Genomic DNA, 72,089 nt, shown 5'->3' with positions numbered 1-72,089 from the left:
AAGCCTTTTTACATGCAAGTAGCACATAGAACAGGTGTACTATGGACAAACAGTCAGTCTTCACAGCTACCTGAAAAAGCACATGGGTTTAAATGCGTCCATGCTGTGTTCCACGCTGGGTGAAAATAGCTATACACAGTGATTTTTATTTGTTCGCCATCTGTTTGCAGTGCTTCTCCCACATTCTTTTGCCCTGCATTATAGCAGATGATATCTTTGTTCCACCTGTCACAGGTGGCACTTTTTATGGTTAATTACTTTGTACAAGTTACAATGGCAGACTTTTGAGTTTACTTGCTCCTTCCAGTACATTTACACATTGCCTTTCTGATTAAATATTTTCAGGAGAAGAGTTGGGAAATATACCGCTGGTGTAAACACACTGTAGTTGTTTTGGGCCACAGTCTTCCCCCGGCCACACAATTAAAAAATGAAAATAGGCAGGTGAAAATATTCTGAATTGTACATTGCAAAGGTCTTGCCAACACATTCTACAGAATTAAGCCAAGAAGATATTGACTCGATTGGTTCTGTGACACTTCCAATATTTGAGACTCACATTCTTTTCTTGTCATTGACCATATCATAATTTAACATTATGACAATTTAATATTATTGGACTTACTACCAGTTGGTATCCAGGGGTCCATCACAGCTACAGTCACGTGCGTGGTAATCTATAAGGTCCACAAATATATATATGGACATTTATTTCACCCTTAAATTTACCAGCTCAAGTTTGGAGCAACCGAGAAGCCATTTGCTGGAAATAAATGACAGAGTAACATACAGGTTGGCAAGCTTAATGTGTGAATGGGAATTCAGCTTGGTACACATTCAAAAGGAGAGAAGCAGGGAGTGGTAGATATGCATGGCGTAAACAGCATGCACATGTTGGCTTATTGATGAATGTTCTGACTGTGCCTGCTGGGAAGGACCAAAGGCTTCTGACAGGTGTTAATGTTGCCAGTCCTCCCAGTTCAAAGCACCTTGGCGAGACTCAGCCAGCCTCCAAAGGGACACTGCAGCACATCAAAGCAAATCGCAGATGTGCCTTGACAATTTTATTAATGCAACTGCGGGAAAATGCTTTTAATCTGATTATATCTTGCTCCCTGGGTTATAAACAACATTTTAGGAAACTCTGCTGCGGATTGCAGGTTATCGAATAATGTATGAGTTTAAATTTGTTTAAAGAAGCATTACTAATGCTATTTAACCCACAAGATACTGACACGCTGAATAAATCTCTTTATAGTATATGATGCTCTAATTGAATCTGCGTTTTTGGACATAATTATAAGAATTGTGGAAAACAAATGTGATGTTTACAGCTGGCCCTGCTTAACAGTTTTAAACAGTAATAAACAGTTACCTATACGTTTAATAACTACCAGCAGGTATAACTGACAGCAGCCAACCACTCTCTGCTTCTCCCTCATCCTTCCTGACAACACAACCTAATGGCCAAACCCAGTAGGATACAAACAGTTCAGTGGAATAAGAGTTAGCTTTCTTTGTTGAAAACATATTCATTGCTGAATGGCATCATTGAAGATTTAAAAGTAGACCAAATATACAAGAAGAAGAAAAAAAAACAGATTTGCAATCTGGCCGATCAATACATTTGAAAGATAATAATAAAATGGCAGTTGCTGATGGAATATCAGTATGACTGAATTGATAATAGTGGATGGAAAAGCTCTGAAATCAAATGAAGGCAGAAAAGCCTTGACAAAGCAATGAGTAATATCAAAACATGAATAAAGTTTATTGACAGAAAAAAAAAAACCCTTCAGGGCAAAGCACTTTCTGAAGGTGGCCCTGAGTAGGCAATATCAGTGCATGACAAATACATAAAAAATTCTTCAATTCAGTTTACTATCATTATGTGGATATTGATATTGGACAAAACACCAATATAGGTCTGACATACAGTGCCCTCCAAAAGTATTGGTCAATTCCTTTGTTTTTGCTATACAGTGAAGACAATTGTGTTTGAGGACAAAATATGTACATGAGATGACAGATCCGAATTTCAGCATTTATTTCCTGGTGTTTTTATGTAGATTTGTGAAACAACTTAAAGCATATCACATTTCAGAATTTTTAGGTGAGCAAAAATATTGGAACATGAGACTGACAGGTGTTTCTTGCTGCCCAGATGTGTCCTGTTGGATTGATTGGTTGAACAACAAATATTTCTGAATGTCTTGGTTTTAGCCTAGGGTTTAGCCTGTGAAGATTGCACTTGCGTTAGAAAAGATAAAGCAACAGGAAGACCAGCGAGCTGAAAGAGGCTTCAGTAAAAGCCTGGAAACAAAAGAGTGCAACAGTTTGGTGATGTCAATGGGTCGCAGGCTTGATGCAATTATTGCAAGCCAGGGATATGCTCTCAAGTATTAAGTGTTATTTAGTTTTAATTGCTTAAATACTCTCTGTTCCAATGTGTTTGCTTCCCTATAAATTGGGTGGTCTGATACCAAAGGTGCTATCTTCTAAGTAGTTTAACACATCTAGGTGTAAATACCAGGAGATAAAAGGTGAAATTCTGAACTTCTGAGGCCACCAGAAGCTTCTTCCTCTCAGTTAATTTGACTTCCTATTCATGGGTACCATGTGACGTCACTGTGTTTTACCGCCGCCATCTTTGTGTCCGGTCTCAGCTGCGCGCTACAACCAAAACGACCAGAGAAGACGAAGGAAGATCCACGATAAAGTTGATAAAATATGCCCGGGATATGTTGTGCTGTTGGCTGTGACAACAGTCGTCAGAGAAACCCCGGACTACAATTCTATCCGATCCCAAAGGAGTTAGATCAGCGAAATAAATGGTTGGCTTCAATCAAAAGGGACCACTGGCAGCCAACGTCTAACTCCAGATTGTGCAGTCAACACTTTGTCTCCGGTAAGTTTAGCTACGTTTGCCCTCAAAGCTAATTATTATTTTTATCTTTTAGCTCCCTTTGCCAGGAAAACGCTTACAAAAAATTTAAACATGGTTAAGTTGCCATAAGTTGCCATATAATTAACGTTTGCAATGTCATGTCAGTCTCACATTTACAACTAATCGGGACCTACATTATTTACACCGTACCCATGTTAGGGTCCTGTGGTTAATGAATCATCCTCACCAAAGTTGTAAAAATACAATTGAATGCTTGTACCTACCTGTCCACGGCCCTATGTGGAAAAAAGTAATGGTTAGATTTATTACACTAATATTTGTTAAAAACGAAACTGTTATTAAACCCAATAGTTGTAAACCTACCCTTACTTACCTCTGCACTTAATTAAATAGACTGTACTTACCTGCAGTATATATGTGAATATGAGAGAAAAAGATGAAAGGGAAATTACCTTGCTCAGGTTGGTCAATATCTTGATAGTATGCACACATTTAATATTCTACCATTTTTGCCAATCTGTCTGCTTAGGAAGAAAAAATGACAACCCCATGAGCCCTGATTATGTACCAAGCCTGTTTGCACACACATCAGCTGGACAGCGACAGAAAAACATCTATGCCAGCAGTAGGTTTGAGCATACCCAGCAGATGAAACGCAAAAGGACTGAGACTTTGGCCCCGAGCAGCGATGACACTGAGCATGAGTCTGTGGCCCCAACTAGCACCAGCGATGACTCCGAGCATGACAACACTATGGAAGTACGGGCAGAATGCATGAAGGATGAGCACAATTACTCCCAAGCCATTCATAGCCCAGGCATCCTGAGACCATGCTCGAATGCAGCCTGCCAAGCTACAGTTGTGGCATTGACAAATGAGTGTGCACGACTTAGAGCAGAGGTTCATCATCTCAAGGAAAAAGTTGATGAGCTGTCTTTGAATGAAGAGACCTTTAAAGGAAATGATGACATCGTACAGGAACTCACAGGCCTTCCAAGCTATGCTAAATTAATGGTTCTCTTTACTTTCCTGTCAGGATTTCTGAAAGCTAGTCCAAGACTGACACCCTTTCATAGCTTTGTGTTAACCCTGATGAGATTGAAGCTTAATTTACCTTAATTTTTTTTTGTATATTTTTTTCATATGTCTAAGACAAGTATTGTCAGAATATTTAATAATACATTAGATGTCATGTATGTTAGACTGTCATCACTTATATTTTGGCCATCAAAAGAACAAATTCAGATCAGTCTGCCCCTGTGTTTCAGGGATAACTTTAGCAACTGCACTTCTATCATTGACTGTTTTGAAATATTCATAGAGAAGCCAAAGAACTTGAGAGCTCGTGCACAGACATACTCTCAGTACAAGCATCACAACACTGTAAAATATTTGATTTCAATAACACCACAAGGTGTTATATCCTTTGTGTCAAACGGCTGGGGTGGACGAACAAGCGACAAGCACATCACAGAAAACTGTGGATATCTTGAGAAATTATCACCAGGAGATGTCATTCTTGCAGATAGAGGCTTCACTGTCAAAGATACGGTAGGCCTGTATTGTGCACAGTTGAAAATACCATCATTCACCAAAGGCAAGCAGCAACTGCATCCACTGGAACTAGAGGCAACAAGGGGACTTGCTGCCGTCAGGATCCATGTGGAAAGAGTCATCGGCCTGGTCAGGAACAAATACACCATCCTCCAGACAACTATCCCACTGTCTCTCTGCCAAGCAGCCGCTCAAGGACAACCGACCTCCCTTGACAAGATGGTAACAGTTTGCTGTGCTCTCTGTAATATTTGCCCATCTGTGGTCCCCACAGAATAGACACAGTAGTTGCTTAGGAACAGTTATGAAAATGACAAACAAAATGTGTTTTGGTTTTTAGTTTGTGTTTTATGAACAAGTGAACATCTAAATGTATCATATTAAGAAATGTACAATAATATTAAATACTGATTAATTGGAAAAAATTTTATTTCTTTAGTTTCTTTTTTCATGCTAGGCTTTGTCCATGCGCACGGCTTCTCGGTGCATGTCTGTCCTTCTCTCTTGTCAACAGCAGCCAAAACTGTGAACATCAGTGCCGCAGTATGGGAACACACCTCTCCCAACCCTGCCATACATGTGCAATGTGCCATCACCACTGTCCCGATCTCCTGCACCACTATCCATGGACATGTTGCTTTTGTGTTCAGAGCCTGGGAATGATTGACCTGTTAAGTGAAAAATGCAGCACTTTATTATAATTTAGGGATGTTAGTGGTCAGCCAGTTAGTCACAAGATAAAAAATATTGTTCCACATTTTGTTGACAATGTTACTTGGTTAAATAATGGGAGCGATGTCATTATTTTAAACAAACTCAAGGAGGCGCAATTACGTTGTAGACTAGGCTATGCCTAGTTTCAGACCCGCGGCTGGTTGTCCTGCATTTCTGATCAGAGCGACCGAGAACTGTGTAAAGTCTAACGTTAATAGCTACATGTAAATGAAACGCACAAAGCCGAAGCAATCACTATCACTCTAGACTTAACCACCACCAAAATAACACGGTTGATGATTGTTGTTGAATTACTTAGGTTAATTGGTGACTCTAAAATGACCATATGTGTGAATGTGTGTAACTGTGTGATCTCGTATCTCAATGGGACCTTTCTGGATGCCATATATTGGTGTCGTTGACCCATCCTGCAACTGAGTATTGATAGGCATCCGTACTCTTGAAAGCCTTAAGGCTTATGGGGATGGATTATGTATCAGATAAATGTAGATGTCGGGGAAAGTAAGTTGGGGCAGACGCTTCGCAGATTTTAAGGGACAAAATAAAGTTAAAGGTAATAAATAAGGATCACAACCAATAATCACCGTTTTTTCCAAATATCGCTTTCTTTCTGTCTCGCTTAGATGCGCTGTATTCGCTGCCATGACGGTCGAAAAGTGTCAGTTGGACACAAATATGGCGGCGGGCATTCCGGAAGTGACGTCTTTGGTACCCATGAATTGGCTTTGATAGTAGCCAGTGCTTGGAACCTGTCACTCTGTAATCTTACCATGGTTACTACTGGGACTATATAGTCAGTCTTCATAATTGTACAACAGGAAGTGTAACTGGGAATCTGTTTGAGCTGAATCAATCACAATAAACATGCAAAGAAATACAGATGAATTCAGTGGTGCACTTGAGAATGAAGAAATAAAAGTTTTTATAATTTTAAATTTCAAGTTATGCTGTACCCACCAAGCTGCAAGGAAAAACTAATTATAACAGGAATAACTTCTAACTTTGCTAATTCGATGTATACATTGTTTTTTGCAATTCCAACTCCTATAATGCCTTAAAATAAGTGGAAACCATTGTATTAATTAATATTCAATATGCAAATGTGTTAAAAGGAGTGAATTTAGAGGTTAAAGTGATGGAGCCACTGCAAAATGTATTTTTTGTTACATACCACAGATATTGTTTTGAATAATTGAATACCATCTAATTTATCCATTTGCATGTCAGTAGCTTCATTACGACAATGAAAAGTCTTTGCAAAAAACTAAGACAAAGAAACCAGACAAAGAGACAAAAAATGTACTAAATTCAAAGATTAAATTGCCTTCCTCAATCTTCAAGGGAAAAAAGGCAGAGAGGTTCAGAGGAAAGAGTTCCGATTCGAGAAAATCAAGTCAAGGTGAAGCTTTAGAAGAAGAGGCTCCGTACAGGGAATGCAGAACAGACAGGGAGAAACAGTCTAACAGTGGAAAACATCTCACAGTCTGTAACCTGCACCTACATTGTTAAAAATCTTAACCCATTCAATTTGGGATTTTATTACCTCTCATGCAGTTGTCAACTGTTAGCAAGTGTTGACACATAAGCAACTGTTAATGGTTCAACATTACATGAGTTATGTGGCCTTGCTGTGCCTCATAAGGAATTGCAGATGATGTACTTTTTGTTTCGTATTTCTGTCATGCTGAATGCAGTGGCGGCCACTCTTGGGGGTTCTAAGGGTGCCGCCCCCAATCCACTGGCGGGAAAACCCAATCTGTCGGTCCGCAAAAAATGTTTTTATAAAACATTGGCTTTTCTGTCCAGTAAATTGCGGATAAATACATGCACATAAATACATAATATTTAAAGTCATTTTCTTCCTTTTTCTCCGATTTCCATCAGTTTGCTGGGCACGGCTCTTGTTTCCAGCCAGATAGCACTCAGATAGATGTTCCATTGTAGGGGCGTTTCCTATTTCAGGTGACGTATTTGTTCCTTGTTGATTGGCCACTGCCCAAAACCTGTCTAAGTGCACCTTTGTGCTATTAAGATTGTTGAGTTTAGAAAGCAAGAATAAGGAAATGTATTCAGTATTTCTAAACTCAACAGTCTTATTGAACAAGGTAGACTTAACTTCTCTCATTCTTTGCGGGGCCACTGATGCCAGTTCTTTTAGAAAGTCATATTTTGGTGTACTCTAGAGGTGGCTAATACTGTTCATTCAACATGACAGAAATATGAAATAAAAAGGCAGACATCATCTGAATATGAGCAGCATTAATGTTTTACTTTATTCAGAAAAGGCCATATCTTATACTGGACTTGATATGAACCTTAAGATGACTGAATACAGCGAATACTGTGCGTTATGGCAGAGATGGGGGAACTTGAGTTTGCAATACTGAGACAGTGCAGTGTGTGTAGGTGTTGAATTTTATACCGTCTTAGAGACTGTATTATCACCAGTGTCAATGTGCAGTTCAAGAAGTTGTCCCCGTCCGTGGACAATTATCTTTAGTTCTCTTTATGCTTCAAGAATACCTATTATATCGACAGATAAAATGCTTGAAAACATGATGTAGAGACCTGCTGTTATGGCAGCCCACATACAGCGTGTGAAGCATCCCTCTTTAAAAATAGGCTGACAGGTTCTGAGTCACTTGATCCGATCGAGGGATTTTCTTAAGTCTATTAGGAAAGGCATGTCTGAGAATAATTTCATATTACAGAAATTGGGGAAATGTATATGGATCAACAGTGGGATAGCAAGGAGTTACAATAAGAACTAGAAGTAAGGTAAGATTTTCTGCTGTTATTTTCTGCTGCATTATACACATTAATGGCAACATCAACAGACTATAATAAAACTGTAATGTAATAATAAATAAAACAGATAAATATGCTTACAATTGGTTGTTTGAATTGGTGTGAATGTTTTGTAAGACATAACGGCACAGTTTGGAGAGAAACTAGGCAAAATGTTTTATAACTGAATTATTAAGAGTGAATGTAGGCAATAACCTTTCAGTTTCAACAGGCTTTGCGATTTTCAGCTGAAAACTTCACAATGAGTTTAGAGGGCCCTATGTTGCACTCAGGTTCAAATCATTTAAACTTTGACTTTGTTTGAAGCTGATCTTTCTGAGCATGTCCAATCACATTAGAGCTTTATATTATGCAGGAGGGCGGCACGGATGGTGCAGTGGGTAGCACTGCCGCCTCACAGCAAGGAGGTCCTGGGTTCGTATCCCTGTCGGCCGTGCAGAGTTTGCATGTTCTCCCCGTGTCTGCGTGGGTTTCCTCCGGGTACTCCGGTTTCCTCCCACAGTCCAAAGACATGCAGGTTAGGCTGATTGGAGAGTCTAAATTGCCCGTAGGTATGAGTGTGTGAGTGAATGGTGTGTGTGCCCTGCGATGGATTGGCGACCTGTCCAGGGTGTATTACTGCCTTTCTCCCAATGTATGCTGGGATAGGCTCCAGCCCCCTGCGACCCTGTTTAGGATAAGCAGGGTTAGGATAATGTGCGTATGAATGTATGTATATTAAGCAGGCAGATGTAGCCTACCTCTACCACAGAGCCCAGGTAGAGCAGTAGGCTATGTGACTAATTGAGTACCTACTGCTATTGCATATTGTTGCAGCTTGTTACAGTTTAACAAACCAACGGCTTCCAAGATGGATGCCGACAATTTTCAACAACTGCCGACGCTCGATTCCTCCCATGTGTAGTCACCGCCTTACTTAGCATTGAATGCAGCATTTGAATATTTTTTATGTGAACGCGGCTTTATTCACGTGTGCTCAGTTTTCCCAGCCTTCACTTCTTTTTCAAGCCTCTTTTCTGTGCCTCTCCCGATGGGTTGAAGCAGACAAAGGAACAAGAAAAAGAAAAAAGAGGAGAGAAAAAAGCGATTGGAATAGCCCACTGTTTGCGTAAGGACTGTCAGCTGGATGTAGGTGCCTACGATGACAGTGAATTACCGTGCTCCCTCTGGCTGTCCAATCACGCTGTGCAGCAAAGTATGATGTTGTCTTCGACATAACAAAATGCGAGAGGCACACAACATTGAGGAAAATAACTGAGCAACGCTCTCACTTGAAAATACAGAATTTTTGTCAAGTGACACTTGTCAAGTGTGGTGCAACAAAATATGAATTACCCTTAAGAGTCGGGTGAAAAACAGATACTGTGCTGTAATGATCAGTTTATCAGCCCTAGATTGCAGCACTGCAGTGGTGGTTGGATAGCCCTCCAACAGGGTGCTCAACAGGCTGAACTAGCAGTACCCACACTATCTAAGTGCTCACTGCCACAATCCTGCACACAGCCAGGTGCTCATCTCCATGCCAACAGTGCACGTGGTCCACAGAACCAGAAGAAACGTAAATCTGCAATATGCAGTGGTTACTCAAATGGCTGGGGGATTACTGGAATTGTATCAATGCCTTCGCAAGATTCATAATATAAATAATAGAACAGCAACCACCAGGCCCCCGACATTGACAGTATTTGTGGTTTGCAGTGCTGTTCACTGGGGAAATAAACACAACATTTAATGATTAAATAATACAAAACTATAACAAAACAGTTGAAGAACAATACTTTGCTATAGGGCAAATTAATTAGGTTGTCAAATATCATATCCACACAGTAAATACTTGGATGGAAATTCCTCATGACCTCTGGTTGCGGGTGTGTCTGTGAGAGGCAACAGTTTAAACAGTAAAATGCATGTTTATTAAACTGTTTCAGGCTCCATTCCTCTCCTGCAGGTGACAGAAGTTTGTGTGGTATTGTAATGATGTCCGAAGCACATCATTACAATGATGTGCGTTAGACCCTGCGTCTTGTAGAATTAATTTTGAGTCTTTCCAATAGGTTTCTGGCAGTCTAAAACAACACCAGAATGAATGTTTACTGTTGATCCTTTTGAATGGAAAACTTGCAATCGATATTTGCGAAAAGCTTTTCTCATCCTTTAATGGCTGGCTACATTTTTAGAGTGCTGAATGCTTTTCTACGTACTTGCAACCAGTAAATTGTAAATTAATTTAATGTTTGCTCCTCCTGTTTCTAATAAAATTCATATTATACAACTCCCTTATTCTCTTGATGCTTTCCAGGTATTGTACTCAGTGGTGCTATTTCTTCAGTTACTTCAGGGAAGAATTTAATTTTGAACTCAGAGAATTCACCTCACAATGTGAGTGGTGCAGTTCCCAACATAGATGTTTACTTCTGAATCTATGCCTTTCTGTAGTGGTAACAGATTTCAGGGAACATTTTCAGTGGATATTTATAACCCCGAATCCATGTAATAATGTAATGATGAGATTGGTGTGGCTATTCTGTGACTGTTATTGTATCTTCTCTCTTCCTGGGGAATACAGAAGTTCAAACATACAGAATGGAATTATGATATTGGACTGGGAGTAAGGGAATGCAACCTAAAAGCAATTTAGCATAGTAGCAGTGTAGAATACATCTTATAGAACAGAAGTATACATGTATAGTTTGGTCAGGAAAGCCAAACGACAGTGGAATACTTTGCTTTCAAACATCTCAGCCTCAGTTGTTTGCTTCATTAATTTCAGAGAAATGCCCCCAGAGATTGTCAAAGAATATATTTTACTGTCAGCCTGCAAGGTGTCTTAAAAAAAACAGAACTAAAAGACTGATAGCCTTTTGAGCTGCCTACACAGATACAAGCTAATGGTTTGAAAGATTATGCTGTTACGAAATGAATTCAGCATTCTGATTTCCATTCCACTGTGACCCAGTTGCAGTTTCTAAGTAAGGCACAAGTGTTGAATGATTGTGTAACTGATTATATATATGAACCCAGTGCACTGTTGGAAAGGAACCGCTACCTGAGGGAGGCAGAGGTGAAAGGAAATGTTATAATTGGTTAGGAAAAAAATAGGTGGTGTGTAAATTATAACAAGAGGCTACTTCAAATACTTTGTTTGCCACACCATTTTCCCCTCCCCAATGTATTGATTTGCCATATAATGCTTTAGAGGGGCTATTTTACTGAGGGAGTAATAAACAAAAATGCATTTAATCCAATGTGGGAAAGTCTCAAATTATTCCTTGACCCCTCAAATATTTGGCAGCCATTGCATCACCATTTGTCTACTGATGCTATGAGACAGTATCTGCATGTGGAATCAAATTCCCTGAGTGTAGGACCATCACACTCCTCCGAAACTCATGTTTTTCCAGTTGCAAATTTAGTTTTTTTACTGTCAGTTTCAAGATAAAGAGGTGCTGAAATCACGGGAGGGACATGGTGCTAATCTGACTGAAACGTTTAGAAGAAGCACATGTTCAGCAAAATCTGTGCAGCACAGCCTAAAACTAAGCCAACAGCTACACTCAACCTCCTAGGAGTTGATCCAGCAAAAGGCCAGCTGGTCCACAGCAGTACCATCTTCTGTGAACTGGCATTTTCTTTTCACAATGAAATAGATTTTCACCTAGCTGTGTGTCACAGGTGCCCCGTTGGTAGAGCTCCCCCAGTGTGATAACACAGCTGACAAATCCCTTCTAACATAATAAAAGCTTGTTTTACCCTTTCTACAAGATCTTTGAGACAGGAATTACCTGTCCTTGGGCAACCCTTGTTCTCTGTGTGTAGTGAAAGGATGGGACTAAGAGTTTTTGTGGACAAGCACAAGGTAAACAATATAATTCACCAAGACATCACAGAGGATGGAAGAACCTCATTTTCCAACATGAGACGATAAAATGTTTGAAGACAATAAAAGGTCATTCTGCCCATCAAGGTTAATCCTTTAGTCTACTGTTGAAAGAGAATATAGTCTGGATTCAGAAACCACTTCTCTTAAATGACTTGTTACAAGCATGCTGTTTACAAATCTGTAGATTTTCTTTTCTGTTCAGATGTGTATCTCAGGCAATTTCCATCTATGCCCCCTTGTACTGCTGACATAATTCAACATGAAATACAGTGTAGTCCACTTTGTTAATCCTTTTGAAAAATATAAAACCTCAAATTCCCTCTTAATCGCCTTTTGCGGAGCTTGAAGGAATTAAGCATTTAAAATATTTCCTTGTTGCTTTTAAATCTCATACATGAAACCAAAATTTTTTCAAGAGCTTCTATATCTCGGTGCTGATGATGTACAGCTCCAAATGTGGTCTGACACATGGAATTATAAAAGGATAATGTTAAAATTTAGTAATAAAGCAAATTTCCAATCTTTCATCGTCATGGGCATAAACCATAATGCAGTATGAATCCTATGGACTTATTGGACAGACAAGGTTCCACTCCTGCTGCTTTCAAGTAATACATTCAGTTTCTAGAACATTTTTTAACATCTATTGAATTTCCAAGCAATTCAACAAAAGAATGGCACATGAATGGCATCTCTTTCTGTCACTGTACTTAATGTGGACCACATAATATCCTAGGGGAGGTCTTATACTTCACACGTTCAAATAATTTCACAAAAGGATATAGCCATTGTGCAGCAAGTCCAGCCAAGAAACCCATATAGAGATTCTTTCAGATGGTTTATCATCTCATATTTTCACATATTTTCATTAGCTTGCGGTTTCAGGGTAAGAATTATCAGTGCATGACTTATGCCGGGATCAGCTAGTTACATTTATGTAATGTTGTAGACATGTTAACACATTTGTTAAAAATAAGTTCTCAAAGTTCTGTTTGACGGATAGACAGCCCATACTGTCCTCTTCATGACACCCAGGAACAGGTCCACAATTGTTCTTTCTTTCTTTTCTTTTTCTTTTCAGAACCCAAGACTGTCAGCATCACACATAATGCTTCTGTAGCCATGATTGACAATTTGTTGAAACTCCTCCACGACGACGTATGAACTCGCGCAAGGTCGTGATGACAGCCGATCACGTGACGACGGCAGCATGTGATGATTGGGGTCATACTTGTCGTGTTGCCAGTCTTCCGGCCGAGACGCGGCGAGAATCTGACAATGGTGACCATCGTGAAAGACAAAAATTGTTTCTACATTCTCAGAGACCTTTGTAACATTTCCATTACAAGATGTTATTTGTCCAGTTTTCAGTTGCAGAACTAGGCTCTAACTTTTGTGCACAAAGGAACTTTTGAAACAACCATAGCTTCAATATGTTTACTCAGAACACTGCTATTGTGTGCCTGCATAGTGTCCCTCTCAAAATATGTATTCTGACCCCTGGGAGCACAGTGTGCAATTTCTAATATTGTGTTTTTTTGTTGTTGTTTTTTTTTTGGGGGGGGGGGGGGGGGGGAGTCTATTTATTTGATGTCATTGTTGCTGCCTCTGAACTTTATTAAATCATATGTCATTGTGCTTTTTTATGTTAGTTCTACTTCAAACAATCTATTGTGTGTTATAAACTCTGTTGGAAAGGTAATAATCTTTACAGTTTCTCTACTGTTGGAATAGTGGTTTGGCATTTATGGAGTTCTCCTCTCACCCCTTCTCTCCAACCACAGACAGAGTAGGAGGCTGCAGAATTGTTAAGGCTTCATTCCTCAAAATATATTCAGAGTGGTAAAAGCCAGAGCAGAAACCTTTTGAAATATGACTGGAAAGAGTGTTCTAATGATCTGCTAAACCTGCTAAAACAATGATCTGCTAAAACTATACAGTTCTGATTCACAGAAACAGAAAGGTAGTTCATATTTACTGTCAAACACCATATACAAAGAAAGGTTTTTGAAAGAACTACTGATAGCTGTCCTCTCCTTGCAACTATCCATTAATTCTGCTGTTACCACTTTATTAGGTATTTATTAGACTTATTTATCTACTACTGCTTAGCCCATCCACTTCAAGGTTTGACGTGTTCTGTAAGATGCTCTTCTGCATGCCACTGTTATACTGTGAGGTTATTTCAGTTACTGTCACCTTCCTGTCAGCTTGAATGAGTCTGGCTATTCTCCCCAGACATCTCTCATTATTAAGACATTTTTGCCCACAGAATAGCCAATGATGTTTTTTTGCACCATTTTGTAATCTCTAGAGACTTTTGTGCATGAAAATCCCAGAAGATCAGCAGTTTTTGAGATCAAAGTCACTTAGATGACATTTCTTCCCTGTTCTGATGTTTGGTCTGAATAACAACTGAACCTCTTAACCATGCCTGCAAGCTTTTAGGCATTGAGATGCTGCCACATGAGCAGCTGATTAGATATTTGTATTAATGTGGTCAAATAATATAGTAGTGTATATAATATTAGTTATATATACATAATAATATTAGTTATACATTTTTAGTCATTTGGCTTATTGTCTTTTGTCCAAATGTATGTAGATGTCGATCTTATTGGCGTTTATGTAATCACTTTACATTCTACACTGTCGCCCAACTCTTTTCAGTGTAATGGATGCAATGGATTTTATGTACATGTATGTTTAAATTTGTTCAAAGGCTGTTAAATACGTATTCATTCCTGTGGCATAGTCAATGTCAGTGACTATTAATGGCATGGGTCAAAAATGTTTCACATCAAATATATTTTATCTCAATTGCTTTAACAGTTTTTTCACAATTCATTCACAACAATAGAGTGAAATTGTCTTTTAATCCTTCGTATACATAGTCATGAGCATAGGAAGATAGAGGAACGTTGTGCTGACATGTCGCTCGGCAGCATTAAACTGGAGAATTATTCTTATTTTTGTTCCTTTTTTCAAGAAAGTGCTGACTGTTGTAATTGAACTCTGGAGACCAGGTAAACACAGGAGACGGAGGCTAATAACATACAGCGCAGTCCACTTCAATATACTATACTATACGGTACTGTGAGGCAATTTTGACTGATTAGAAATCCTTGAATCTATTTGAAAATCAGGAAAAATATACATTTATTGATATATAAGCTTTATTATAAAGCACTTTGATTGCATTAGAAAAGATTTCTGTGGAAGGAGGAAAAGTGAACAGCTTAAAATATGACTGAAAACACAAAAAGAAATGAAATGGAAAAAGGCCTGGCGGTAATTGGCTAGGTATTGACTGGGAGGTGCTGTCCGCAGCGCCGCTTCATTTCTCGTCTCTTGGAGACAGCACACGGAGACCCGTGAAAAGCAGATGATGGAGAGAGGAGCCGTTTTCTCTTTGCCCTTTTTCGCGCAGCTGGAAATACTGCCGTATAATTCTGGAACCCAGCCAGGAGACCATTTGGACCCAGAGACCCCAAACCTTTTCATCCTCAGGCCCTCTGAAATGACCACCTTGGCTAAGAACCCCCACCTCAATAAAGTGGTTCACAATTGGCACATTTACCGAACACCCACTCCCGACTGCAGTACTGCCTGCCACTGATGTTGAAAAGCCTCAATTCAATGAGTCTTTGTCCTTCTAATAAAATATCATTATAATGAAATCTAGTAAATGGAAGCGCGTTGGAAAAAAAAGTGTTGTTTGAATTCTTGCTCATGTAAAAAATATAAACTCTGCAGGTCTCTCTGGATAAAGGTGTGTGCTTTGCAGCTAAATAATAAGACATGGAGAGAAACAGCCAGTAGAACACAGCCATTACAATAACACTAACAAATTGAGAACAGGGGACGCTTAAATCAAGTGCTTTAGAGTGGGATAAAAAGCATGCAAACAGACCCTTATTTTTATCTAATGTGATTCTCACTCATGCTACAAATATGCATATTACATCCATCTTTAGCTGTGTTGCCTTCCTTTCTTTTTTTTTCATACACAAACTTATATTTAATTCTTAAGTGACCTGCATGGTTAAATAAAAGGTGAAATAAATAAATAAAAACACGGGCTGAGTAGGAGGTGGAGATGACAATTGCTGGGCTGTAGACGGGGAGTTACAGCCTCTGTGAGCCTCTGTGAGCCTCTCCATTCACAGTGTTTGCTGGCAGAGTACTGCGGGGAATCTCCATAATCCACAGCACTGACCTTCAATCCTATGGCTCACGACCAGAAGACAAGTCTCAGAGGAAACTCACAAATAGGAGCTTTCATGTTGGAGACCGCAACCGATTTCCACACCGGGGTGGAACGCCCCACGAGCGATGCCGCCATTTCAAACGATTCCACCGGAAAATCTGTGGCATCGTTTGAAATATTTCTAAAGCAAAGTAAGAATAACTTTCGCCAATAGCTTACTTCATGGATATTCACAAAAGCAGATTGATCTCTAAATAAACCACAATTAAAATGGAGAATATAACACATAATGGCATTTGTTTCCTTTTGTCCTTCCTTGTCCATAGTCCATAGTGCACTATGAAGGAGGAACAGCATATGTAGTGTGTTTATACTGTACATACAGTGATTTGTGTTCTGTCTGTGTCACCTGTCCACTGTTATTGGGTCCAACTGTTCACTGGCAGTTATTAGGCAGTTACTGGTGGGTAGTTTCTCAGCACAATTTGTGTACTTTTGAAATATCCTAACTTTATTTATAATAATTGCTTGCATTGGCTTTTTATATTCAACATGTCTGGATTTTGCATTTGTATATTGTGTTCATTTTATATTTTACATTTCCATTTTCAAAATAAGCCTTTTCAGAGCACAATACTACATCAATATGCTGGAGCAAACAAATCAGTCCACACCTATCTCAGGAGGGATTCCTCAACTGCATTTTCAAAAAGGGAAAACTCCTTTTGTCTCAGGTTATTGTGAAATAGTCTGCAATCACTGTGCCCCTTGCTTTCATTCAGTTCACAAGATCTACTGACACTTTCTCAAAAGGCTAAGAGACAGTGAATAGACCATGGGGCTCTAGGGATTCTTCCAGCAATTGTACGTATGCTGTATAGCATGCTTGCAATTGAGATTGTTGTTTAATTTGCCATGAGAGCCATCGAGAGCCTCAAAGTGTGTGTGTCCCGCCCAAAACATGAGAGCTGGCAACCTTGCAGGGGTCCTTAGACTCCAGGGATCACAAGGAATCGTCAGCAAGCAGAAATAATATTTTCTCCTTTTTGTAATATTTTGCTAATGTTTCCACGTCATAAATATGGTATATGAATACAATACAATTTTATATGTATTTATATACCATAAATACATCAAAACAAACTGTCTGGGATGCAGGTCCTCAGCATTATTATGGTCTTTGAAATGTATTACATATTCATATTTTATTCATTAGATATGTGTCTCATACCTATCTATAATAAATGTCATTATGATTCTGGTGTATTAAATAGAAACTTCATTGCAGTGGGTGTGGAGTAAAGGTATTAAACATGAACTATTTTTGCAAGGTAACCACAGGGAGGAAAACATAGGGGATTTTGAGATGAAAAAGTTTGGGAACACCTGCCCTTGGAAATATGCACTTGTATTAAATGCTCAAACTATGTGGAATATTTCCCCCAGGTTTAATTAATGTTGTTTAGCCACCTAAGTGAGCCATGATCAATTCCAAAAAAATTCTAAACCAGTGAGTAATGTTCCATATAGGCAGTGAAAGGCATAATAGATCATGTTTTTTTTTAAGTTTTTTTTTTTAGTAATTTCATATGTTTGCTGCTGTTTGGTTTTGGCTCTTCTTGCAAGAATGATTACTCATTCTCTTTCATTGGTCACTTTTGCCAGAACCAGTGCCCAGGTCTCTTCTTCCAAGACCAAAATGGAAAGAGAACTAAGTATACCAGGCTTCACCTCAAATAATAATTTACCAGTCACAAACTAATCCATGGGTAGTCTAAAAAGATTGGGTGCCACGAAGATTGATACCTAAATCGGTTGCCATTAAGAAAGATCGAGCACCCAATTTTATGACAGCACCACAAGCCCTGCCACAAGCCCTTTAGCTTCACGTGAATTTTAAGGCCCTTTTCCCATGTATTCCCAAAGCACTCTCCAATGCAGTCTATTTATAAAAGGTGTTGTACACAGTAAACACATTGTCATAACGATGAGATGATAATTAGTATTAAAGTGAAATGAAAATGTGTTGTGTTTCATGACTTTTCATAATGTAATGATGCTTTTGTACTTCTGCATCATTAAAGATGATGTTAGGGATGGTATTCTTTTTATTATTTGTGATTGTGGGGAGGAGGCTTGCTTGTGTACGTTTTAATACAACACACAGTGTGTTAAATCTTTTTATTACAAATGTTGGTTCAAAAGCAGAATTGTTTCATGCTGAGCTTTAGTTTGCTTCTCCTTCTGATAACCTTAATGTTCCCCCTGGTTTCCACTTCTTGAAGAATCAATCCTCTTTATGATGGCACATGTTCTGTTACACAACTTGTCCTTTGCATTGCAAATCATCCTAAATTGTGTGACAAAGCTCTTGGCCGTCATGCCTGGGTGCTCAGGTGTCTGATCCAAAGGGTTTTTTTACAGCACTCTTGGCTTCCTTCATTTGCACAGCTGAATAGCTCTGGGGAATCCAGGTTATTCCAATGAAAACTGTAGCCAGTTGTGTCTCCTTAGTCACATAATGACAGTGCATATTTATGGAAGTCCACAGATTACATTACATTAATGGCATTTGGCAGACACTCTTATCCAGAGCAACGTACAGTTGATTAGACTAAGCAGGACACAATCCTCTCCTGGAGCAATGCAGGGTTAAGGGCGGATCTTATTGCGGCTACACCGGGGATCGAACCACCGACCTTGCAGGTCCCAGTCATGTACCTTAACCATTAGGTTACAGGCTGAGATCTTTTCTCAAGCTCACATAGTACACCGTGCTCCAGCCATCACCTTTCCTTGGCCTCATTATACATTTCCACCACTATTACCTGTATGGCCTTTCCAGTGGAAATGTTGTCGGCCAGGCTGAGCTCATTGACAAAGGCCTTGAGGCTTGATCTCAACCACAGAAAATGGCTGGGAGGCCAAAGCAATCAATTGTCCAATGCATCATCTATTTCCTCTTGCATGCCTGATAAAGGAGAGGACATTACAACTATACAACTCCAATGATTTGTAAAAAACGAATAATCACCATTTACTGGGCTATATTAAAATTCTACTTTCCACCCAGCTCATTGTATCATCGTGGAAAGGAATTATATATTCAATATCATACAGGTAGCCATATTTCTATTCAAGTTGTTATTGGATAGTCTTATAAGTAGTCATCATACTATACAGTCATTTTTTATGTTTTCAGGACTAACTTACATAAGACGTTTGCTACCTTAGTTTTAAACAATTGTTAAATACAATGTGCTTAACATGGGGTACTTCATCAATTTGTTTATCTTACATTTCTGACATTGAGATACATTTTGGTGCTCTATGATATTTTGCTTAGATAGTCTAGCTTGAGTTACAGCAGGATTGAATGATGTTGCAGTAATATCGGGATGTGTTCACTGTTATTGGTTGAGCACGGATTGGTTAGGACACCCAGAATAACAGGTGTCACTGTGACATACCAAAGCTTCCATTTCTGTGATCATGTGGTTTGAACCAAGCCTCAAAGCAGTACTTCAAAACATTAGCGATGCAGTGAAAATTGAGTTGATCTGGCGAACAGAGCCAGACATTGTAACAGTGCTAGCTGCATAACTTCCTTTGTTGCGGTCAGGTTGGAATGATCAAAAGATACTTAATCCCCGCAATGACTCTTTTATGAGTCTTCATTGTTAATTTATTTCTTTTATATCAGCAGGCCAGGTTCCCATCTCTAATATGGAGGTGTCTACAGCACGCTGAGGAGGACAGTCACTATTGTTAGTCATTATGATAATTTTATTTCTGCAGACTCTGTTCTCTATGCTCTCAATTACTGTATGCCTAATGGAAGAGTAAATTGGGAGGAAGAGATATTTTGGTTTGGCTTCTGAAGCCATTATTTATCTGGCCTGGCCAATGCAGCTATGGAAGAATAGAATAATTCTGGCCTTTCTCTCATTTCGTGGGTGCCAGTTCTGGTTTTTAGCTAGTACTGTACTGCTGGTGTATTGCCATTTTCGCTCCCATCATTTGGCACAAAGCAAGTAGTGTTGTGTACATCTGTACAGGAATGAAAAACAGCCGTAGCTAAGCTTTCATTGTTTTCCTAAGGAAGAAGACCATACGAAGGTGTGTGCCATAAGGAGAGAGGAAGGTCAGTTATTTAAAATATCAAAGGCAATGTACTGTACAACGTACATGTGTAATGCACACACGCACACATAAAAAAGTATGTTGCTAACAAGTTGCTACATTGAAAATATAACAATGGCCATATTCCACCAGCCACCACTCAAGTTTCATGGTAGCATGTAGCCTGCAAGCGACATTACCGCTGTAGTTTCAATATAGCAACTTGTTAGCAACTTTGTGTAACTTCAATGTAACTTACAGCTATACATGTCTTCAGTACAAGAATAGCTACAACTTCAGCTTAGCTTTACATTGGCCAAGCTATAAAATTATATTAACTGCATTATTACTTTGCTTGCCAGGTTAACCACAGCACTTATAGCCTATCTATCACTTTGAACTTCCCTTCTTGTTGGAAGCTTGTATGTTATAGGCTACCCTTGGCGGGAGGGAGAAAACATGAGGGAGCATGGGAACATAACGGCTTTCATAAATCGGAACCAACCCCCACTTTGCATGGTTACCTTATTTCATCCAAAATGGGGGAACGTCAATAAGAAAGCATTTCATTTGGATTCGAACCCAGCCCATGGCACATAAATGTTGTATATTCACTTTGAAAGTCTGCTCTGATTTCACCGCTCTTTGATTCAATCATAGTGATAGAGTCATAGAGTGCTCACAAATCCGTCAATTTATGAACAAAGATAACATCTTCAGCGACTTATTTTAGGATCAGACGCTCAGATAAACCTTCTCCTCATCCATTTCTGAGAGCTCCCAGGGAATAGGGCTCTGTGCTCTGCTGCTTTGAATGCTAATAAACAAACGCACACGTTCGGCAAACTTTTATTTTGAAAAATATGTATTTTGAGTCACCGGAAGTAAAAAGTAATTGTGCTGCGGACTGTGAGTGTTATTATGGCAAGCAGAGCTGTCAACAGCCAAGCTAACCAGCTAGCTTGTTAGTTATTAAGCTTCATTGCATTCTCTGCACTGTGTTAAATCTGTCAATGAAACAAACATGCTGTCGTTTGCGTAATCTAAAACGGTAGGAACACTTTATGGTTCCAGGTTTTACTCACTGCAGTTATCCAGTTTACTCGGGATTCCTGCTTCCTGATACAGACCACAGATATCTATCAGCTGTCAACGTTGAATCAGCGTCAGAGAAACAATGATACAGTATTTTTATTATGAAAATGTTTTCCTGACATCTCAACATATGTGAGCATATGCTTGTATGCTGATTCAATGTTTTAATCAGGTTTAATTCATTTCATTGTTGTTGTGTCAACCAAAATAAAACTGCATACTACCTACTTCAGCTTTAATACAGCTAGCTAACTCATGCTTTCCAACCCCCATCAAATAATTCAAATGATTCTTAAACGTATCAATGAATAACTGTATAAATGATCATTATTGGTTCAACTTATAAGAATTCAAGAAGCACTATCATAGTAATTAGGACATTTTGTCTCGTTACAATACATGCATAAATGTTTTGATAATACATCAAATCTATTGAATGCTGAACAAGAAATATACACAAACAATCATATATCTTAGAAAACCAGCTACTCCTGGGATATTTTTCACAAAATCTATCTACATTCTCAGTACAAACTCACTAATGTATGTTTGGCCAAACACAGAATTGGCAGCCATTCATAAATCAATGCTGACTCAGTGTAGTGCTTTAAATCAATGTTGTGTTACGGTGTTTTTCCATCTATTTGACAAATCCCAATCAGTGAATCAATGTCGATTCCAATACCAATCCAGTGTTCTCAAAACAGTTGATTCCACATGGACTGTTACTGAACAAAGTGAGGTAAATGCAGCATTGGCTGAACCTGGGTTTTTCGATAAACAGTTACAGAAGATAGGCTCGATCCGTGTTTATTTTGCTTAGATTATTATTGCCATTTTCTACTGGTAAAACGTGAGTGTGTGTTGTTGTGCGTGCAGAGGTACCGATGGCGGTGCTGAACCTATCCTTCGCGGCCTGCGGGTTTTTGGGGATCTACCAGCTGGGTGTGCTGGGAGCGGTCCTCCGGCACGGGGAGAGGCTCCTGCAGGCAGTGCAGGCATGTGCTGGGGCGTCTGCGGGGGCTCTTGTTGCAACCGTGCTGGTCACTGCGCCAGACAGGCTGGAGGTAACTACACAACCCTGCTAATGCTTTTCCAGCTGTATGCCTGGTTTGCCATCCATTTCGTTCAATTGTTTGTAGAGCGTAGACCTAGAGGGTCGAACTATCATAAGCTGAAACTATTGCATTGACATTTTAATTCTCATTAACGTATTTCTGTATGACCTGTAGCAATGCAAGGACTTTACGTACAGATTCGCCAGTGAAGTGCGGAGTCAGAGGCTGGGAGCTGTGACACCAGGATATGATTTTATGCTCACACTGAGGTACTGTAGTGGACACGGTATGTGAATGCATGTGTATGTGAGTGAATGCATGTGAATGTATGTGTATGTGAGTGCAGTTCTTCATGGCCTGTTGCCTATGTGGTTACACACCTGTCACATTCATCCACGGGTATCTACAGTATAGGAGAGAATACAGTATATACATTTCAATCAAACTACTTCACAGTATATGTCTTGAAAGCTTTATGTGGGAAACACAGCCTGTTTCCTAAAAGCAGCATCATACTGGATTGGCATGGCATGCCAAAAGAAGGAAAGTCATAATTAATGAAAGAGCAGTCTTATCTGCAAGGTAGTAACAGCACAGCGGGGAACTACAATATTTAAGAGACATGGTGTAAAAAAGAGATATGACTCAAATGCAGGCGTAAGTCATTAAAAAATGATGAAGTACAATAATAAAGATGTAATTGATAGCATGGTATGAACAAGTGATGAATGTACTTTTAAGATATTTCAACTTTATTTTAAGATGCACATTTAGAAGACATCTGAAAGTCAGTCATTTCCCAGGCGTTGGAGACTAGGATACTCCATCACTGAGACACTTAGGAAAGGCAGGATTAGAGTGATATGAAGAATCCAGAAAGAAGGGAATATGGATAAAGAACTGTTTAATATGCGGCACAAGAGGCAGCACATATCAAGTAAAGAGTTGTTTCTTTGAGTAGTGGATGAAGCTGAGCTTTTGAGTTTAACATTTCTGTTTATTGCTGTAATAATAATCATCACAATGATGGTACATATATTCATGAAGTGCAGTTCTTTCATTATGTTCCAGGTACTTTCATAATGAAAGAACACCACCATGCATTCAATGAACATTTTCCCTTTAATTTGGCATACAACATGAATGCTATTTTTGCTTTTTTTCAGCATGTTAATTTGGGTCTGTGTTGGTAAAGAGAACAAAAAAATCTATGCTTACATTTTAATTGTGAGACAAAATTGAAGACACACCAATTCAATCTAGAATACAGAATGAAATGAATCAGTAGATGTACAAAATAATAATACACATTATAATTGATAACGTGTCTAGGCATTTGAAAACAAAAAAATCTAAAATATTGGATGGCTAAGTTTGTTTTTGCAATTAAAATAAAAGATAATTACATGAAATACTACTAGCACAGGACGTAAAAACAAAATTAAAAAGAATGGCTTATTAAGAGACTTAAAAAGGATATTGTACCTGCAACTGTGATGTTCTCTGGCAGTGAAAAACAAAGGTGACCCAGGACAAAGTATATTCAAAATGATTTTTCTTTGAAGTAATCCAAGCCATTTGTCCTAAAATCATTTTACAATCCGGAGATTTATAATGTGTAAAACTGCAGTTTTAAACTCTTTCAGACAGTAAATACCCTCAATAACTCCTAATTAAAAGTCATTTCAGCACAATGCAAGAAGGTACGGCCATTGCTCTTTTGAAAGTCACCCTCAGCAAATGCAACTGAACTGATAGTAAATGATAATTCATGGTCATTTCCCACCGATTCTATAATAATTTAATATGCAGAAATTTCACTTGTGTCAGGGGCCACAAAAGAAGCGGTCATAAAGGAAAGTAAGGCAGGCCTGTAGATTACACTGCTACTTGGTGAACATCCCCATGGCAACTATCTTTGAAAATGTTTTTGACAGTTCAGGACCATTGGAGGGCTGTGCTTGTATACACACTTGAAGCAGCCTGCAAGGCTAGTTAGATGCAAACTAAAATTCAAAGATGAAAGTAAATGGTTTTCTAATAAGGTTTATTGTTGACTGACAATGTTGATCTTTTATATATATCTTTTAATGTTCCATTTGTAACTTCAAATTATACATTTTAGTGCAACATCACGTTTACATATTTACAAATATATACATGCTAAACATATCTACAAAAGAACAACTTCCTGCTATCATTTGACTGTTCTTCATTGGGAATGGTTCTTGTGAACAGTGCAGACAGCACAGTGATTAGGCCCATTAGTTTTCTCTCCCTGAGTTCAATGAGCTTGAGCGACGCAATTTGTGTGATCTTCACGGCAATTCCTCTCTCGCTGGGCTAAAGGTGAAATCGCTTGAAACCAGGCCAGTTCCAAATTAGAGGTTAAACTTCAGCAATAAGTGAGAGGCTGAGAAAAAAGAAGGTACCACACTTCCAAGCTTCGATGCACGAAGAATGTCTTTATTATTTAAAACAAACAAACCTTTCAGCAAACAGGTGCCTTTGTCAGGGTCAAACACCTTCTTACTTCCCTCACTCATTGTTCTTTTGGTGTAAGTGTAGAGTTAACTTGCCTAACAAAATAATAAAAAAGTGAGTTATTTTTCATAACTCTTCCTTACCAACACTGAAGCAGATGAGTTAGCTGAGGCCACTACTGTATATAATTCTGTGTGCAAGCAACCATACATTCAGTTTTTTTTATGTCCAGTTTATTCACTTCACTTTGCAAATCAGCAGTGTCAGCAATCAAACCTGAACAAGGAACCTTCTTTGTTTTCTTCCTCAGGGAAGGAATAGAAGAGATCCTGCCACCCGATGCCCACCAGATGGCCGGGGACCGTCTGCACATATCCCTCACGAACTCCAGAACCAGGAGGAACCGCATGGTGTCTGGTTTCGCCTCCAGGGAGGATCTCATCAAGGTATCCTGCTCACGCCCAAGGGCAGAGCGATAAATATGATGTTAAAAATACTCAGGAAACCCAAAGCACCTTGTAGATCAGAGCCTTGTCCTATACCTGCTCATTTCACTTCTATGTCCTCAAAACTATTTATTCAATCATTATATGCAAAGGGCACTGATTATGTGATTGCGTTAGATGCACTTTCACATGAAAATTAGATAAATTTTCAGTTTATTCTTTCAAAATAAGCACAGAACAGAGACAGAACTGACAGTTGCTTTAGCATAGTGGTTAAGGCACATGACTGGGAACCGCAAGGTCGGTGGTTTGATCCCCAGTGTAGCCACAATAAGATCCGCACAGCCGTTGGGCCCTTAACCCTGCATTGCTCCAGGTGAGGATTGTCTCCTGCTTAGTCTAATCAACTGTACGTCACTCTGGATAAGAGTGTCTGCCAAATGCCATTAATGTAATGTTTTTTATGACTACTGAAAGGCTTATTGTGCTGAACTGTACTGTAAGGTTTCTATGTCCAAGGAGTTAATTCTGATATCAAATCCTGAAAATGCTAGTTTTGGCTGGCAACCCCACAGGTGGTTGGCATGCAGTTGGCCATAGTCTGTCTGTGAACTAAAAATAATCAGTATAGGTTAAAACAATTATGTAGTGAACAGGTTTGAAAGTTTTGTTGTTGTTTGTATGTTAGAAGGCAATGTCAATGTTACATAATGGTATTGAGTGATCATGTTGACCCTGTATTAATACATTGTGTCTAATACATCTAATCTGTTGGGAAGTTATCATTTACTGTAAGATCCATCATGTTTGCAGCTTGAAAACAGCTTGAGCAGTCTGAAAGAAATTTGAGTAAAACATATGGGTGTATCCAAACCCGAAAAGACTGTTCGGAAAGGCGCAGTTAATGTTTGTTTTTTTTTACTTTCCCTGGGGTCCAGTAAAATTGTGTTTACAGTGTTTTTATTGCTGTATTGGGAACTAGCAAAATAAAACAAAATGGTGTCACAAGTCTTGAAAGGGAATTCTAAAAGACACCAAGGTGTCCACTGATATAGGGGTATTGGAGGTGGTAAACAGCTCTTAAAATAAAAAACTGAAAGTGGAGCATCTTATATACGGTAACAAATCTATCATCGTTTGAAACTTCACTTGGTTGTCCTCTTTTCCTCTTTTAACTCTCGCACTCTTTTTAACAACTCCAGGAACCACTGACAAAGCCCCCCACATGCAACGTCACTCTCAGCCCAATGAGCAAACAAGTCTGGCTTTAAGGCCTGTGGCTGATCAAACATAGGTGAACAAAGTCAAACTACTGCACTCTGCCCCACTAGCAATAAAACAGCTCCTTCCAGCAGCATTAGACTTTGGGAAAATCACAGACTTCAAAAACCACCAATTTGAAGAATATGGGAAAATACCTGAAAATGACACACGGTCTCCTTCCCTGCACTGAAAGCATCTCATTATGTAACCTTCTCCTGCTTCATCTCTTCTCCAGGTGCTGCTTGCCAGCAGCTTTGTGCCTGTTTATGCAGGAATCAATGCTGTGGAATACCAAGGCCAGGTAATGCCTAATTTTTTTATTTTTGATCAAAACCTCGAAGTGTTACCAATACAGAATCACTTTAGTCCATGTTAGTCTGTACGAGTGGCGATGCTATTTATAATTATATTTTTATTTATTTCAAGGAAGAAATGTTATGGCTGTATGGGGTTGGGGTTTTGATGTTTTTCTAACCAAAACAAGGACATTTATTTGGGACAGAATGCATGTATTAATTAAATACTGTAACTAAGATATTGTTTAAAAAAATGTCCGTAGCTTTAAGGAGCAGTTAAATATGTATTACTTCATTCTAATTGTTGTAAATCTTGCATTTAGTTGGCATTAGGGCAGTGATTGTACAATGCCAGGTAACTTCAGAGTGCTTAAATTTTACAAAATAATTAGTTACGTTTTTCTTTATTGCACAACATGAGTTTTACATTATATCCGTGCAACAATACTATAATGCTATAATAATTCATTCTCACATTTCAAAGCTAATGAAAAATTACAAGGCTGCAGGCTCTGAACAATGGCGCTTCAAAGTAAAAGTCCTCTCTGCAGTCGGGTAATAAAAGGGAAGACCCAGAGCTTTGTAGCGCTGGGAAATTTATTAAGTTGAGATTTCTGCTCGGACTTAAGAAGCATTGGGCCTGTCAGAGGGGATCGTGCTGGGGGACTGCTGAGTTATTTTCCAGCGCCGGTGTTGATAAGAGGCTGATGTCTCCAGCAGCTCAGATGCTATCGGAACGGGGCTGCAGCGACTGCGGGCGGATTAATGCGAGACCCTGAGGCCCCGTCTCCGGCAGCGCTGTAAAAAAACCAGACGCCAATAAAAACAGGCCGCTCTCAGCCGCTATTTCACCCGCGCAAGGACGAACGCTCGAGCGAGGAGCACTCAATCTGTTAGCGCTCACGTGAGCCGTCTCGCTGAGCACTCTTCACAGCCAAATCACGTCTAAACCGCGTTTATTCGCATCAAATAGGAACGATGTGTACCCAGGTGGGAGTTGATTTTGCACTGAATTTGTTTTAGGGAAAAACTGTTTAGTGTGATGTGTTTGTTGAGGCGTGAGATGTTCAGACATACTGCACAGAGTATGCATAATGGTATGCTGTTTTTTATACTGTTTATGTGTTGGTCTGTTTTTTATTCATCTCTGCAACTTGAAATGCAGCTGTGCTTTAAATTGTTTGCATCCCCAGAATCAATTTACAAATATTGTGCAGGAGCTTGTTGGTTTTGGTTTTCATATTTATAACAATCTTGCGTTTGGGGCCTTGGTACGTTTGTATTTCCCTGGACACATTTGAAAGAGGCACAGTACAGCAGCTCAAATTTGTTCACCGCCATGACAAGAGTCGTAACCTGTCAAACTAATTTAAAAGGCTACAATTTTAACATCTTCAAAGCCAAAGTATATTCAACACCTCTATTTGAAGGCAGCGTATGCCATGCGGCATTTTAACACTAAGTTCTGAATGTTGAATACTCTTTGTTTTTGTAAAAGCTCTGGATCGACGGTGGGTTCACAGACAGCCTGCCTGTTCTGCCCGCAGGACGCACCATCACCGTGTCTCCGTTCAGCGGACCCCAGGACATCTGCCCCCTCCACATTGGCCTGGCAAACCTCCACCTCAAACTCGCCAACATGGATGTCTTTGTGAGTGAGGCTAATTGTGTTTACCAAACCCAGCCATCAGATAATCATGTGATGTCTCCCCTTTCTCCCGCTTACTGAATGCTTTTCTGATTACGTGTGGTTGTACTCTGGAAATGGCATTCACAAATTTTGGCTGTTTCACTACTGATTTTCATTTCTAACCCCCCATTGAGTAGGGGAGATGATCTCCAACTCTCTTCATTTTTAATCTCAAACAATACACTGAATGTAAACCCAGAGAGACGGAGGGTCATTGTCACTTTGAGCACAGCACTGCCATTCCAGAGTCAGGACTAATGTAATAAGCAATCACTTATCAGACAGCTCCGCGTCTTGCACATTTGTTCATTGGATTTAATCTTTTTCTTTTGTTTTGTTTTTTAATATTTAAAGTTTTCTACAGACAATTTCATACGCCTCAATCAAGCTTTGTTTCCGCCGACGCTGGACACAATGAGAAGGATCGGTCAAGATGGTTACTATGATGCAGTACGCTTTTTGAAAAAAGAAAAGTGGTTCGATTAGCTTTTTATTATTCATTTTTATTCCTTTTTTATGATCTTTTATTCCATTTGAAAATAGCATATATATTTTTTTATCACTGGAAGGAATCTCTTTGACAAATAATCAGTGTTTAGGGCAAAATGAGAGAAATAATGGGCTTTGGAGCCCATTATGGGCGAATGCTCCGAGTTGGGATCAGGCGTGTGGAACCCAAACATGTCTTATCACCGTGAGCGGCCTGTAGCGTAGTGGTTAAGGTAAATATTTTATTTGTATAATGCAATATATTATTTTACCCTAATCATAAGTGGGTTAGAGTGCATTCGTATTTTTAAATGTGTACAATTTTACATTTCAAACTGTGTTTCCAAAAGATAACAACCATTTTGCAGAACAAAGAAAAAAATAAAGATAAGATTTTTTTTCATCCTGTAATAGCCCAAACAAAATATGCTTGTAGGAACTACCTCTCTTTTTGATGGTGTAATGAATACTGGAATAATTGCTTGACTTTTAAGGTAATAAATTATTCTCTGTGCATAGTTTGCACATTGCCAGCAGTGCTTTTATGAGTGGTGTCACATGTTTATTTCATCTCTCAACGTCTCCTGTCGCAGTTTTAGATGTGTATGATCCACGCAGGTCACAAGCTCTGGTGTATATGCGCTAGACTTGCACAACAGTCACAATGCAGTCAGAGTGCTTTAACCCAAAGCCCACTGGTTGATGGGACAACCATCAATTCAAAAAGCTTTACTGGCATGAAAGTAATGAAACAATATTGCCAATGCCATAGACAGTATTGCCAAAGACAAATTCCATGGTCGAGTTTTGACTTGAAGTTTTATTTAAGCTCTTGCCTAATCTGAGAGCGTATAGCAGGAACAGGAAGTAATTTGTGCCATTCGGACGCAAATGCACGTAGCCGTTTTATTTATTTTACCAATCCACCACAACTAAGATGATTTCAGCCAAGAGAAAAGCCAAAATATTGATTTAGAGATTTGATGAAATATTTTTCGGAGGCAACTGCACACAGATATTACTATAATAGTGACATTATATTAAGTTCTGTATAAATCACAGCAAAACAGGTCATTACAGCATACATACAATATATGTCCTACCGGTTTTGTGTTTATTTTTTGTCCAGACAAAGAAATATATTATATATTCTTGTGTTTACATTTTACATCTGCTTTTCTGTCCATACTCTCCTTTGGTTTTTACTTAGACAGTACTATTACCATATTGTATGTAAACCCTATTTCATTGTCCTTCTGTCTCCTATCAAGATATATCTGGCATCTGTTTAAAGGCATCTGTTTAAAGTATGCTGTGTATATTACCTTTTTAAATGACTCAGAGATGGTTACTTGTTTATAGTGAAAATGCACATTAATAATATTGAAACGGTGAAAGGACTGGTAGTGAGATCCGTGGGATGCACATGGCAGGCCCGTACTCTGTGCACCCTGGATAATCAGGGCTCGATGCAGAGTCGGCAAAATGACAAACCCTGAGGGCTGAGAGACCTGTTCTGATCATCAAAAGTTCAATGTAGTTGTAATCAAAGCCAACACTAGTCACGCATTGTGAACAGCATCACAACACAGAGCTTCACCACAACCGTCACATCCGCCCCCTCCCAAACATATCTTTTATGTTCAGTGAAAGTGAAGGAATTAAACAGCTGCAAGCTTGGCTCAGCATAATCTCCCGGCACACTTGTATCTCTGCCTGTTGAGGGTAGAATCGGGATCACTCCACCGTGGAGAACGCTACATCTCCGGGGGGCTACCTAGGACAGTCTTTTGAAGTGCTCATGTGGGAAGGAGGAATGCTTGAACTCTATTCTATTCTTCTCAGCTTCAGAAGGACTGTTTCTGACGCCTGCTCTTCGTTTCCACTGGACGTGCACATTAGTGGGATTATCTTCTGTCCTACAGCCATTGAAAGTCATCAAACGTAAGGGGGTCTACCCCAGTGCGTGCGCACGAGCCCGGCCTTGGGGGCACGTTACTGTGGGGGTCTCTGCCGAGGATCGAAACACGTCGATTAGCTCAATCCTCCCGCTGTTAATACACATTTCCGACATGCTGCCTCAAAGACGGTTTGATGTTCCTTCGACTGTGGGCCCACATGCCGTTCATCTTCACTCCAAGCCTGGCATTGGCTAAACTGACACAGCTACTGTGGGGCTTGTTTGGCTTTTACCAAAAGTACAGACTGGGCCTTGAGGTCACAGTTTGCAGCTTTGGTCTCTTGTCAGAATTTGCCAATGACAACTGTGAATCAACAGTGGCAGGTCTCAGTTGGCTCAATGTACCTTTATGTACAGTTTATCCCAACTTCACGATAGGTGCCCACAGGCTACCAGTTGTCATCAGTGAAAAAGCTAATGGCCGCTAATGCTCTCCTGTAGTTCTGGGTGGCCTGAAGGGCCCTTTTTAACATTTCACAGGTGAGCATCGTCTGATGAAACAGATGCCAGTAAAAACAACGATAGCTATACTTGAGTTTAACTTTTGTATTTATTTGCAAAGAAATGACAGAAAGTAAGAAAGCCTACCGGCTTTCTGATTTGAATCAGACATAGTAAGACTCTTATACACACTTTTCCAGAAGGGGGCGCTTTACCAAAACAAAAAGACATGAAGCTGGCCACTAACATTTATCAGTATTTTGTCTTCTGAATACCCCTTGTTGACCTTGCTGTAAGACCGGAATGTGCTAGCTGAGAAGCAGAGACATTAAGGTCAAAGGCTGTCTGTCCGCTGGGAGAGAGAAGACTCATAGTAGGCACTTAATTCAGAAAGTGGTCTAATAGTAATAAGGATTATCACTAAAAGGTTATTTGTAATCACGTGATTGTCTTTGTTAACAAAACGTTGTCAATTAAGAATCAATTAAGAAAATTACCCTTACAGCAGATACACACCGCAGTGCTCCTGAAGCCTGGGTGCAGGTGGCATAGTAGGAACCTGGGAAGCAATCTGGCCTTTCCAAATTGGGGAGGAGAAGAAAGATGGGAGAACATACAGTAAAGAGGACACAAAATGGTTTTTGTCACTTGTTTCTAGCATAAAGACACATGCGATTTGATGTGGAAGAGGCCTGATAACACTTAGAGGCCAACATGTCGCCATCAGTATTTAACATTTCAGTGGTGTCTTTGGTAAGATATGCAGAAATTCAGCAGGGAAACAGTGTCAGCTTTTGTTAATGTAATCAATGTTTTTAGAGTATACTTCATGAAAGTTTACCCTTTTCTCTTCTGTCATGCATTGGCAAACACCACATTTTCCCTATATTGTTATATTTAATAGTGTATTTACCTCACAGTAATGTATTGCCAAGTAGACAACTTTCAAATTGGCTTAATTGGGGTTTTCCGTTCAATTGAATTCCGTCAGAATTTATACATTCTGTTTCTTTCAAATGAGCACGCAGCTGTCAACTCAATAAGGCGGTGTACAATATCCCCCCCGTCTGAAAGTGCTTCTCCTCATATCTGCCCATTTCCTGCACGCCTGAGGAGGGGACGCTTAATTCAGTCCGACTTCTCCGGTTTCAGACTATTTTAGGGACTCTTGCGCTCCAAATTGGTATTCAACAGAAATGGATATTGACTGTAACCAGGACAAGGAACTGAAGGTTACATGAAAGGTCGTGCTGAGGACACGGGAGGAGATTGAGACTGGCATTGTTATCGCTCTTCAGTGGCCTCTCTCATGCATACGAGCAGCACAAGCGGAGATGGCTCAGGTTCAGCATGAATTAGCAGGTTCACATTGTTGTTTTGCAACTCTTCCCCCATAATCAACACCCAGCAACACAGCTGTTTGCACACTAAGAGCAAGCACTTTTAAAGAAACTTCTAAATTCACTATCTAAATTCAATTCCGCATTGCACTCACTTAAATGAAAATGCTTGCATCATTTAAATAGTTGAAAAATGTTTTGCACTTAAATTTTAGACTAAAAACAGGGATGAGCATTCTTTAACATATGTAGAAAACAGTGCTGGCCTCCACCAACCCAATGCCCTCTTTAGCCAGAGGCCCAGAGCACATTCAAATGAATAGATTCACAAGCACATATTTATGGCACACAGAAATTAATACATTTTGTCACTGAAAATGGGATGGCTTTTAATCCACTGCTTTTAATCTATTTTCTTTATTGTGCTTGATTTAGTAGCAGAGGGTTGCATATGCCATATGAGAATAGGAGGTTACTGAGTAAGAAGTAATTGTTTCACACAGTACTCAATACATTGCACATATGGTGATGTACTATTCTTGTAGTATTCTCCATACACCTTGTATGTAAAGATCTATTCCTAATAATAAAAATATATATTTATACTGTATATACTCCACAAACAAATTTAGATTTATTTGGATGCCCTAACAGCAGAATACTGTAAGCATTAAAAAGGATAGTGTCTATACATATTTAAAACATTAAACCCCTGAAAACAAAGAGGTGAAATGAACTGTGTGGGGGCACATACAGTGGGCTCCAGAATTATTGGGACCCTTAAGAAAAAAAGCTCATGTTGGAAAATAAAGCTCAATGCCAATAACTATATTTTAGGTTACAGTATATTCTGTGCATATATCAAGGGTGCCAATCCTTCTCAAGCCCACTGTACATTTATGTGACACACATGCACATGTGCTTTTATTAAATGAGGCATGCATTGCTTTTCACACCAACTTTTCCGCTGTGTGTGTGTGTGTTTATGAGTGAGAGGAAGTTGCTGTGGGATAACTTTGCTACACACATTGAATGTTTGGCAGGAATGAGCATCTTCGATGAACAGCCTGAAAGTGTTTAGCTTAAAATTACAGGCCGAAGCTCTTCCAAGTCGCTACCACCTGCCGGTTTAATATAGGAAATCCCTTCCTGACGAGACCAATTAGGTTTTCATGCTTCAAAACATAAACATCCTTCGCCACCCCCCCATTTTATGTGGAAGCAGAAGACTTTGGGAAAAAGCAATTATTGTCTATTCACACTTACATCACGTCTTCCACACCTACTCGCAAGCTTACAGGGGAAATTACATTGCTAACAGCTCAGGGCTTTCTTCAATAGCAGCGAGGCCCATGCCATGCCCGTAATGACTTAGAAATTTGCTAATTCAGACTGGCTGTAGTGTCCATTATTCATGGTCAGGGGCCACAGAGATTCCCTCATCTGTGTTTTACAGACCCACACTTTCCAAAGGAGCCCTTGTTTAAATTATATTAGCCACTGCTATATAATAAGAGAGTTTACAACTTTAGCTTTTTTTGTATTTTCATTGTCTTCCACTGGATGGTCATATTAAATTATAATATGGAGAAAAGAACAGAAAAAACTGGTATATACGGCCCTTTATTTACAGCCCTAATTTAATTGCAATAAAAAACAAACCTTGCTGTTGGCCCAACCAGGGAATTTCCCTGTTACATGTGTATATATGTGAACAGAACTGGACCTTTTATTCATATACAGAAAACTTGGAGTGAATGTGTAACTATGTAAAAGTTCTGTGGCATAGTATAGGGAGTATAGGGATTAGTGCTGGGCTATCTGGGGCTCTCTCACACACTCGCACGCACGCACACACACACACACACACACACACACACACACGGCTGCACTGAGGCAGAGAGCACGGGCACAGTGTGACAGCATCAGGTCACGGGGGGAGAGTGAACTGGCCTAAAATTTCACAGGTGAGCGTCGTCTGATGAAACAGATCCCAGTAAAAACAACAATGGATCGAACCGGGGATCGAACCACCGACCTTGTGGGTCCCAGTCATGTACCTTAACCACTACACTACAGGCTGCCCCAGTCATGTACCTTAACGACTACACTACAGGCTGCCCCAGTCATGTACCTTAACGACTACACTACAGGCTGCCCCAGTCATGTACCTTAACCACTTCGCTACAGGCTGTCCCAGTCATGTACCTTAACCACTACGCTACAGGCTGTCCCAGTCATGTACCTTAACCACTACGCTACAGGCTGCCCCAGTCATGTACCTTAACCACTACGCTACAGGCTGCCCCAGTCATGTACCTTAACCACTACACTACAGGCTGCCCCAGTCATGTACCTTAACCACAACGCTACAGGCTGTCCCAGTCATGTACCTTAACCACTACACTACAGGGTCATGTACCTTAACCACTACACTACAGGCTGTCCCAGTCATGTACCTTCACCACTAGGCTACAGGCTGCTCCAGTCATGTACCTTAACCACTACGCTACAGGCTGCCCCAGTCATGTACCTTAACCACTACACTACAGGCTGCTCCAGTCATGTACCTTAACCACTATGCTACAGGGTCATGTACCTTAACCACTACACTACAGACTGTCCCAGTCATGTACCTTCACCACTAGGCTACAGGCTGCTCCAGTCATGTACCTTAACCACTACGCTACAGGCTGCTCCAGTCATGTACCTTAACCACTACGCTACAGGCTGCTCCAGTCATGTACCTTAACCACTATGCTACAGGCTGTCCCAGTCATGTACCTTAACCACTACACTACAGGCTGCCCCAGTCATGTACCTTCACCACTACACTACAGGCTGCTCCAGTCATGTACCTTAACCACTACACTACAGGCTGCCCCAGTCATGTACCTTAACCACTACACTACAGGCTGCCCCAGTCATGTACCTTAACCACTACGCTACAGGGTCATGTACCTTAACCACTACACTACAGGCTGTCCCAGTCATGTACCTTCACCACTAGGCTACAGGCTGCTCCAGTCATGTACCTTAACCACTACGCTACAGGCTGCCCCAGTCATGTACCTTAACCACTACACTACAGGCTGCTCCAGTCATGTACCTTAACCACTATGCTACGGGCTGCCCCAGTCATGTACCTTAACCACTACACTACAGGCTGCTCCAGTCATGTACCTTAACCACTATGCTACAGGCTGTCCCAGTCATGTACCTTAACCACTACACTACAGGCTGCCCCAGTCATGTACCTTAACCACTACACTACAGGCTGCTCCAGTCATGTACCTTAACCACTACACTACAGGCTGCCCCAGTCATGTACCTTAACCACTACACTACAGGCTGTCCCAGTCATGTACCTTAACCACTACTCTACAGGCCGTCCACATCTTGTCTAAGACTGGTGGCAGGAAGCTAAAAGAAATGCAGCTCCCCGTTTGGTCTCTGTGGCCCCCACTTCTCTACGTGTGAGTCTCACACCTGACGAGGGAGCTTGGAGTGCTCTGTGACTCTCCTAAAGGTGTTGCCTGCTTCAAATCCCAAAACAGTTTTCCCCTGCCGCTCCGGGTTTCATCTGATCGGTATGCTCCTTTCGTTTACACGCTCACGGACAAAATCGAAAAGCATTCAACTTGAAATCAGTGTGGAATAGCACGGTGTGTTTTTTATTTTATGCAAGGTACATATGTAAGCTTCCCAGGTGAATAGTCCAATTATCCACAGGTTGGATGAATCAATGAAGATGCCTCTTAATCTGAAGCCGACTTGCATTTCTGGAATGCATCACACATTTATTTCATTTATTTTTAAACTTGATGAATTAATACTCCTGCATTCATCTGAACTCCCACTCCCACTATCTGCTTACCCACAACACCCCCACGTACTGTAATCCAGACATATGCAGGACTGACCAGAGATACAAGACAAACCAACACAAGAGAATGGGTAAAAGAAAAAGAGAGGAATAATCACTAACACTTGGCATGGTGTAATCACAACACATCTTATTGTCTGTAGTTGGCATGGTGTAATCACTACAGCACATCATATTGTCTGTAGTTGGCATGGTGTAATCACTACAGCACATTATATTGTCTGTAGTTGGCATGGTGTAACCACTACAGCACATTATATTGTCTGTAGTTGGCATGGTGTAATCACTACAGCACATCATATTGTCTGTAGTTGGCATGGTGTAATCACTACAGCACATCTTATTGTCTGTAGTTGGCATGGTGTAATCACTACACATCTTTTTGTCTGTAGTTGGCATGGTGTAATCACTACACATCTTTTTGTCTGTAGTTGGCATGGTGTAATCACTACAGCACATCATATTGTCTGTAGTTGGCATGGTGAAATGCTATTATTTTTAGTATGGGAATGTATGTAGGACTGGAATGCATTTGTGTCAATTATTTTATAGATGATTTATTTACTTTCAAGTTCCTAGTTTCTAACTGTTTCTTATTCTGGATTTTGCCATTTCAGTGATAGGATAGAACGTTGTGATAGCACTAAGTCTACAAGAAGGCAGAGAGAGGGGGAGGTGATACCAAGACCAGTCTGGTGTAATTTATCCAGTACGGAAAGGATTATCCAGACAGGTTATTCAACACCTTTGTGTGCTCCTTTTACCTCCCTGGACATGCAAGCACAAGCCCAAAACACCACCACTTTACATGATTCATCGATCAAAACTTTGCAATAAACGGTGGCCATAATAAGCAGACCTGGTCCAGATCTCAAATGCAGCACAGTGACTATTCTACCCAGCTTAAAAACATAATCAGATAAACATAGAACTGTGTCCTGAACATTGAGACAGTCATGCCAGGACTGCATGGATTCCTTGAGCCCGCTTCCGGAGAAACCAGTGTAACCGGCCTTGAATCATATACAAAAATAAAACGATAAAAACGCTCCAGAAAAGCTGAGAGTACACAAATGAGGATTTTTTGGGACGATCACAAAAACAATGCAGACCCAGTGAAACGGGAGCTAATGAGGAAGTGTGACGCGCTGGAGCTGGCGTGAAGAGCAGAGCAGCGATGACAGAGATGGCAGGCAATGTGACGGCCGCCACAGGGCTGAGTGAGCCAGGGCCAGCGGGGCACGAATGCACAAATTCAGTCATTACACAGTGCAGAGAGGTTAAGCGCAATCTCCTGAACGGATCTGCTCTCTTCCAATACCCGCGGACCTCTCATTGAGCGGCCCGAAACACAGGGCCGATCAAACCGCCGGCGGTGCCAAGCGCCTGAATGCAGATGCTATGCATGCCTGAGGACTGGGCTGAGCCAAAATGGCTGGTGCCAAGTCGTTAATGACTAACTCAGTCAACCTGCCAGGGATCTGGGTGGCCCCTTCGCCGTCTCCAGTAATCAAATAACTTCACCGAGGCCAAGCTGACACATCTGACAAAAAAGCGAGAGGAGCAGCCAGTTCTTCAGACACGGTGGGTCTGATTCGCCGGGACATCTGCCGGTTTCTCAGTGCATTTCCAGGGGCCCTGGGACTGCACCCCTAAACCTGTGTAATGCATTTCATCAATGGCCCCCATGACCACACGAACCTGAACCGCAATCATACCTCACAATTAAAATGCTAATAAGGCCTCCTTACTTTCTCACATACCGAGACACACTGCCCTCACCAAGCCTACCGGAGGTGTCTCCGGAGTAAACACCCTTTCCTTGAAGCTGCATTTTTCTTTCTAGCAAAAAAAAAAAAAAAAAGTTGAAACATAAAAAAACAATAAGATCATATCTATTGGTACACTGGTCTTATCAAATAAAAACAATTGAGATTTGCACTTGAGAATGACTCAAGTTTTAGTATACAACATGATGTGACCCACAACAGATATTGTGGAATGACTGACGTTTCAATGAATTGCCTTAATAGCACATTCCCAGCGCAGGCATTTAGCTTGCATATGAAAGTGCAATAATGCTAAAATCCAAAGGCTAGATGACCATCAATCAAATAACTCACTAGGGAGGTCCGACAAGAAAGACAAGTATAATAAGCTAAGGCTTTAGGCGATACCTTTTCGATCATTAAATTATTGTCTTGATTTGTTGTTTTGTTGTTTTCTAGGTATATTTCTATTCACTTTGTTACTATTGTTTTTAAGGACCAAAATAAATAACTAAATGAATTAATAAATGCATTCACTGAGCAGGGCGGCACGGATGGTGCAGTGGGTAGCACTGCCGCCTCACAGCAAGGAGGTCCTGGGTTCGAATCCCCGTCGGCCGGGGCCTCTCTGTGCGGAGTTTGCATGTTCTCCCCGTGTCTGCGTGGGTTTCCTCCGGGAACTCCGGTTTCCTCCCACAGTCCAAAGACATGCAGGTTAGGCGGATTGGAGAGTCTAAATTGCCCATAGGTATGAATGTGTGAGTGAATGGTGTGTGTGCCCTGTGATGGACTGGCGACCTGTCCAGGGTGTATTCCTGCCTTTCGCCCAATGTATGCTGGGACAGGCTCCAGCCCCCCTGCGACCCTGTTCAGGATAAGCGGGTTAAGATAATGGATGGATGGATGGATTCACTGAGCACTTTATTAGGTATTTATTACTTATTTCTTTGACTTATTGGTTTCAGCTGCTGTAGCCTATCCACTTAAAAGGTTTGACATGTTGTGTGTTCAGAGATGCTCTTCTGCATACCACTGTTGTAATGTGTGGTTATTTGTGTTACTGTCACCTTCCTGTCAACTTTGACTAGTCTGACCTTTATCCTCTGACTGCTCTCATTAACAAGGCATTTTCGCCTGCTGCTCACTGGATGTTTTTTTGTTTTTTGCACCATTCTCTGCATACTCTAGAGACTGTTTTGCATGAAAATCACAGGAGATCAGCAGTTTTTGAGATACTCAAACCACCCTGTCTGGCACCAACAATCATTCCACGGTCAAAGTCACTTACATCACATTTCTCCCCCATTCTGACATTTGGTCTGAAAAACAGCTGAACCTCTTTACCATGTCTGCATGCTTCTATGAATTTAGTTGCTGCCAAATGATTGGCAGATAATTAAATATTTGCATTAATAAGCTGGTGTAAATGTCTACCTAATAAATTGCTCAGTGAGTGTAGTGTTGCTCTCTCCTTTTCCCCATTGATTCTTACTAAAAGGCTCTTTAACACACCCATTTTAATGTAAATGTAACATAGGATCCCCTATGTAACTGCCAACAAACTGCCATATCTGCACAACAGAAATAGCACAAAATGCTGACAAGTGCTGCAGAGAACGCAGCCTTTTTCGGGAACCAGGCCCACAAAACATTTACAATAGACATATTTGCCGACATCTCGGAACAAAGTGACAATGTGTCTATTATCAGCGAGCGTACATCGGCTATAAAAAAAAAGATGCTGCATTCAACATGGCCTCAGCGGAGGGGCTAAGGCAGGCCTGGGGCTAGTCACCCCCTTCAGGGGGGTCATCTCTGCTGCAGGTGCAGAGCTGAGACAGGGTGGAGCAGCAGGGCTGCAGCCAGGGCTTCCACAGCTGGTACCCCAGGGACAGCTGATTGGGCACGGGGGCGACGGAGCGGGCGTGGCGGCTCGCCGCCCGGCGCATGACGTCCAGGACGGCGTGGAAGTCCGGCACCTCCCGCTCCGTCAGAGGCGTGGTCTCCGAAGGGTCTCTGGAGAGGTCGAACAGCAGGGGGGGGTCGTGGTACGTCACGTATTCCTCCGTGCAGAAACACACGTGAGTGTGTAAACAGGCCGTCGAATTCTCCGGGGAAAAGTTCTGAGTGAAGAAAAACGCCTTCCATGTGGAATCACCTGAGAAAGAGAGACCATGACACTTTAAAATACAGGTGTGAAATTTCAAGCTCAAGCTGTTGTTTCTTTATTTTTAGTAAGTTTTTCCAGTGGAAATCTTTTGGCGTGGCTGGAGAGGATAAGTGGCTCACTGTTTGCGGGTCGCCACCTCACAGCGTTCAGATAGGCGTTACAGTAGTGGAAAAGAAACTCGTGCTCCGATCGCTCAACTTCACCCAGCAGGAGGGGCATCAGGTCACGTCCATCAATTTCCCTAAACACAAACAATACCGTTCAGTGCAAACATCATCATCATCAGTGCAAACTAAATAACCATAAAGTTCACGGACTGCCGAGTAAACCTAATGGTGACACCTTGCCTGCCATTTGGCTTCAAGTTGAAATGGCATAGTTCAAATAGCATTATTATCTTACATTAATTTGTATTTTTGTTATTATACAAACATAATAGAGCAGACTTATTTTAGCAATTAAACTGTTCCTATCAAATTGGGTTTTCAAAGAGAGCAGTGAATGATTGTGCTAAGGTTAGCATGTTAACATTAACTAGCAAGAAACTTGTTGCATAGACTATAGATAGCAAATTTAGTTGACAAGCGAAGGTTTAACATGTTGTTGTCCATATCATTATTCTCATTATATTTATTTTCACATATACAGTATATATACATATATATACTTTATTAGGTAGACCTGTACACTAACTTGCTAATGCAAATATGTATTCAGCCAATTATGTGACAGCAACTAAATACATAAAAGAATGCAGACATGGTCAAGAGGTTCAGCTGTTTTTCAGACTGAATGTCAGAATGGGGAAGAAATGTGATCCAAGTGACTTTGACTGTGGAATGATTGTTGGTGATTTGAATATCGCAGGAACTGCTGATCTCCTGGGGTTGTCACGCACAACAGTCTTTGTTTGCAGAGAATGGTGTGAAAAACATCCAGTGAGCAGCAGTTCCGCAGGCACAAACACGCAGTGGAATGCAGAAGAGCATCTCTGAACGCACAACGTGTAAAACCTCTTAAGTGGATAGGCTACAGCAGGAGAAGACCAATAAGTCTAAAACATAAGTACGTAAGTGCTCACAGAGTGTACATAGTATGTATATAATTATGTGTTACATCAGCATTGCTTCTATCTTTTTCATGAATGACTGAGTAAACAGTGTGAGCCAGATACAGTACCAACATCTTCCAAGCCAGAAAGGTCCAACTCCTACAGGCCATGAGGATGAGAACAAGTTATGAAACAACGTATTTGTCCTTAAAACTGGCATGCACGCATTTGCACAGTCCCTATTCCAGGCTGTAAGGGATCGCTGTAAATAAAGCCTATTTTAGTACAGTGTTGTCAGCAGGCTTACGCTTTCTGCAGAAATAAAGACCCTTATAATTGGATCCAGTGTGAAGTGTATTCCTGACTGGATTGCCTCCTTATTACAAGGGTGGATTTTTCCCTCTCAGCCCAGCACAAGCAAGGTGACTAACTATAGCCACTTTTCAAAACCATACCATAAAACTAAGAACTTAACTAGACAAATTAAATGCAATATGCTTCCTGTCCTGATTCATTAGCAGGCTTTGGTATCAGCAGTATGTGAACATTATTTTACCTCATGTATGTATCCAAGTAGACAGGAATTAATTTGACTTGTTTTACTGTGCTTTACAATAGAGTGGAATCAATAATACTACACTGATAAACTAGACTGCTAGAACACACCCTCCACACGCTGGGAGCAGGCCAAGGCAAGTAACAGAAAATGTATGTGAACTGCAAAGCTTTTAATTGCACTTAAACCTGAACAGACCAGTATATCTGCTGTGCCTAAGCTCACCTGTCTTCAGGTGTTCCTGCTCCTATCAGCTTTGCGACAGTTGGGAATATGTCCATGTTGCTTGTGGGTTCATCGATGCTCTTGTTACCGGGTAACACACCGCTCCATCGAAGGATTCCTGGAACCCTAATCCCTCCCTCCCAGTTGGTGGATTTCCCCGCTGTGGAGAGGCAAGATTAAAGAATTAAACACAGATGTGTGGGTGATGTGTTTAATTCTGCACCAAATAATCCAATTTGTACAGCAAAACAATGAAAGAAAATATTTAACTTCTGGATGGCTACAGCATAGCTTCCTTAACAAAGTTTACTGTTGCAAACAATCTGGAGCCCATCTATTCAGTACTCATGAAATACATACTGTCTCGAATCTCACTGACTCAAATGACTCCGGTATGACTTCACCAGAGATTAACAGCAGGCATTTTTAAAAAAAAGAGTCAATGGGAAAATTAAGTAGTAGTATTTTTTCGCTGTCGCAGACACACTTCAACTTTCACACACACATTTAGCAGTAATATGCACTGACTACCTTTGTAGATGCCATTCCAGCCCCCATGCACTTCCCCATTGGAGGATATCTCCTCCAGGTGTGCCCCATGATCAGAGGTCAGGTAGAGCAGAGTGTTCTCACGGAGCCCCAAGGAGTCCAAGGTCTCCATTAGCTTTCCTGAGGACAGAGCAGCCAAGTGCAGGAGGATGAAAACCCAAACACAGAGTCAAGCGTATCCTCATGACCACACCAGCACCCAAACACACCGAGATAAGCATAACCTCATGACCACACCAGCACCCAAACACAGAGTCAAGAATATCCTTATGACCACACCAGCACTGTGGGAGACAATGACAGGCAGTGGGATGAGTTTGTTACAGAAAAATCATTCCATTCTGACCCTGTAAAAATCTATCCCACAATGTGCAGCGTCTATTCATAGAAATAAAAAATAGCAGGGTGTTAGGAGTAGATGAACATATTTAGCATAGGTCTAACACGACAAGATGCCGATGTGCACATGTACAGTACTCCTGTGCATGATGATTTTTGTTCCAGCCAATCTCTTTTGCTCAGTTACGGTTGGTGAACATCTGTTTTAAGTTCTTAAATATTTGTTTCCCTTTGTTGTTAACACAATGGAGGCTTAGCTCAGTTGCTTTGTCTTTTTGAATTTTTAGTTATCTACCAAATGGTTTTAGTAGCCTACCCTTTCATTAATCAAGAGCCTATTGATTCACCTCAGTCTTTAATTGAGTTTTAACATTATGTAATCATTTGCAATATAGCACAAAGTAAAAATGTGACTTTTATGTGACTTACATAGCTTTTAGTAACAATGTGGCTTAAGAGGATAATTAATTCCTCAAAACATAAAAAGTGTAATAAGAGATTAACAGCTTGTTAAAATTCTGGGATTCTGTAGTTTGAACGAAAGCCAGCATACATAGGGGCCCGCCGGGATCAATCACCACCATAGACAAACTATACCCATGCTTCAAAAGAAGTGCTTTTAACCACATCTTTATCCCAACTTTATGTTTATCCTATTTTGGTGTGTCACTCTGCACTTCTAAGCTGGCATTATTGCTGCACTGTCCTCAGTCAGTTCATGAAAGTACAGGCAAGTATAGCCTCTCCAATGAAGCATTCTCAGCCAGCTGCCACTACTAGTCCACCAGCTGAGCCACACAGTCATCGACTCAGAGAAGTGCACATCACATGCAGCTGTTACAACTGTCCACCGCCCTGCAGTTGGCACTGGAAAGTTCAAAATTTAGTACTAAAATTCTGTACCAAAATTCAGCATACACATTCACTGTAACTGTGTCTTATAAGGAGGAGCAACCCTGTAGCCACATAATTTAGTTCAGTCATCAATGCACAAGACACAATTCAAGTAAGTTTAACCAAAAATCAATCAAAATTTCAGATAATTTTAGTTGATATTCTGATTATCCAAAAGAGGATAATGATATTGTAATGTGAGGGAAGTCCTAGATTAGCACCCAGTTGAAAAGCGACCCGGTCAGTGTGCACAAGGTCACGACACGCACCCACACTCCAGTCCACCTCCTCTACCGTGTCGCCATAGAGACCGTGCCGGCTCCTGCCCCGGAACGCCGCAGACGCAAAGAGCGCTGTGTGCACTTGGACGAAGGAGAAGAACAGCAGGAATGGTCTCTCCGAGTTCCTGAGGAATGACATTACATTCATCCCATTACAAGCAAAGGCATTAAATCATTCATAAAAAAAAGTTAAACTGTCCTAACATTTGATTTAATTTAGCAAATACAGAATGAATGCTGGGTATTTTCATCCTGGTTACCTGATGTTAAATAATAAATCATATACCAAAGTAAGAGCATGTCAGTTTGTTCCTCAGAAGACACACTATACACTTAACATTTGTAACGTGTGCCTTTGTATCTGTCTGTCTCTATGCCTGTATGTGTTTTTTACCTATGTATATAGGTCTCACTTGAAAAAGAGTATCTCAATGTGACCACCTATTAAAATAAAGGATTCATAATAATAACACAACACACTGCTGCAAAGCTGAATTACTTATAAAGAAAGACTTAAAAAGCTAACCTCTGCAAAAACTGTATGGCTTCGTGAGTCATCCTTTGGGTTAGGTTTTCAGATAAAAAGGGCTGCTCCACAATCTCCTGGTTCCTCATTAGGAAGCAGTTTAAATAAGGGTACGTGAAAACAACAACAGCGAAGAGAGCCAGGAATACAGCTGGAACCAGGCTAAAGCATAAGAGCATCTTCCGTGTCACCGAAATGACCCCCAAGACGTGTAGGACAGCCACAGTCCCTATAGCAACCCCAATGCTACGAGTGGGGATGTGGCTGGAGATCATGTACAGGATGGAACCGTGACCAGGCTGGCAGTCGCGCATGTTGGTCATGGTGATGCCGTAGAAGTGGTCAAAGCCATGCCAGTTTGGATGGTGGCAGAAGTCGTCGCTTCGTTCACAGTTCAATCCCAGGTGCCACTTGCCTGCAGTTAAAACTTGAAACTTGAAACTTGTCACAAAGTTGTAAAAAAAATACCGAATGTGACTCTTTTAACATAGGCCAAGTGCAGCAATATCTCATATTTTTCTGACCACACACACTCCCACTCTAGCTTCCACTCCTCACATCTACTGTAACTTCAAGCTCAAAACCTGCCAAGGTACAGTAGTTACTCATTTATTAATTTTCTATTTAGCTGATGCATTTATCCAAAGCAACTTAGTTATTTGATTAAGGAGGGGCCAATCCCCCCTGGAGCAATACAGAGTCAAGGGCCTTGCCCAACAGCTGTGTTAATCTTATTGCGGCTCGACCACCGATCTTCAGGGTTCCAATCATGTACCTGAGCCACTAGGCAACAGGCTGCCCCTAATTGGTTAGTAGTGCACTGCAAGGACTTACTGTAGCTGAATTGCGGAATATTTTAGTGCAGAAAACAAGTCTCAGGACATATTTTACACATAAACTAATAAAATGAATTATAATAATAGAGGTTTAGCCATCTCAGTCTTATCATACAGCACTACTGTCAGATGCACAATTTTAAGCAATGAGGGGTTAATTGCCTTGCTCAAGGGCCAAACAGCTGTGTGTGTCTTATCGTGGCTACACCAGGGCTTGAATCACCAACCTTCTGGGTCCCAGTCATGTACCTTAGCCACTAGGCTGCCCCCCCCCCCAGTTTGCAGATATTATGAAGTCAGTGTATACATCACCTGAATTGCAAAACTAACAGGAATAAATATAAAACAATGTGCTGTACCTATGAGCGACGTGGCGTATCCTTGCTGTTTGGCAAGTTCAGCGAATGTGACTTCCTGTTCCGGGAGACCCCCAGATGCAGCTGTCATGATGAACACACCTAGCTTCCCATAGCCGGCCATGCCTAGAGGAAATCAGTCATCAGTCAAGAATATGGAAAAGTGAACAGTGTTTGCTGCAAAGAGAGAGCAGAACAAAATTACAGTTTAGTTTGCGGAAGAGATCAAAGAGTCAAAGTTGGCGAAAACGTGACCGTTCAGAAGGCTAACATAAAAAAAAAAAAATACAAATAAATAAAAAAAATTGGCGAATTAAAGTTCTGAAATCCCAATTACCACTGGTGTCTGATTTGAATATTGGTTTATTGCTGGTAGCTAAAACTAATGTTTACAACTACAAAATGAGATATAGAGTCCAAAACAAAGCAGTAGTGTATTTTGACATTAAAACCCATTTATTTTCAGTTCAAAAACTCCATTCTCAGCATGATATTATCTCTGGGGGTTTCATTGCATTCAATTCTATTTTATTTGAGTGTGTGCGTTATCCATATAAACAAGCTCAGGCCTTTAGATTCCAATATCACCTGTGGAACCTTTTCAAATAGAAACAAGCAGGTGCCCTGTGTTATAATACCTGATCTGACTGCATAGCGGCCGGTGAGGAAGGCAGCTCTGCTGGGGGTGCACAGGGGTGCAGCAGCGATGTGCTGGGTCAGCTTCACCCCCTCCTGGGCCAACCGGTCAATATTGGGGGTCCTACAGACACATGTAATCACACTTACCTGCACCTTAAGAGCTCCTCAAATTACTACCCCATGGCAGTGCCCCTATCTCAATATCAGACAGCTCTAATGCCACACCTACTACAAGCTGCAATGCAGTGGCTCTTTAACACACCGTTACGCAAAAGTATGTTGCTGCAATTGCACATGGGTTTCTGTGTTAAACGCGATTACATTTTCAGCATTTTCTTAGACTATGTGCAAGCTCTGCAGTATTTTGGTGGTGTATTTTTACCTCAACATTCCATCACACTAATAAATGAACGCAGAGGTCGCCAGCTGTTTCCAAGCAACATGTTGTCTGGTATTGACAATGTGGTACCTGGGCCAAATCAATTTACTCCAGGAACAGGAACACCAAATAGCGTTCATAATATGAATAAGGTAATTGGCCATAGTTTGGTGTATTCTTATTTAAAATCCATTTTTAAAAAATTACATTCTCAGCTTTTATCATCGAATAAAATGGCTTAAATTGTATGCAGATATTAGATATGTAGCTATTCAGCAAAATAATTTAAAATGCAATTACAGTATTACCAATGATGTCCAAATCAATCAATGTATGTTTTCTGTTATATTAAAATATAGAATCATTAGAATGACAAATATAGAAATATTTTATGAAGCTTAAATGGTAATATGTATTTCAATGTAGCTGAAGTCCTCCTCTAGCTACTAAAACCATAGATTGTCTCTCAGGACCCAGCTTTCAAAGCATCATAGTTCCTTCATTGCAATGCCAATGGCAAAGTTCTTTAATAAAGTCTTGAAGGCAGACTCTTTAACATTACCATTGGCACCTATTACACACGTTCGTCAGGATGAGATCTCTTAAGGACAAACCTTAGAGTTGCGTTCCCGTAGCATCCTAAGTCGCCAATTCCCAGGTCATCTACCATCATGAGAACAAAATTGGGCCCTTTTTCTTCCCTGGATAAACTCCAAGCACCCATGAATATCTGACCAAGTAGCAGGATCCAAGCACGCTCCATTTTGCCTAGTAATGAGATGTGGTAAACGACTTTTAGCAATTCTATCTTACAGAATTAAGGTCATAAACATATCTGACAAAAGATCAAACAAAATCGGTCAGCAATGGTTATATGTGGTTGTCACCCCAGTCTAAATACAGTTAAACAAAGCGAGCTGTTCTCTTTCTAAACCCATTGAAGCTACTATGCAAACATAGCTAATCTGCACGCACGCACGCACGGGAGCGTCAATGAGACTGATAGCAGGCATACGTCCAAGGTGCAAGGTTACTGTGGTTGGAAAACGTCTTTATGGAGTTTGTTCTAACCAATGGTTATAACAGACTTTAAAACGCAGAGGACTTATCAGAATGGCGAAGGATGATTGTCATCTTATAAAAAAAAGGAATATAATAAATATAATGAACCTACACATAACACGTTTAAACGTTCAACAGCAATGTGGGAAAGTCGTATCTATCAACAACCTTGCTGGAATTAAATGTATGTCTTGCATACCCACTACCGAAACGATCGCTTAAGAATTTGTTCAAAATAATGCTAGCTACCTAATTATTGGCAACAAGCACTATTGAAAAACAGCAGTAGAAATCGTTCCTTACCTCTTCTAGACATTAATGCATTTCTCAGTTGCAGTAACAGAACCAGGAAGTAAGCCTATAATAGATGTCATATGTGTCATGGACAGCATCAGTAGTGATAGCTTGTTGTTGGATTGGCTTGGTAATCAAATTATGTGCTTTATAACTTTAATTCCGATGATTAACGCTTTTGACAAATCGCTGAAAACGTTGAATTCGACGAACTGTTTATAGTTTACCATTTATGATGTTCCGTTAATCATTGCACTTAAAGCTGAGAGATGTTTATGTTTAAATACATAGTGTACATGGTGTTAGCTGATGTACCTTATGTCAGCTCTACCAAAGAGAATAGTCTCTGCTACTACTATCTCCAGAGTTGTGCTGATGAATCATTTTGTTGGAAAGGAACGAGGGAAGATCCATTTCCTTCCATGCCAAAATCAAAGCGGTGAATGATGGAAGAGTGCCCTCTGCCGGGAAATGCTGATATTTTATCATCAGATGAAATCCAAAGTTTCTGACTAATAAGCGGTCGCATGAGATACAACATCTATGAATGTATGCATTCATTTTACTGTCACGTATAATGCTCTTTAGCCTTTTTGCACAATTCCTTCAGATTCACTGTCTGACCAATGGTCCTTGAACTTTACTGCAGGGGTGTCCAATCTTTGAAAAAACAATAATCATGAAGACTATGCTTAGTTCATTTGTTCATTGAATCGGGTGTTGCACTGGGCTAAAACATAACATAAACATATACCCACAACCCCCACTAGTAGTATAGTCCTGTCAATATCTCGAAAGCGATTTACTGCACAAACATGGTATGAGACTTAAATTAAAGAAGAGGCTTTTACCATTCAGAAATTTCAGACAGAACAAATTTATGTCAGAGCATGCACAGTATACACAAACGTTACACAAACGTTACACTAAAATACAAACAAATTACAAAACACCTTGTTTATCTATAGCATTGAATATCTCAATTTCAAAGTCAAGAACCAACCAGAACTACTTTATATTTGAGCTCAAACTTGATGTCAACTTGTGTACACTATATGATAAAGATATCTACAGGCATTCAAATTCCCAAAACTGCACCCAGATGTCCTCAAGTGTCCGCAAATCTCACTAAATACAAAATATCTGCACATCTTTTTGTCCAGAATTTATCAGAAAAGCTTTTTTGATATAACATGCAAGAAAATTTACCTTCTCGTGTGTTTTATTCAAATATATAAGAGTATGTTTATATAAACCATCCCCAAAGTATTCATTCTGCAATGCAAAAGGAGCAATATTCCTAACTGTCCATTGCCTGAATATGACACATTATACCTTGTTGGATAGGGCAGGAACCCCGTACAAGAAGCATGCCATGTTTCACATTAGTTTAGCTCTGTAATTAGTAGCCAAGTAGTAATACCAAGTAGTTCAAGATGGCATTTGCTTTGGTATAGTCCCAGCAAAAACATAGTTTTCTCGAAAATGGCTGAAAAAGCTTCAGAAAGTCAGAAAACAGTCGTAGCGGGAGGCAACATTGGCTCAGGCGGTAAGAGCAGTTGCCTCATTGGCTCAGGCGTAAGAGCAGTCGTCTTGGAGTCGGAGGGTTGTCGGTTTGATCCAGCCCTGGGTGTGTGGAAGTGTCACTGAGCAAGACACCCAAATTCTCCTGATGAGCTGGATGGTGCCTTACATGGTATGGCCAATCGCCTTTGGTGTGTGAGTATGTGTATGAATGGGTGACTGAGGAGCATCAATTGTACAGTGCTTTGGGTAAAGGCGCTATATAAATGGCTACCATTTACCATAACCAGGTGGTTCCGGAAATATGTTGGCCGGACGTGGAATAAAAGTGAGCTAAGAATTCTGAATTGTATCTGATATTGGAACATGTTTTTTGACGCAGATCAATCATATCAAGGAATATGAATATGCAACAAATATATTCATATTCAATAACAAATAGAATATGCCTTTTATTGTCTGTGGCTAAATCAGGGTTGTAAACCGTAAGCATGACATGGGGGAGCCTGCTGTTTTATTTCCCTGCATTGCAAATAAGAGGCTGATAAGAATCTAAACTGCTGTTCTCACTTTCTCTTCAACAATCTGGCGTCACCGCTTTGTGGTTTTGTTGTGTTGAAGGTTTTTGTATGACATAAATATGAACGCAGCAATAATTTGAGATGTCGACAACTCAACCACAAGGGGGCAGAGTGGATGGGGTTAAACTATGCGGACATGTTGTGATTTGTGTCCACTTGCATTAAATTAAATGGCTGAGCTACACTGAGAACTCAGACTTTGTTCCTGTTCATGCACAGTGTTTTCCTGTCTTCCCCGTCATCTGGGGGAATAGCAGTTAACACAGTGGTTAGGGGAATTGACTTGTAACTCGGTGACTGAAGGTTTGATTCCCAGGTGGGATACTGCTAGTTGTATTCTTGAGCAAGGTACTTAACCTTTACCACTTCAGTAAACATGCAGCTCAATAAATTGATTGTATTAAGAATGTAAGCTGTGTAAGTTGCTCTGAGTAAGAGGTTTTGCGAAATGTCTATAAATCTGTGTAAATCTTTCATTCTTTGGAGGCATACACCATTGAACATTCACAAGATGTTTTAGATAGCTTCCCCTATCTAGCCCTTTGATATCACAATGCTATACACTCAACTGGATAGAACTTTCCAAATTTGCAGAATTGAGAAATTCTACATAAAAACATTTTTTTTTTAAATAAATTTGTAACTCAGTGCCTTTTGGCAAAGTTGTGTTATTGTGCCCAGACACTGTTCTAGTCCAGTCAGGACTGTGACACATTTCCACAATAAAATGCTCTTCAATGCTGTATATGTTAATGAACAAACTAAAATATTTCTTGGTTGTTTTTCCTCCCTTCCCTCCTTTCCTTTATAATTCACAATTTATTCTGTATTCTGCAGAAGATAGCAAAGTTAATTATGGAGATGGAATGATTCTGGAACTTAGGACTTAAAATAATAACACAACCTAACAGTCATTTAGGGAAGCCATATGGACTTACAATGGATAGACAAAGCTAGCCCTGCTAACCACCCTACTGCAGAGGACCCAGTAAAAGCTTTCCAATACTCTTACTACAACACAACTGGTCGAATAACTGAAGCTAAGGAAATCCCCTAAATTCCTAACAGACTAGTCAAGTTTCTAGCTGAAAGAGGCTGTCTCACAAGGAGCTGTCTCTTTTCTTCTGTATTGTCTGAAGTTGTATTTTGTTCTGACAATGCCTATTATGTGAATGCCTGAACTGGGCATGTTCAATCAGATTACAGTGCTTATGCCAAGGAATATTTTTTCCATGGAAATCGAATCACATACACTTAAGTCTGTAACAGAGATTATTTTTGTGATGGTTTTCAGGAGTTAAAAGGAGCTTGAGGAAAGCCAGGTGAAAAGGCTATTTGGTTTGGTGAGGCATGGCATTTACGTAAAAATGTAGGTAGCCTACAGTATTTTTTTGTCAATCGACTTTGAGCACAGCCAACTCTTTTATAACATTTCTCCCTATGACTGTATTGAATGAACTGCAAGTACATGTGCGTACTGAGTTGGGCCAGAATGCAAAAAACGTGAGGATTTCCTTTGGACACCCACCGGTTTAATGGGACGTTGTGAAGATTACATTTATAGGAGGAAATGAATAGATCTACTCATAGCCAGGTAATGAAAATGCAGGTGGTGCATGTGATTGGATAAGGGCACTTGCTGAGATGAAGAACTGGTAATTACAGTATTGTCCAAGTGTGATTTTCCAATCTGTTGAAGCCTGGATTTAAAAACGGAAAAGTTCTCCACGTTTTTATACTGGCTCTGGAGCAGCGTTTATCGTTTTAGTAGTCTAATTTTGTCTAAAGAGGGCATATGCTTATGCTGAGAGCCGTGGAGCTGAGGGCACCATGGAAACGGCAGCTGTAAGACCCCCAGTCCATTTAGAGGAACACCCCCCACCCCAGCATCCTGCTGTGTGTGTGTGTGTGTGTGCGCTTGCATGTGTGTGTGTGAGCGATACAGATGCACCTTTGTGAACAAGTGCCCCAGCCTCTGTGATCACTTCATTCCCACCGCTGTCTTCCTGATACCATTCTTTCATCAGCATACAGGGAGTGTTAAAAATATATTGGGTTTGGAACTGCTAAGCTATTCATCCCATGTCTTCTCCTTTTGCCCGGCCCGAGAGGGCAACATCAGCCCACATTAAATGTTGATGAAAGTGTGGAGGCATAATCTGCTGCGCAATGAAAAATTCATACTAGACCAAGGCCACTGTCTGAGGCTATTAGATTTATATGGAAATCATTACTGCCTGGCAGGGCAAACAATTGGTGTGGCTTTTGTTTTAAAACCGCGAAACAGCGACGCGACCTGCTGTTTGTGGGTCAGAACTACAACAAACCCCCTTCAACCTGCTTTCCTCTTTCCTCTGTGTGAATCACAGAGAACAGCAGTAAAGTTTCTATATTAACCAGTCTAGGAAGGCCACGATTCGTATTTATTGTAATTTTCTACTGTAAAAAAAGGAAAAGAGCCCTTTGCAAAAGTTTGGGAACCCTTTTGGATTATTCTATGTTGCTTTTTAAAAAGATTATTACTAAGGCCCAGACCCAGGTCATTTACTCTTTAGGGCTTCAATGAATCCAAGGCTGAAAGTCCATGACTTCTAAAGTACCCAACTGCATTGGCTGTTCTGTCTGGTGTGAACAACCATGGCTTCCTCTAAACAGTTGTCCAAGGATGTCAGAATGAAGATGGTTCATTCTGATGGTTCATTTCCACCAAGAAGGAGAAGGCTACAAAAGGCTACAAAAAACTCTCAATGTTTGAAACTACCTGTTTCAACTGTCAAACAAAAAGATTTCAGATAGAATGGCCCAAGACCTGGTGGGAAACACTCAGAAGAACCCACAGATCTCTGCTAAAGAGCTGCAAAAAAGTGTAGCAGACATGGGTCTAGCTGTTCACAGAACAACAATACAACATACTTTAAACAACAAAGACCTACATGGCAGAGTTGCCAGAAAGAACAAGCTCAACACAAAATTAAGCCTCTGAAGTATACAAAATAAAACATTGAGAAGCCTGAAGCCTTTTGGAACAATTAGGTGGGTATTCCAGTCAATGTATTCCAGTCAAAGAAAATGATCCAAAGCATACCTCAAAATCAGCTATGAGGTACCTCCAGGAAAGACAGATGATACTTTTGGAATGGCCACCACAGTCCCCAGACTTGAATATTATTTAAAATCTGTGGAGAGACCTCAAACATGCAATACGTGCAAGGAGGCTGAAGAATATTTTCCGAGTGTTCTGCCAGGAAGAATGGGGAAAAATTCCATAAGCAAGAATTGAAAGACTCTTAGCTGACTACAGGAAGCATTTACAAGTTGTTATAGTTTCCCGAGGAGGAGTAACAAAGTACTAAAATAAGGTTCCCAAACTTTTCTTTTTTTTTGCAGCATACACGCACACACACACACACACACACACACACACACATACTCACACACACACACACACACACACACACACACACATACTCACACACACACACACACACACACACACACACACACACATGTATTGACACAAATGGTACAAAAATACAAAGACCCCCTACTGGGAATGAACCAACTGTGAGTTCTTTATTTCCTCTGAAAAACACCAGCACAAAAACAGCGTCTGTGAATCAAACAATCAGAAATCACAAAGCATGAAAAGATGAATTGTGTCATGGAGAAAATGGTTAAGGTTTGATGTTCTCACATCTCTGGAAATGCAAGCTGTTAGGTATTCCTCTTTGCTCTCCCTGTCCAGTGGTTTTATCCTCATAAACACATTCAACAGAATCTTCGTTCTGGAGGCCTTAATGCCACATTAAAGTGTATATTATCACAAGCCAGGTCTCCAAGGGTCGACTCCAGCCGTCATACATAAGTTCCTGTAAACCGTCCCGGCTGATATACTCTCTCACTCTTACTATCCCCTTCCCTTTTTTGGTGATGTTTGTGTGTGTGTGTTCATTTAAATGTTTCTATTTGACTGGATTAGGAAGGATTCATTGTACCATGGGCTATGGAGACGGAGAGGAGGAGTGTTTCTTTCGTTCCTTGTTTCTGTTTTTGTTTCTCTTCTCAGAAACACCCCTTTGTTCTGTGAGATGTCTTAGTCAATTCAAGACCCTAGCCCCGTCACCCCCCTGACAAACACACACACACACACACACACACACACACCTCCCTCCTGTCATTTGAGGAGTGAATGCCTTCCCTTCCCCACAGTGGCTTTCATGGATTGGCCATGCCTTTCACCAGGAACAACAGAGGGCCACAGGGAAACCAATTACGTACGAGCTGTGCTGCAACCCACCTGCTGCACAGAATAGCCAACAATATTGAACTTAATGAAAAATGATTACAGCTCAGTCACAAACACAGCACCCTTCTCATTAGTGTTTTAAATGGAACAATATAAAACAAATGGAATGCATTATACTGATCACTTCTGCCTGGTGCCAGCCCTGTCCCTTCTTCAGACGACAACCAGCAATTTGGAGTATAATAATGATTACTGATGATATGGACTCCAGGGGAATGTGCCTATGAGAATTTAAAACAACAGTCAGTATTATAATAATGAGCGTGGTAGCAGGTATGATGGCAACGGGCTTGCCGACTACTGATTTTGGTATTGCTACGTTGCACCATTTCTGCGTTATGGATACCTTAATGGAACTAGCATAAAATACAAAGCTAACAGTTCTGTGAGAAGGGTTCCCAGGCTCGTCAATGCTACCGTTAGCCAGCATGATACATTGTTCTGTCTTGTTCAATGAGCCAAACTAGCTAATACCAGTATTTCATTTATTTTTACAAGTACGTACAGCATAGCTAGTAAGTAACTATTAGACCTAGCAACAGCCATTCTAATTATATTAGCTCAGTTAGCTAGCTAAGTTACGTAAATGTATTGCGTTTATCTTAGCTCTAACGTTACATACAGACAGTCAGTTTACATTCTTATGCTACCAAATTCTGTGTATGCTTATGATCTAACTTAGCCAAACGTTAGATATTTCTAGCTCTAGCCAAATGTATGTATTACAGTGAGTATGGTTAAATAATGCATTGTCATGCATACTAGCTATGAAAACAAAACCTTCGGTTGAGAACCTAGACTGTAGAAGATTGAGAATCAATAATTTATCGGCGTATAAGAAATGAGGAGTTTTCAGTTAAGCGTTTTATTTTTTAATGCGTATTTACAATGGCCTATCAACTATTAATTGAACCTCCTCCTCGGACAACTATAACAGCTTGTAAACATGATAAGCACAGTAGGCATTACATGGCTGTAGCAGTCAGAGATCTGTCCTGATACCTTGATGGAGAGCAGGCTGATGCTAGCATTAGGGCTGATCAATTTAATTTCCTGTCTTTTGAGGCTTTCAGCAAATGCAATATAATAATAATAATAATAAGCTTCAAAAATGGTTTGAACTAAACATGCAAACTTAGTATGATCATTTTTAACTGCCTCCAGTGTGTGTGAAAGAAAGAGAGATGGGAGAGCAGTTGAGTGTGTCAGAGAGAGAGAAAAGAGAGATATTCCTCAGCTCTGTTCTTTACAGTAGGTGGGATAATTCTGGGATATACTTCAAATGCATCATGGGTCTCTGAAACGATGAAAGTGCTTAGATTCTGTGCATACGAAACACCCTGAGACCAATAAATCACAGGACTGACTCCTCTGGCGTCCTGTCACAGACACTGACATTTGGCATATTAAGGCTTGGTGAATATTACAGGAAAATGAGGGGGCAGTGTGCCATATGGATGCTTCCCTTCACTGCTGCTCTGGCTTGTTTTATGTTTTTCAACAAATCTTACCCCAGATTTTACTATTTTTCTTCCAGTTTGTTGCATCTGGGGATATTCATAATCTTGTTCCGTTGCTTTGTTGTCCTTGCAGAGAGCTACCAGCCTCTGCTTCTTTATAGCGACAGGTCCAACAGTTGAGCTGTGGTATTGCCCTGGAGGAGTAGACATAAAACATATTGGGGAAAACAAGGAGGTTGTTTGAATCCCTCCCTCTCTGAATGACGCTACAGCCAATTACAGCCAACGTGGCCCACCCACACACTGGAACCCAGATCCATGGCAGGGAGTCACCTACCAAGACCAGCAGTTCTTGTTTTCAATTTATTTTCCGATCTGTGCCAATCTGCCAATCAGCAGATCTCTTTGACATGTCCAGTACGCTATAACACGCTATGTCTAATTCAATCAAATTTAACCACATCTCAGGCCATATTCATACAGCAGTCATATGGAGTAGTCAAGGAGGATGGCCAATAAGCAGGTATTTGCAAGTTTAAATCAAAAGCAGTTCACCGTAAGCAAAGTTCTTGGCCAATTTCTGCAGGATCCAAACCTTTGGTTCAAAACATAAATCTCCATGACAATTCTAAACTGATATTATCTGGTTATAGCTGGTCTGTTGCTGTTCTTAGCTGGTCTGTTGCTGGTCAAAGCGGGTAAGGTCTGTGGCTGGGCAATGCTTGTTAAAGCTGGTGTAAGTAAGCTGGTGGACTCGCTGACTAGTGAATAGCAGGTTAAGCTGGTCCACCATCTAAAACCAGCTGCTAGAAGTGTCAAAAACAAAGCATAAACCAATTTGAACAGGATAGGTTGGTTTAAACTGAACTTTTCAACAGGGTCTTTTGCCTGTGTGTGTGAGAGAAAATATTTTAATGAATGTGTGTATTTTCCTGCCTGTGAATATCAGTTACATTTCACTACAGGTTGTGAAGCTAGAGAGTTTAAAATAGCTTACAATTCTGCAATGTGCCCCCACCTTAAATCTATTGAATATAGGCTGTCTGCTGGCTAAATACAAAAGTATATTTGGTCAGAAGGTTCAGCACCAGTCCTGGTGATTTATCCCTGCATGAGATAAGTGCCAGGCTTGCCTGCAGTAAAAGCTAATGTGTGATTTATGCATACATGCTAATGCATCCTGCATTATGTTATTTTGAAGCCAGCACTAAACAACCTTCAGGCTCTGAGTGAGAGCTGAGACTGAGAGTCAAGGTAAAAATGCAGTGGGTTTATCACCAGTGCAAACAGGTGAAGCTGAAATCGGTTCCTGTTTTTAATCGTGCATATTTTCAATCATGAAACCTAGTTTCAGAGGAAAGCAAATTAATCATTTTAAATCATTGTCATATTTTATAATTGTAAATTCAGATAATAGAGTTGGTAAAATATGTAATAGCTTGCATCTATCCGGTCATCTGTACTATTGTTAATGGGGCTGTATCCTTCACGAATGTTCATGCCATGAGTCAGTAGGGGGCAGTGTTTCACTGCACTTTTTCTGTGTCAGGCGAGTGAGGGGGGGGGGTTAGACATTGTTTGTCTTTTTGTTTATGGGTTTATTTTGTCCAAATAAAAACATCTAGCATATGAAAATACATAGTTAAAACAATTCAATGTGATAGTCAAATATATAGCCACAGCTGGCCATTATCTGCTTCTCCCGCAAATCTCAGTTGTAAACATGTCTGACTGCTACTTCATGAAGATAAAGCACTTGTTTTTGTCTTATTGACTTGTAAGCATGTGGCATAAACATGTATTGATCAGATATGATTTATGCCGCTGCGCTTTGTTTTAGGTTTGTGGCGGTGTGTCAGATGACCACTTTGTGTGTGAGTGAATGTGACCTTACAGGAGGATTGGAGTTGTGCATTACACACCAGAGGGGACTGGTGTCATATCTAGAATAGATTTCCTGATCACACCACTGGGACCTGGGCATGCTCTTCCAGTCTGTGAAATCACCGCAGCCTCAAAACTGGAACAAACTTTTGATTTCATCAATAATTTTTTCAAAAGGCCCTCGGGAATGAAGATTCACTGTGTTGTTCACATTGGCCCTGCACAAAAATAAGGATTTAATTGGAAAGAGCAGTCTCTACAAATGAAAGGGAGCGGGAGAGAGACAACAATGAGCAGACAATTGACGAGGGTATTGGGAGAAAAAACCTAGTTGCCAAAAGAAGACTCAGTGAGCACTTTATTAGGTATTCATTTGACTTTGACATTTTTAGACTTATTAAGTCTTCTGCTGCTGTAACCTATCCACTTGGAGGTTTGATGTGTTGTGTGTTCAGAGATGCTCTTCTGCATACCACTGTTGTAATGTGTGGTTATTTGCGTAACTGTCACTTTCCTGTCAGCTTTGACCAGTCTGGCACTTCTCCTCTGACCTCTTTGATTATCACTGGATGTTTTTTTGTTTTTTTGCACCATTCTCTGTAGGCTTGTGTGTGAAAATCCCAGGAGATAAGCAGTTTCTGAGATACTCAAATCACCCTATCCGGCACCAACAGTCATTCCATCATGTTTCTTCCTCTTGACCATGTCTGCATGCTTTTATGCATTTAGTTGCTGTCACATGATTGGCTGATGAAATATTTGCATTAACAAGCTGGTGTACAGGTCTACCAAATAAAGTGTGGTCAGTGTAGGATGAGATAGACACAGATGCACTTTCTTCAGCTTTGTGCAATATTTTTGGAAATATTTTTTAGTCAACTATTAATGCCTAAATTAAAATAAAATTAAAATATACCATGTCTGGTAGAGTAATATCAATAAAACATGTTTGATTTGAACTGAAAGTGGGACTTAGAGGTAGAGATGGACAGAGAGTGAGTGAATTAAAAGAACAGGGGGGAGAGAGGGACAGAGGACGATACATAAAGCAAATTAATATTAAACATGCACTCACTGGTATATTGTTTCCTTACCTCAGTGCATGGTCAGGCAGCCCTGCTCAAACTGTAGTATGGCAGAGCCACATTTATTGGTTTCATTTGAGGATTTATGGGTCTTGTTTACATCCTTCTCCTCCCACTGGAATTTCACAGTCAAGAGAGCGACCATGAATTCTAAAACATTCACTTCTGAATCGAATGAAAAACCTCTCAATCTGAAAACAGACACATATCCTTGGGGTGGAGAGACATATGAGATGATTTGCATGCAGAGAAATTTCGAGCTGAGAAATTCTGCATTTAATTCTCGCAGCAATGGCAAGCAGAACGGCAAGCAAGACAACCATTTCACAGATCTGCCGACAGATCTCCCAAAGTGGAAAACAGAAACTTTACTCTCACCAGCTTTAAACATTTCATATACATATCAATGAAAAATATGTATGGTATTATGGTGCCTTTCAAGTAATAGCTAAACAAGCTATTATTAAACTATAGGGAAATGTATTTAAAAATGAAGCCAGACACCAAAGATACTGTTGGAATATGTTTCTGATTTATTGACATCATAATTAAATTTTTCATGTTACTTTATTTTAAAATATCGTGCAGCGTAGGAATAGGGGGAGCAATGCATAAAGCTGGTTGGTGGTTGTGGTTGGAGGCTGACCGCTTTTCACGGATTTTCCAGAACCACAAAGGTCTTTGGCTTTGGAGTGAAACACGATCCTCACTCAAAGAGGGGTCCCCCTGGGTGCCACAGCGCTTCTGTTTCTCCACATCAGCATCCATATCCAGCCTCAAACTATACCCAACGAAACAGAGAAATAATGAGCTAAGGCAAGGTCTGGACGACCAAGAAAATGTTCACATATAATGGCCTGAGAGCTGGTGAGAAATGCTCAGAAGAACCCACCCATAACTGCAAAAAATCAGCAAAAAGGTGTCGCAGACACGGGTGTACAGTAGCTGTTCACAGGACAACAATACAATGTACTTTAAACAACAAAGACCTACGTGTTGCCAGAAAGAAGCCTTTCCTACGACCTCAACACAAAATTATGCATCTGAAGTATGTAAAAGATAACATTGAGAAGACTGAAGCCTTTTGGAACAATGTGCTTTGGACTGACAAAACCAAAATTGAACTTTTTGGTGACTACCAAAGAAGGTATCTTTGTAGAGGAGAACACCTTGCCAACTGTTAGCATGGAGGTGGATCCATTATGCTTTGGGGTTGTGTGGCAGCTGGGGCCACAGGAAATATTGTGCGAGTGGAAGAAAGAATGGATTCCACCAAATATCAAGAGGCTAATGTTCAAAGGTCAGTCTATACATTAAAGTTGAAGAGAGTTTGGATATTCCAGCAAGACAATGATCCAAAGCATACCTCTGAATCAACCATGAAGTACTGCCAGGAAAGATAGAGGAAGGTTTTGGAATGGCAACCACAGTCCCCAGATTTCAATATTATTGAAAATCTGTGGAGAGATCTGAAATATGCCGCACATGCAAGGAGGCGGAATAATATTTCTTTATAAATCTTTAAGTAAAAAAGGCTCATGAAGACTTAAGTTACAGTATCTGATACTGTTAATAAAATCATATTATACCCAATGAAACACAGAATGAATGCAAAATACACAATTGCCAAATGCTGTGCCTGCACTGTAGTTAAGGGGAAGCAAACTGTTGTCTCTGTTCATATATCACTCTAATTGCATGTTTCTGAACCTGAAATTCAATAGGTAAAAGCATACCTTTTGACTATTAGTAGGAAATTCAAGCAGTAATATATACCCTTGATGTTGACTGAAAACAGTTGAGTCAGTGAACCATTCAGTATGTTTGGAGCTGATGATTATCATTGATCATATGTCATTACCAGTAAAAAAAAGCAGGAGTACCCGCAGGCCCCCATAAATAGGGAATCTGCTATTTAACTGCTTAATTAAATTAGCCTCTGGAAAAATAAGACTGAAAGTGTTTGACTTTTGGGAGTGTCCTTAGCTTAATTTATTCAGTGATTTTTGAAATATTACCATAAATGCAATGGTACAAGGGACTATGCAGGCTAGTGGATCAATGGCCCGTTCTGGCCAGGTTCAGGACTGCCCGAGCGGGTAAGGTTTTGTCGGATTTCATCATGATAAACGGCAGAGGAATGTAATGGGGTCCTTTGAGACAGGCTCCCAGCGGGTTCCCTTCAGGCATGTATCTTCCCTCAAAGGCCAGGGGTCCAAACAACGCTGACGAAAGACATGCATCAAAGGCCTCGTCCCATTCATTCACCCGTTCACCTGCGACCCCTCCTCCACCACCTCACCTGTCACCGTCCTTTGTAAACGCATGCCAGACCGGTGTCCGTGTCAGGCTGGCTGAGGCTGGCGGTCCGTGCCCTCCTCGCCATCCTGTCCAGGTGTTCCCCTGGCTGGCAGGTGTGCCGATCGGCTGGGCTGATAGGACGGGCCGCAGACGGGGCCGCAGCCCTGCTGACGCGTGGGCCTGTCAGTGTCTCTGTCAGGAAGGACCTGGGGGAGGCTCTGACAGCGCGTCAGTCGTCACCGGGCCCTCCAAAATAACACCTGGGCAAGAGGGAGAAGCAAGTATGGAAAACACTGGGTTCTATATGGAGTATAAAGCCAGAGATGGTGGCCTTTCTGCTAGGAAACTTGTCAAAGGTATGCAGTCTGTTGAAGCAGACAGGAGGAAGGATTCATGTTCCAACTTTTACACACACACACACACACACACACACACACACTCACACACACACAAATACACACACACACACACACACACACTCACACACACACAAATACACACACACACACACACACACTCACACACACACAAATACACACCCACACACACACACTCACACACAAACAAATACACACCCACACACACACACACACATACACACACACACATGCACACGCACACATGCACACACACATGCACACACACACACACACACACACACACACAAACGCACACATACACACACTCACACACATACATACACACACACGCACACACATACACACCCACACACACCCACACACACACACATGCACACACACACTTCACAGACAAATATACTGTACAGATCTTTGCCAATTATCACAACAGACGATTTTGTACCCAGTGTCTGCTGATGTATTTGCGTTGCACACTTTAGGCAGTCATGGAATGCAAAGCATTTATATGGGGACTAAATATTTATTTCAAAAGAACTAAATAACGAAATAACTTTATTTCAGATTAGGTCAATTTAGGGGGGGACTATGCATAAAATGGCTGTAATTCCTACACAGATCACCCAATAAGGAAGCAATACCCTGAAATTTAAGTTGGCAGACTGGACTAAAACTTCATATTCATGATAATTAATTATATTTGAAATGATACAAATACACATAAAGGAACGTGACATAGTAGCATGATTTAGATGTCCTAGTGTGTTGAAAAGGATTGTGATCTCAGGAGGCCTTGTGAGCAGAACCAGCCATTCTCCAGGTTATCAGAGATGGTAAATGGTTGGCATTTATATAGCGCCTTTATCCAAAGCGCTATATAATTGATGCCTCTCATTCACCCATTCATACACACACTCATGGTGATCAGCTGCCATGCAAGGCCCAACCAGCTCGTCAGGAGCATTTGGGGGTTAGGCATCTTGCTTAGGGACACTTCAACACAGCCTGGGCGGGGGATCGAACCGGCAACCCTCCGACTGCCAGACAACTGCTCTTACTGCCTGAGCCATGTTGCCCCGAGATGAGCTCTCGACCAGCCAGACCATTCACCACACTGAATAGGGAATACAAACCCTATAGATAGCTCTCAGGACACACACAAGGAATCAAGTAGACCAGGGATCATCAAATCTGGAACTTGAATCCAAATCCAGCCCTCGTTTCATTTTCTTCTGGGTAATTAACAGAACACTGATTGGCCAGACTGGCTTCACACCCAACTCCCCGGTAAAGGGACCTTGATGTGGTGATCACTGATGCAGACTGAGAGTCATGGTGTTATTGTTCATAAACACACTGAAATGCGTGTTTCTTAACAGCAAAGCTAGCGCTTGCTCTTCCGGTCATGCATCATTAAAAGACAGGGTGTCAACATCAATTTCACTTCTGCTTCATTTTAGGGTTCACGCGTTTCCTTCACGCAATAATCCAAGGCTGCAGTGGGGGTGCAATGAGGCTGCACAGACATGTGCCTGGCCTGCATTAAGTCAATAAGTCAGCTTTGACCTCTCAATCATCAGCTGAAATGTGCTGTAACCCATGTCCATACAGGTATTTGCAGGTCAAAGCACGTGATAAACTATTACACTATATCGAGCATGATCCATGACAGAGACACTTTTTCACCTGGTCACTGTTAACTTTCCCTGGAAGTAGATTTATCAATTATGGGAATAATGTTCATAATATTGTACTGTAGCAACAGACTAGACTGTGTTTCTTGCATGGATAACTAAGAATAGGTCAATAACTCAGATCATAAAGATTAAATTACAATAGAACATTCAAGGCAGCTGGGAAGGAAACCGTTCAAGACTAACACATTCAAAGCTGCTGCATCAATATACACACATTAAAATAATTAATTTTGTGTCCAAACATGTGACTTTATTTTACATTAAATTAACATATGAAATCAGGTGTAATCAGGATCCCATTAGAACATTTTTTTTTTTTTTGGCTTTCCAAACTCCTTTTCATTTAGTTGCTATCTTTGGTTAGTTTTTTTCATGGTCTGTCTTCATATAAACCACTGATATTCATGATACTGTACTGTATTATTAACTTTTGTTTTCACATTCTGATCGTATTTATGAACTGAAAGTGATTTGTTTTGGTTTAATGCTTGCATTTTTTGCATCAAGCTTGACATTGACATTTCCGTACGCTGGTAATAAACTCCATATGCTTCATATAGTGTTCAGTTGACCACTGTATAAATCTCAGATTCTTATCTCTGAGGTTCTACTTTATATAACATGAATCATATTTAAGTCATGAAATTGCTGAGACATTATTTGTCTTTTCATACTCATTACTACATTATTTTTTGCTTCATTACTGATACAATAAAATCCTTGACCTGCAATGAGGGTTTATTAACACAGAGAGCCAGGGTTTTAGCATCACTGGACAGGAACATTAACCAGTCACTTAGTATAAGATTTGTAGCACAGAAATGTACCATTATAATGCAGCCGCAGTGTTCAGCTTCCAAAATGCATAAAATATCTGAAGGACACAGAGTCTTAAGTCTGGTGGGGAGTTTCCATCCAAGACAAACTCCCGAGACATGTGGTGTTGATTTCCAACGTGAATCGGATTCTCGGAGGTTCAAATCCAAATTAATTTAACCTGTGGGACCGAGCGTTGGTGAATACGCCTCTGATGTGCTACCCGCTGACCTCACAGGTCAAAAGGCAGGAGCAGGATGAACAATATTACATTTCAGAGGACAAGACGAATACTGCGGAGATACAGTGTTCTGGGGGAGGTACTTAAGGGCCGGGTGCAGGTGGAGTGCACACAGTGTACTCTCCTGTGACCTGCGGCCACTGAAGAGTGAGTCACTCATCCATATGAGAGTACAACACCCCACAGCATAACAAAACCTGTAGTCATCTTCTACTCTCACTGCCACCCACGACAGAGGGGTACAATACATCTAACCACTATCCATCACTAACCACCTGTAGCCTTATATTAGATTTAGTAGAGTAGTGAGCGATTTAGTAGGTACACCTGTACACCAGCTTGTTAATGCAAATATTTAATCAGCCAATCATGTGGCAGCAATGTGGACGTGGTCAAGAGGTTCAGCTGTTGTTCAGACCAAATGTCAGAATGAGGACGAATCTCAGTGATCAGGCCAGTTAATGACACTGTGCAGGGCCTTATGTTGAACAGACTGCACAATCCTTTCAGATGAGGGAGGGCAATACAGCACAGTGTACAGTGTGGGTGTGTGTGGGGGGGGGGTGTGTGTGTGTGTCTTTGTGAGGGATGCAGGAGAAGGCGGGGTTGGGTACGGGTTGGTGGGACATCAACACCTGATAGTACTGCACAGTCAAGAGCCATTAATAAGATATACAGGAGTATTACTTCACAATTTGGAACTATGCGTCAGGTGTCAGGTTAAAGTCCGCTACACTAAGATATTCCATTGCATGTAAATAGTCATTAAAAATAACACCTTAAAACATACAGATAAACATTGATCAATCATTTGAAGTGTTAGAATCATATTTGAATTTGATAAACAGCACATTGTAGCGTACAATATCCATGTGTTTCCATAGTGACTGTCCGTTTCCTCCACCCCACCAGTTTATTAGCCTCTAAATTAAGTGTGGTGCGGTGTTTTCTAAGACACAAGATCCCAGGCCTGAATCTGTTATTTCATTAGGCTCTCTATTTGTGGGAACAAGCAGCACACAGCATCTCAGAGTGAGCTGCTATTTCCACTCTGCTCACTCTAACAGACCAAACAGACTCTCCAACAGTTATGGCCTACGTCCTGGTGATGTCCCCCAATGACATGCCCCAGTGACGTCTCACAAGCCAGCTCCTCTGCATCTCATTTACTTTCACACTGGCGTCAGTCTACAATTCTTCTGATTGCAACGACTACAGCCCCACACAGCCCCACACAGCCCTGATCCTGGAGGTCCGTAATGAGTCATTACATTTCAGTTCAATAAAAATGCATGAATGCTTTCTTCACTGCAGTAGTTTAACTTGTGGGGGAAGTTATGTAACGCAGGAGCTCAAAATGATGACCTTTGTACAGCAAACTGTTCCGTGTTAATTTACCTCTCACAGTGTGTAAGTCTATTAGGGATACATGTATGTTGTCAGAGTTGATCTTATGCTGAACATTTTACTCCCCCCCCCCCATCCCCACAAACTTCTCTTTTGCACCTGAACAGTATATTTATCTGATGTTGTACACTTGTGTGCTTAAGTACGTATATATCCTCCTCTTTACAATTGTCTGCAATATCAAAGGCATCATTTGACAAATATCCTAAACGAAATAAGACAGCGAGTCTTATTAACATTGTGCTGTGTTTACACCAGCCTGATTTAAGCTGTGTCTCAAGATGGCTGTCCTGACTCAGCCCACGGGTGACCTCAGCAGTCGTATGCCCCGCCCTCCCATCACATGGTCTAATTAGGCAACATGAAAACTGGAAGGCTTGTCCTCGGTGAATTAGGACTCTGGAAGTTTTCCTTCACACATGATTCCCATAAATGAACAAAGTTGGAGAAATGTCTCCAAACTATTTCAAGTGCCAAACAGCTATGCAATGGAGATAAAAGAATGGAAGAAAATTAATTTCATAACTGATATTTTTATTGCGCAACATTGTACTGAAAGAAGTTGTTACAGATGCTTGAGCATAGAAATGTGTGCTTTATTGTGAACGTATTGTGACCTCTTCTGAGTTCATATAATACAGTACAGTTAGCATTAGCACAGTTGGATTTCACATTAGTGTTCACCATACTGAAATCGCCATGAGTGGGTCAATATTCAGACCCTGAAGATTTGATTGTTTTCAAAAAATACATTTGAAAGTTGAAGTAGTGTGGCTATAGGTGGTGAGTTTGAAACTTAAGAACAGAATTTACATAATGCATCTATAAGCTTTGCTATTGGATTTGCAAGTTTCCGGTCCCACAGAGACCACCTGAAACAAATGCATGCATTCTAAAATATCACAGCTTCCAAAATCAACAAAAATTCTAAAGCAGCCTTCACTGAAATGAATGATAAAAAGGGTGATGTAGTTATGTTCAGTATTAGAAAAATTGGTTTGTTTAAATAAACCAAATTTCTAAATCATTGGTAATTACTGTCGTTCTGTTTTAAGTCCTGAAATATCATTGGAATGTCAGTTTGCAAATGCACCATTTTAAAATTGAGGTTAACTACGATTAAAATCAGCATCAATATTTTGCAGAAAAGTAGGTTGTTTAGACGGATTGAGACATCAGCATAATTCAAAGAAGGAAATTGCTTTCCAAGTACCAGACTGGAGTTTGACTGTCTTTAAGGCTGCAGTTGTATGTCATTTCCAGGAGAGTCTCCTACTAAATTCACCCGCACTGCCGTTAGATTTTCCTATTGAATGCCAGAAGATGCCAGAAACTATTATTAAGGTACTTGGACTCCATGTTTTATGTCATAAAACATTTGGTCATCACGCAACGTTGGAGCTGAGCTCACAGGCCAGTGTTTCTGACCCAGGGCTGTTCCAGGAAGTAGCCTCATTTCTTGTCTCCAGCCCGTGGGCGGAGGAGGAGATGGAGGGTTAGATCTGGAGAAGAGAAGGAGCTTTTGACAGCTGCAGCTGTGGAGCGAGTCATTTGTTTCATTTACACATTTTTCTGAAGTTATATATTCCTTCATTTGTTCATTTTTCCGGTAATGTCACTAAAATTTGTTTGTACTTTATCTGGTCCCTATTTAGATTTTTGTGTTTACAGACTGAGTGATTGAAGAGTCAAACAGATATTTATTTGCGAGTTAAAAAAGATATTCACAGATATTTTAAATTTAATTCAAGAATATTAGAATTGCATGCTGTCATGTACAACAGACATATTCTGTTTTTTTTTTACATGCTCTGAAAACGGCAGAAACATTCAATATGAGCAAGAACTCTCAGAGAAACAATCATTCTGACAGTGAAGGCATCACCTGACTGTGTGCAGCAAATCATTTATCATCCCAGACCACCAAAACTGAATGCAAAGTCTCAAAACCTCCCTCTGTAGTTCTGCAGGAGCGTGGACTCCTTTGTATTTGCTTTTTTAGCTTGTCCCTCAAACCCCGGCAGTATTTCAGCCAAAAACATTTTCAGTAAACCCACATTTTCAAATTAAATAAGATTTAATCCAGGCTGGCAACATATAAAAGGCCCTTGCTTGTCTTTATTGTAATGTCACGCAGGAAAATATCAACAAATCTTTGTTAACTAACTCTCAGTTTCATCAGGCACACGGTCTCTTGAAGCAGAAACCTTTAACTGTGTTCGCTCCTGTTATGGCTTGCAGGGAAACAAAGTATATATATTTGTGAAACAAAATCCTGTTTGGCAAGCTAAAATTAAATCCTTATTGCTTTTGGCTCTTTTCTCTTTATGCATATTTATGTGGCATGCTTGTCCTGAGCTGAAATGTACCACGCGTCAAATGTAATTGTTTTTCTCTGCGTTAAGTTTACCCTTGTGGGAAATCAAATGTACTAAATGTATCTGAATGTGTCAGTTACTGACAGATATGGGCCATGACAGTTCAGAGAAAAAATATTTTTTCTCTTTGTTTAGTTCCGTGCTATATTATATATGCTCATTCTAGCCCTCTATAAGCCAATTCTGTGGTCTCACACGTTTTCCGGACAAGACATTACTCGAAAGAGTTGTTTTACTTGATGTTTGAGCCAAGCAAAAGCTCTGCCTAGATGTGTAAATTGCCCACTTCCCTGGGGCAATGTCGTAATGCAGCCACACTTGTGTTTTCAGTTTGTTCAGATTTTTAAGGAATAATGCAATCATTTCTAATGACAGCTTCTAAAGAAAATAAGGAGTTTTTTGTATATTTTTTAATGTATTTTTTTTAATAGATTTGGGGCCTTAAAAGTTAAAAGTTTAGATGTTACAGTACAAGAAACCATTCTGTTGGTGGATGTTGCTGTTTTTGCTGTTGCTGGTGTTGTATTTTATGTGTATCTGTGTGTGTGTGTTTAAATGTGTGTGTTCAAGAGAACATGGTTACCTGGGTATTGGTAAACAAGCTGTCTATCAAAGTGCCTTGCTGACACACTCTCTCATATGATGCAAGTGATCTCATTGGTACCGCTGGGTGGATAAGAGCTTACCAATGACCTTGGACCAACAATGAATAAAATATTGATACAGATTTCAGCATTCTAAACTCATGGTATTGTAGTACCTCAATACTACATGATATGACACTCTCAAGACACAGCTTTTTCTTAGACACAGACACGTACATGTACATAAATATTAGACAGAAACATACATGTTCACTGTTTCATTAATTTAGATGAACGTATCAACATTGTATAGCAATGTATAGAGTGTAAGGAGTAGTCCTTATTGAGGTAAGACACCAGAATAAAGTGATTTCATTGTTTGATTTGATTTGAATTTCATTAATTTAATCACTGCAAACATAACAATGCAGCTCATTGTCCCAAACCAGAAAAAAAAAAAAAAAACATACAACAATACACCACCTTCACTTGACTTTGTGAAATTATCAGCCAACTCCCACAACTAATAATGGCAGGAAAAAAATGTACAGGCACTTCTCCAGATGATAGCACCCAGCTTGTATTTATGGGCACTGTCTTCACACCGATAGGACAGTGTGGCTCTGAACGACCAAGCTGCTAACTGCAGTCGCTTTTCTCTTTCTCTCTCTCTCTTCTGAGAATGGTAAACAAGCGTGTTTCAGAGGTAGCTGATGAATGTATTAGTCATCTGGGGAAAGGGGGATCTTTGGATTTGAGGACTGTCACACTTCAAAATGTTCTACACACACACACACACACACACACACACACACACGCACACAAATTCAGGGATTACATGACTCAAAGGTTTCTATGCACCAACTTTCAGTGAGTCATAAGAAAGCAGCAACGGGAATGTTCAACTGTTTACAACTGCAACCGCGTCCCATGTACAAGCCGCCCTGTCAATTTGAGAGAACTGACACATCCGTGTGGTGGCCAACTGCTACTTATACTTCATCACAGACCACAGTGAAGCTCGCACACAGCGCCATTCATGGGAGAACTTCATATGCTTCAATGACATGCGGACTTATGAACGCCCGTTTCAGCCAGTAGGGTTCGATTAAGAGCACAGACATGTGGATTCTTCTCTGACCGAAACCTCCCATCCGAGGCCATGAGGCGCACCCATGTACCGCAGCGTAGTGCCTTAACCGAATGATCCACCCAGCAGCCCCCTGGAAGACATGTGTTTTTGGATTTAACTCAGATGGAAAATCAGGGGTGATATAATTAGCGTATACTGCACAGTAAAATGGCAAAGGCTAATTTAAGCATAGTAGAATTTATGCCAGTCCAACATAACATTACATTAATGGCATTAGTGACTTAAAGTTGACTTTAGACTAAGCAAAAGACTATCTTCCCTTGGAGCAAAACAGGGTTAAGGGCCTTGCTCATGGGGCCAACGGCTGTGTGGCTACACGGGGGAACAAACCCCGACCCTTGTGGGTCCCAGTCATGTACCTTAACCACTACGGTACAGGCCACCCTAGACACTTCAATAGCTGGGTGGTGAGCCCGGTCTTCTTGTGTGGTGCCTTTTAGACTTCAGTGACATTGCTTTCTATAGAGGTCACAGGAAACTATAACAACCTCTCACTGCTATAATTTGATATCTGAGGCTTGGGATTAATGAAAGTGAATGAAACACTCCCCACTGAGCTCCCAATTTGACCCGGCAAATTCACGATTCCAATTTACATTTTTAATATCTCCTATTAATCAATGGGTCACATTCAAGCTACGATTAATATGCCATGAGTGTTGCGGAAAGGGAAAATAGCACTGAAAAATAATAGCGCACAAGCTGGTGTGTCCCCTCTAGACTAAGATTAACAACATAATTGTATATCTTTCTTTACAACAGCAGTCCCTGTCCCTAGCAATAACTGATCTATAAAAACAGAAATTATGAGATCTGTTTTCTAAATGTTAGCTCAAAGTGGATTGGGGGAAAATAAATGAATGATCATCCTTTGGGCAAAACACGATAAAGCACTTGTCCTTAATGAATTTAAGAAAGTGTTTTCCTACAAGATGCATTATCATTAATTGTAGGGACTGCAGAACTTGCAGTGTTCTGCAGTGTTCTGTCAGACGACCCTTTTGTCGTCTAACAGAAAGGGTGATATCCACAGAATGTGTTCTGACATCCATTTTCTTTAGGACCTGCCAGGTCTGGGGGAGAGATTTTTGTAGCTCTGAATCCAAAGAATAACTCATCCATGTTGTGGCATGTTGTTAGAGCATGTTACTGTTTACTTTGTATTTGAAGGCCCTCAAATTCAACTATGCAAAATAGCCAGCCATGCATGAAACAGAAGGTTCTCTATTTCTCTCATTCCAGTATTTCCACAACCTTTTTCACGCAGTGATCTCCTGTGGGTCACCTTTGTTTGCAGCCCTTGTTTCTCTCCAGCAGACTGACAGAATAAATGATTGACAGATGACAATGTTAATATACATTCAACCTATTTTCACTGTGCAGAACCTGAGAGATCACACCTATGATGATAACTCATCTCATTATGATAAGCATTCAAGCAGCACTTAGGGTTGTTCTTTTAATTATTGTTTGAGGATGGTGGACACTAGATATAATGCATGGCTTACAGTGGTTTTTATCCTTTAATGTGTTACTATTATGTGTAGACGACCAAAAGCAAAAGCCAAGCAAAAAATAATATTAAAACGACAGTATTATACCATGGAACCCCCCTAGACACCTTTGAAAAAAACAAAACAAAACATATTTACTCTCATATTTATATTGGTTTTAAAATCTGTGAGTTTTCTAAACTGTGCTCTT

General features: G+C 40.5%; 2 protein-coding genes across 3 annotated transcripts; one reads left to right on the top strand and one right to left on the bottom strand.

The window, feature by feature from the left end:
* The first annotated feature begins 21,126 nt into the window (after positions 1–21,126).
* On the top strand, positions 21,127–29,574 carry pnpla4 (patatin-like phospholipase domain containing 4). 2 transcript variants are annotated; one of them, XM_061227049.1, is made up of 7 exons: positions 21,127–21,268; positions 22,192–22,379; positions 22,545–22,639; positions 25,165–25,300; positions 26,799–26,864; positions 28,407–28,510; positions 28,904–29,574. In XM_061227049.1, the coding sequence occupies exons 2-7, from the start codon at positions 22,200–22,202 to the stop codon at positions 28,965–28,967; spliced, it is 645 nt and encodes a 214-aa protein (XP_061083033.1). In that variant the 5' UTR covers positions 21,127–21,268; positions 22,192–22,199; the 3' UTR covers positions 28,968–29,574. The 2 variants fall into 2 exon arrangements, with proteins under 2 accessions (XP_061083033.1, XP_061083032.1); XM_061227048.1 differs by having other exon boundaries at positions 28,358–28,510.
* A 10,362-nt stretch (positions 29,575–39,936) lies between these two features.
* Positions 39,937–49,000, bottom strand: sts (steroid sulfatase (microsomal), isozyme S). Its single transcript, XM_061226997.1, has 11 exons — positions 48,907–49,000; positions 48,601–48,655; positions 47,850–48,003; positions 46,856–46,977; positions 46,221–46,343; positions 45,026–45,440; positions 44,488–44,624; positions 42,968–43,105; positions 42,437–42,596; positions 40,724–40,845; positions 39,937–40,592 (listed from the first exon to the last, which is right to left on the bottom strand). Exons 2-11 carry the CDS (start codon positions 48,611–48,613, stop codon positions 40,222–40,224), a joined length of 1,755 nt encoding a protein of 584 aa, XP_061082981.1. The 5' UTR covers positions 48,614–48,655; positions 48,907–49,000; the 3' UTR covers positions 39,937–40,221.
* Between the last annotated feature and the right edge of the window lie 23,089 nt (positions 49,001–72,089).

This window comes from Conger conger, chromosome 17, assembly GCF_963514075.1.
Source record: "Conger conger chromosome 17, fConCon1.1, whole genome shotgun sequence".
In the NCBI taxonomy this organism is placed as follows: Eukaryota; Metazoa; Chordata; class Actinopteri; order Anguilliformes; family Congridae; genus Conger; species Conger conger.
Note: the sequence above shows the minus strand (reverse complement) of the source record. Positions and strands in the feature narration are given on the sequence as shown.

Excerpts from the sequence above, each read along its gene's own strand:
- pnpla4 (XM_061227048.1), top strand. The coding sequence starts at position 22,200 with ATGGCGGTGCTGAACCTATCCTTCGCGGCCTGCGGGTTTTTGGGGATC. Across the intron at positions 22,640-25,164 it reads GATTTTATGCTCACACTGAG|GGAAGGAATAGAAGAGATCC; the intron begins GTACTGTAGTGG and ends TTTCTTCCTCAG. Across the intron at positions 25,301-26,798 it reads CCAGGGAGGATCTCATCAAG|GTGCTGCTTGCCAGCAGCTT; the intron begins GTATCCTGCTCA and ends TCTCTTCTCCAG.
- sts (XM_061226997.1), bottom strand. Across the intron at positions 46,978-47,849 it reads TACGGGAACGCAACTCTAAG|GACCCCCAATATTGACCGGT; the intron begins GTTTGTCCTTAA and ends ATGTGTCTGTAG. Across the intron at positions 40,593-40,723 it reads GAGGTGGCGACCCGCAAACA|GTGATTCCACATGGAAGGCG; the intron begins GTGAGCCACTTA and ends TCTCTTTCTCAG.